The sequence below is a fragment of the Nyctereutes procyonoides genome, unplaced genomic scaffold, assembly GCF_905146905.1.
Source record: "Nyctereutes procyonoides isolate TBG_1078 unplaced genomic scaffold, NYPRO_anot_genome, whole genome shotgun sequence".
NCBI classification, from domain to species: Eukaryota; Metazoa; Chordata; class Mammalia; order Carnivora; family Canidae; genus Nyctereutes; species Nyctereutes procyonoides.
The window spans coordinates 10,775,263-10,846,855 of record NW_026575033.1 but is presented as its reverse complement, the minus strand read 5'-3'; the positions used below and the strand labels follow the sequence as shown (position 1 = coordinate 10,846,855).

Below are 71,593 nucleotides of genomic sequence, written 5' to 3'. Positions count from 1 at the left end.
CAAGATGCATTCATTATAAAGCCACAGTTATCAAGATGGTGCAGTACCAGTGAGAAAGTAGGCAAATAGATCAATGAAACAGAATACAGCATCCAGAAATAGATGCACACAAATATAGTCAGTTGATCTTTGACAGAGGTGTAAAAACAATTCAGTGAAGAAAGGGGTCTTTTCCACAAATTATACTGAAGCAACTGGACATCTTTATAGAAAAGAATGAACCCAGAACTTACAACTTTCATAGAAACAAGCTCAAAATGGATTCCAGGCCTACATGTAAAATGTGGAATTATCAAACTCCTAGAAGACAACAAAGGAGAAAATTAAAATAGCCTTGGGTTTGATAATGAGGTTTTAGATATGCTCAAAGCATGATCTATGGTGGAAAAGTCAATAAGCAGGCCTTTATTAAATTAAAAACTTCTGCTCTACGACAGACAGAGAATGAAAACACAAGCCACAAACTGAGACGAAATATTTGCAAAATATATCTGATAAAGGACTTGCGTCCAAAATATATAAAGAACTCTTAAAACTCAACAAGAAAACAAACGACCTGCTTTAAAAATGGGCAAAAGATCTGAACAGACACCTCACCAAAGAAGAGACAGATAACAAAAGATATGAAAAGATGCTCCACATCACATCATTAGAGAACCACAAACTAAACAACAGTGAGATTTCATTACACATCTATTAGGATGGCCTAAATCCAAAAAACTGACAAGATCAAAAGCTAGCCAGCCAATGGGACATCAGGTATCCTCATTCATAGCCAGTGGGAATGCAAAAATGGCACGACCACTGGGAAGACAGCTTGGCAGTTTCTTAAAAGGGAAGCAGATTCATACCACATGATCCAGAAAATCCTGCTTCTTGGTTATTTGCCCAAGTGAGTTGAAAACTTATGTCCACACAAAAGCCTGCACGCAAATATTGATAGCAATTTCATTCATACCTGCCCCAAACTGGAACCTTCAGTATAAGTTAAATGAGTAAACAAACTGTGGTACATCCATACAACAGGATATTATTCAGCAATAAAAAGGAGCTATCAAACCACAGAGAGACATGGGAAAAACATAACATGTTGCTAAGTGAAAGAAGTCAATCTGAAAAGTCTATACGCTATATGATTCCAGCTAAGTGACCTTATGGAAAAGACCAGACTATGGAGACAGTATAAGGATCAGTGGTCACCGGGGGTTTAGAGGTGCAGAGGTGGATAGAGAGGTGGAGCACAGAGGATTTTTAAGGCAGTGAAACTGTTCTGCATGATCCTGCAATGGTGGGTCCATGTCATTATGCCATTTGTCAAAACCATAGCATTGTACAAAGAATGAGTCTTAATGTAAATTGTGGACAAAACAAGAACATACTGGTATTGGTTCATCAATTGTAACAAACATACCACACTAAAGCAAGATGTTCATGATAGGGAAACCGAGGAGGAGGGTGCATACGGGCGCAGATGGGAACTCTCTGTACTAATTGCTCAATTATTCTGTAAATCTAAAACTACTTTAAAAAAGTCTTTTTAAAAAAAAATTGGGATCGATCTAGGCAATAATCGTCAATAGCTGCCAACACACAAAAAGAGAAACAACCACACGTTATGTACCCCCTGACAGAAGAACACAATACCACCCATAGAGTAATCTTACCCCCAAAAAATGAACCAAAAACAAAAGAAAACTTGAATCTCATCAAGCTCTTGCCTCTAACTTCCAAATAGCAGAAAACAGCACTGTATTATAGGAAATTCGGAGAACAAAGGAATATATCCAACAACGACGCAAGGGTGTAATCAGAAATACAGACTATAGGAAACCCTGCAGAACAGAACACAATTTCTTCAACAAATCACTTGTAAAGAAAAACAAGACAGAGATAGAAAGAACTCATAGATGAGGAGGCTTAGGGGACAGATCAAGCAATTGCCATTTAAGGGTGTCATCTAGATCCTAGCCAAAGAAGTTATAGGGAAGAAAACACAAAATCTATCATCATACACATTTATGAGACAGTTGGAAAAAAACGAATACTAATTGGAAATTTTATGATATTAAGGAGTTATTGTCAATATTTTCAGATGTGATAATGACATTGTGGGTTTATGTTTAAAACCAGAGAACTCTTTTAGAGACAAATACTGAAATACAGATATGGATGAAATCATTTGTTCATTAGAGCTTCGCTTCCAACACTGCTGCCGGGAGGAAAAAGGAACAGGAGGAGACAAAAAACAAGATTGACCGGGAGTTGGTTTTTGCTGAAAATGGGTACATGATGGCTGCAGAGAATCCTCATATCATTTCAGGGGTCTGCAAACCAACTATTTTTGCTCTGCCGATGAGCCGAGAATGGCCTTTACATTTTTACATGTTAGAGAAAAGCTAAAAGGAGAATATTTCATAAGATGTGAAAATGATGTGGAACCCAAAGGCTAGCGACCGCAGGTCGAGTTCTATTAGATCGCAGCACTACGGTTAAGGCGCTGTCCGCGGCTGCCTTTGTGCCCCAACAGCCGAGTTGAGCCGTCGAGGCAAAGGAAAATATCACTGTCGGTCAAATCTCTCGTCAAAGAACTCCCCACTTTTGCCATTTGGCAAAACACACCCCATGCCTCATCTCTCCTCCTGGAAGCCTCCTGCTCTGCCACTCGGGAGGTGTCTATTACATTGTGAAATAATATTTTTCACTGAATTAATCTTGACCTTAAGTACGGTGTCGAAATTGCAACATTAGCACATATATGGCTTGGCAGCCCCGGCTGATCCTCATATTAAATTCTCTACCCCAAGCCATTCTTTGATTATCTACACCCAGGCTGATATTCAAGCAAATGAAACTGTATATTAAAGCTCCGTACATTTTACGTGACCCATGGCAGCTGTATACTTGGAGATTGGTGGGACTTTCATGAAAGCCTGCCAATTTAGGCCCATTACTTATGATTCCGGATTCTTCCATTGCAGGTGCTCGCGCGGCTCCGGGTTATCTGCCGCGCGTTTCTGCTGAAGTCAGGCAAACCGTGCAAATGACCCGCTAGGAGACGCCGCCTCGCCCCCCAGCCGCGCTCTGTGGCAGGCAGCTCCTCCAATGCTGTCCTGTCGCTCTCGTGACAAACCCAGTCCTTCAGGATGGGTCCCTGGGAAGTTAATTGGGCGGGGAGGAAAAATGCTGCTCCTAAGAAGGGCGCCAAGGCCTGGAGGCCTCCACACCAGCCCGCGCCCGGTGCTCGCCCTGCCCTGCCCCCCCCCCGCCCTGCCCCCCCCGCCCTCCCCGCCCTGCCCCCCCCGCCCCCCCCGCCTCCCTGCCCTGCCCCCCCCGCCCTCCCCGCCCTGCCCTGCCCCCCCTGCCCTGCCCCCCCTGCCCTGCCCTCCCCGCCCTGCCCCCCCTGCCCTCCCCGCCCCCCCCCGCCCTCCCCGCCCCGCCCCGCCCTCCCCACCCTGCCCCCCTGCCCTCCCCGCCCCCCCGCCCTCCCCTGCGCCCCCCTGCCCTCCCCGCCCCCCCCCCCCCCGCCTCCCTGCCCTGCCCGCCCCCCCTGCCCTGCCCTGCCCCCCCCCCGCCCTCCCCGCCCTCCCTGCCGTGCCCTGCCGGCTCCCCCTGCCCTCCCCGCCCCCCCCCCCCCCCCCCCCCGCCTCCCTGCCCTGCCCGCCCCCCCTGCCCGCCCGGAGGAAGCCACGCGGCTCTGGGGCAGCTCCGGGCCTGCAGCGCTGCGTGAGTGCTCCTGGGGCCGAGCTGGGCCGCTGCCAGCTGCTGTCGGCAGGAACGTCGGGCAGACCTCGCGTGGGCCCTGGCACGGCCTCTGCCACCCCCTGGCAGGGCCCGTTCACCTGGCACCGCGCAGGGGGCCCAAGGAACCTCTTGCCTGGTCCCCTCAGCGGGTTACCCCCCCCCACCCCACCCCACCCCCGCTGGTGCCGGCTTCATGCCTGCGCCCTGAGGGCGGTCTGCTGTGTGCCCCGGGCTTCCCTTGCTCCCAAACGCACGGGGTGTGAAGGTCCCTGGCAGCTACTGGCCGGCTTGGCTCCTTGGGGAGTGAGGATGGAAAGCTCCAGCAGCCACGACCAGGTCCGGTTACCCGACAAGCCTGACTCCTGCCTTTGGTGTGTCAGGAAGCCATAGTCTGTGTGTGACGCCAGCTTCCCTCAGCTGGGAAGTGGAGGAGGAGGAGGAGGACATGAAGCCCTGTGGAGCTTTGCTCAGCCTCAAGCAGACAAACACCTTTCAGGGCACAACAGGAAAGAGGCTATCCAGAAAATACCCATAATGGCTGGATGACCATGGGGGTGGGCTCTTTTAAACGAAAAAGCCAGGAAGCAGTGAGAGACTGAAATGAGAATAAAAGTCAAAACTCTCACCATGGCCCAGGCTCTACTTCATCCAGCCTCTGTTTCCTCCTACCTCATGTCATGCCACTTTCCCTCATTCCTACCCTGTCTCATACCAGCTTGTTCAGTGGTTCAAGCATATACAGCCTCCTACCCTGTCTCATACCAGCTTGTTCAGTGGTTCAAGCATATACAGCCTCATGGCCTCAGGGCCTTTGCACATGCTGCTCCCTCTGCCTGGAACACTTCATGCTCTCCTTCTGCATGGTCTACTCTCTCCTGGTCCTGACCTCCATCCTGCCTCTGCTTATAGTCCACCTCTTCTCTTCCATTAGGCCCTAGGGGAGAGCTCCCCCTGCCTGCTCCTTGCCCTCTCCCTCAGTGGGGAGTCTTTACACATCTCTGTGTAAAAAAAAAAAGTCTTTTTTTTTTTTTAAGATTTTATTTATTTATTCATGAGAGACACACAGAGAGGGGCAGAGACATAGGCAGAGAGAGAAGCAGGCTCCTCACAGGGAGCCCGATGGGGAACTCGATCCCAGGACCCCGGGATCACGACCTGAGCCAAAGGCAGACACTCAACCACTGAGCCACCCAGGTGTCCCACTTTTTTTTTTTTTTTACTCTGTCAGAGCCCCCAGTACAACTGAATAGTTCTCATTTATTGTTTTACTTACTTATTTTTGTTTCTATCTGTCACAACTAGACTAATTCCCATCCAGACAAATACCATGTCTGATGTATTTTCCACAGTATACCCAGACCTAGCACAGTTTCTGGACAGAGTAGGTGCTTACTAAATGTTTCCTGAATAAATGGATGACAGCTCCAGTGGTCACTACATTCAATTTTCCTTCTTGTTCTCAGTTCCCTCTATAGATTGGCCGAGTGATATTCTCAAGGTTTGGTGGGTCATTCTGTGAGTTTTCCAAACCCTTTCATTTCCCCTCCCCTGTCCTCTTGTGTTTGGTCTTTTAGTCACGTTGACACTCATGAACAGCTTTTACCATAGATGGGCAGAAGGAGTGGTAGGGAAGGTCCTCAAAAAGACATAACTGTCAATTGACCTGTGAGCCACCTGGGCCTGGCAATCTCCTCATCCCATTCCTTGTCCCTGGAATGTAGGCTCTGCCTGTCTTTCCCACTCCCAGGAGCTGCCCCAGGGACACAGCCTTGAGATACTGGTGTGGTAATGAGCACATCTGCACAGCACATGTGTCTGAACCCAGTTAAGGCCTCCCGATAAAGTTTTAAGGTTTGGGGGTGCTGGGATCCACTCATCTGGCTGTTGCCCACGACAAGCCTCATATGTAAGCTCCCTTTGCTTATTAAAACTGTCCCTTCTGACCTGGAGCCCATCTCTCCCTCTGTGTCCAGAGGCCAGTTTTGGATTTCACCTGGGAAGCTCCCGAGCAGCTTACAAATCAACAAGGAGTCATTTGCTTTTTTTAACTGATCCCACACAAGACTTGGTCCAACCAGAGATCTAATGATGTACTAAACTATCGTTTGGTGATTATATGTTATTTCAATTATCCATGAGATTTCTGTCCACTCAGATCAGGCAATTGTATTGGTCAGAAAAGGCTGTAAAAATAGCCCCCAAATCTCAGAAGCTTCAATCAATGTGGAGCCCAAAATGAATGTTCTGGGTCTCACGGTCCATCTCCAAGGAGTGACTCAAGGATCCTTCTGCTGTGTGACACTTCATTGTCAATGCTTGAGGGACAGAAGACCAGGGAAGACACCTGGACAGCCCCCCTGCCTTTGTCAGTAGTGACACATGCAGCTCATATGCATTCACCAAGTCACACAGCCCCATAGTGACACAGGGTCTAGCATGGGGTCTGGGAGATGGAAGCTGTGGTTGGCAGCCTCCCCCAGCAACAGCTCTCACAAGGGGAGCCTGAGGGTTCCTGCCACAGCAGCAGGCCACAGACCATAGGAAAATATACCCCCAACACCTTCATATCACCTGCCTCTGAGGCCCTCTTGGAAGAAACAAGTACACTACAAAGTCCAGGGCGTGGCCCACATGTTGCGTGTTCCCCTGGGGCTGTACCGTGTGGTGGCCCAGCTTATGAGCACTGGTAGGGTGTTTCAGGTGCCTCCAGTTTCCCTTGTCTCCAGCTTCACTCTTCCTGGCTCTTCTCTCTAAGGCCCTGGCAAGTGATAGTGCCCTGATGGGGCCCTGCTGGCTGCCCAGCATCCCTCACTCAGTATCCTATCCTAGGCTCTACTTCTTATTCGAATGTATCCTACTGCCCAGGCCTATCAGCCCCAAGAGAGCTCCCTTTGCTCCCTTTGGTAAATTCTCTCTCTCTCTCTCTCTCTTTCTCTCTCTCTCCTTTCTCAACTTGGCTCATAATTGGGTGCCAGGAAGAGAGCAGTCCTCCTAGATCTACTCTCGGTCATAAAGGACAGACCATGGTATTGTAAGGACAATCTATGACTCTCAGTTCCCAAGAGGAGGGCCACCCGGGGAAGCATCAGGTCAGTCAGGTGGCAGAGACAGGGGACAGAGGGGCAGAGCCTTTATTGTGATTTTCCCACAGAGATGGATGGGCAAGACTGGGTAAGCAGGCTTAACACTGGCTCCTTTGAATAGTTTCAGGGGGCTCTGGGGCACAGGCTGTCCCTAGTTGTCTGGTACCCTGCCCTGGGGTGATTAATTAGGATGAGGGGAGAAGTGGCCCAGGTGTGAGAGCCCGATAGATAAAGGAAATGGTTGGGGTGTGGGCTCTGGATCGGGTTGGTGTATATTTGAAAAGCATGCGCAAGGGCAAGCTGTTGACTATCTCTAGGAATTGGCTCACCCTCTAGGGGCAGCAAGGCCCCTCGGATCAAAGCATCAGAAAATAAAAGTTGTGATTAATATACTTTCTCCAACTCATAAGCTAGTTGATGCAGTTCAGTGGATGACAGTCCCGTCTAGTGGCAAAGGCACATCTGGAGATAATAACTTGCCTTATGATCAATCAATTGATCATTTGCATGGACCCCTCCCTCTCCTTCAACCCACATCCAGTCTACCACCCAGTCCAACTGGCTCTAGCTCCAAAACAGCCCTGACCTACTTCTGAGCCAGGCCCCACCGTGCCCTGCCTGAACTACTATTGCAACAGTCCTCTCACTCCTCCTCCCACTCAGCCCCTCCGTAATCTGTTGTCCACAGGGCAGCCAGAGAGGGCATTTTGCTATTGTTTTGTTTGGTCTGTTTGCGGTTTAAAGTGTTCTTTCTCCATGTTGTTTCCTTTGCAGTTTAAAGCATTCTTTTGTAAATTTTTTAATAACCATTTTCAAGCACACACAAAAGAGCACATAATATCCCCCAGCCCCAGCTAGTCACCTGGCTTTAGTACTTATCAACTCCTGGCCAGTCTTGTTGTAACTATACCCCAACCCTTCTCCCCTCTCCTCACACTACTTTACAGCAGAGGGTCATTATAAACAAATCAGATCAAGTCACCTCCACGTTTCAAAACCTCCCACGGCTTCCCAAGGTATCCACAGGGACAGCCTGCACCCACTGTGGCACCGAAAGCCTTGCTAACCACTCCGGTGACATTTCCTCACTCTGCTCCAGCCACCATGGCCCTTCTACTCTCTGGACTCACCAGAGCATATCCTACCTCCGGGCCTTCACGCCTGCCATTCTGCTCCCTAGCACACCCTACTGTCCTACGTCTACATGTGGCCCACTCCACTCTGGCATTCACATCTCAACTCAGGCTCCCCATCCTCTCTGAAAGATCTTCCCAACAGGCCATCCCTGGTAGCTCCCTACCTCTAACCAGACAGTCTCCACCAAAACACCCTGCAATTAGTTCACTCATTGCAAATTTGCTTGTCCTAAAATCAAAGTTTCAGGAAAGCAGAACCCTTATCTGTGTGTTCAGTGCTATTTCCCCATAAAGTGACTAGCGTATAGTAAGTAACAACCACTTGTCAAGTAAAAGCAAACAAAAAAAGAAGGAAAATGAAAAGCATTAACTTCACAGCAGTTTTTAAAATTAAACTTTCCTGGTGCATTTATAATGAAATTAACGGTTTAATTAAACCTCACTTGTTAGGAAAAATATATGTGTACAAATATATTTGCCGGGAATGGGGTGAGGGGAACAAAACCTCTTACAGTGCAAAGACACCTGCATCTGTGAAAGATCCTAAATGAGCTGAGTTCTGATTCTGCAAAAAGAGAAAGAGAAGTCTGGGACGAAATGATTATTTTTAGTCCTTAGAAGTAGCTTGGGCTTGGGGCACCTGCGTGGCTCAGTGGTTAAGCAACTGCCTTCGGCTCAGGTCATGATCCTGGGGTCCTGGGATCGAGTCCCACACTGGGCTCCCTGCAGGGAGCCTGCTTCTTCCTCTTCCTGTGTCTCTGCCTCTCTCTGTGTCTCTCATGAATAAATAAATAAAATCTTTAAAAAAAAAAAAAAAAGATGTAGCCTGGGCTCCAGCTAACGTGAGAATGGGGAAGGGGAGGGCTTCACTAAGATGAGAATCCAGGACTCTCCTGCTCTTAATGCCACACCACGCCAGAGGGGAAAAAAAGCCTCTAAGGAGTCAAGAATAATGAATTCTGAAATAAGAAATAAAAGAAATTTAGTTCGTTTAAGAAAAGCCTCCATTGAAGGTCTTTGAGTATTTGGGGTCCTATTTGATGGAACTCAGATTCTAAAGTGAAATCATATTGTGCTTCTCAGGATTCCATAGCATGTTTTAAAACAAATATATAAAACATAATTTTAAAACATAATTATTTATTATTTATTTATTTATTTATTTATTTGAGAGAGAGAGAGAGCAAGTGAGAGTACAAGGAGATGAGGGGCAGAGGGAGAAGGAGAAGCAGGCTCCTGGCTGAGCAGCGAGCCCGACGCAGAGCTCGATCCCAGGACCCCGTGATCATGACCTGAGCTGAAGGCACACACTCAACTGACTGAGCCACCCAGGTGCCCCTGAAAACATAATTTTTATAAATCAGTGAAAACTCATTCAAAAAAAAAAAATCCTCCTTTCTCCCCAATCCTCCACCCCCACACACTGCTGTCTACACAGCCCCTACCTACCCTCAGCCACTACCTTTCATCTAACCCGCCTTTAGAACTGGCTTTAGAACTGAGACTCTGGCTTTTCATCTGCCTGTAGAAATATTTGTGTGGAACTGGTCAGTGTTTCCAATTGTGAGTACGTATGGTGTTACACAAAAAAATGTGTAAGGGAAAAGTTTCATATTGATTACATTTGTATTCATGTGACGCTTTCAAACTCGCTAGACAGGAATCCCTTCGCAGAACAAGGGACACACCCCAGAACCTTCCTCTGTAAGCTTAGAGACCCGGCTAATGGAAAGCGGGAGGCACCTCACAGCAGCGGGGCCTCCCCTTCCTCCTCCAGCTCCCTCCAGCTTTCCAGACAGCCTGGCGGGCTGACAGTGTACCCTCAGCCTTCTCCCACACGTCCCTCGTCTCTGAGGAAAACAACAGCATTATTAATTCAGGCACTGGTAGGAATGTGCAGGGGCTGGGGCAGGCTCCTAGCACAGGAGCGCTTTGAAGATAGAGCACTGAGGCAGCCGGGGGAGCTGAAAGGCTCTTAGCCCAGCAAGAAAACCCAAAAACAAAACAAAACAAAACAAAAAACTCATCTGGTTTCTTTAACTCCATGGCTGGCCTCAGGCCTCCTACCTCAAGGCCTAATGCGGCTGGGCTGGTCACTGTGGGTTCTGTGAATGGCCGAAGTCCGATGACTTCATAGATATAGATATGCCCCCTCATTCTGAGCACTTTTCTGTGTGCCAGCAAAAACCCTTTCCATGATTGGCTCACTTAAACCTCAAATATCTCTGTGGGGTAGGATTAATAGGGTTTTCTACTCTGTTGAGGAAACGAAGTCACAAAGAGGTAGGAAACCTACTGAGATCACACCACGAGTCAGAAGAGGAGCTGGGAATGTAGCCAAAGCCATTTGACACCAGTGTCTAGCTTCTTGACCACTGGCAGATCCAGAGCCAGGACAGATAGGGATAAAAAAAAAAAACAAAACAGATCCACACTACCTGGGCTCAAATCCCACCTCTGCTGCTCTTTGGCTGTGTGATTTTAGCAGGTTGCTAAACCTTCTCTGTGCATCGGGTGCTTTAAGTTTAAATTGAGAGTAATAATAGGACCTATCGCATGGGATTGCGTGTGGATTGAATCAGTTACTACGCGCGGGTGTTTCATGGTGGCCTGGTATATAATAAGTGCAGTGTGTCTGTTCCAAGTCCTACAATGCCACTTCCTATTCCTGCATAAACCTGTATTGCTGGCTCCTTTCTCCACCTGCTAACGGCAGACATCTAATCCCCTGCAAACCCAAGTCAATTATTTTGGGAAGGAGGACCTTTTGGAAGAGGCCCTAGAAGATGCCACTTCCTAGATACCTTCTGTTTCTTGCCATCGGGACACTGTTCGGTGACACTCACTTCCAAAGCCAACTACTTCGAAGGTGCCTAAAGCCCTGGCCCCAGAGCTAGTGGGCCCCGTGGTCTCCTGAGATAATGTGGGGCCCTCCCCCACCCCTGCCAGATGGGCAACTCGGCCCCGGCACTCCTGGGCCAGCCAGTTCTGCTCTCTGAGCCCTCATTGTGCCAGAGCCATATGGGGCCAAGCCGGGCAGCCTGCCTTCAGGGCCTTGCCGAGCACTTAAGGGAATTGGCTTCCTATTTTTTTCTCACAGAATCCATGAGCTCATGGGAGGCTGGGCTGAGGGTCAGATCTGACCAGAAATTAATATTAAGTCCTCTCCAAAAGCTTGAAGCTGTCATTATCCCTCCCCCTCCCGCCTCCCCCCTCCCCAGCCCTTCAGTCTCCACACCACCCCCATCTCCCTCAAGTCAGGGGTTCTCAAGGAGATTTAAAAGGCCTCTGGGATGCCTGGGAGGTCTGCAGTCTGAAACTGGATGTGTGCGCGGCCATTTCCTGGGAAGACTTCCACGGTTATTAGCATGTTCTCCAAAGGGGTTTATGATCCCCCAAATGTCAGGGACCCTAGCGTCCATAGGACAACTCAATCTATTGGGTTGGGCTCTCCAAGAAAGGCCCTAAGCTGGAGTTGGGCATGCAGGCAGTAGCTGAGAAACTCCAGCGGGAGAGATGGGGGCGGGGGGCGGGGGGGGGGGGAGCAGAATATGGGGGGCAGGCAGGCAGGAGAGAACCTAACCAGAAGCTGCCCACTGGGATTCTGGAGTAGAGGAGTCCTGTGCTGGGCAGAAGCGCTGGAGCCCTGGACCACAGCGATGCTCTCATATTGGCCTGGGCAGCCTTCAGAAGTTTAGGGCCTGGTCTGAAAGCTGAGGCACGCTCTGCAGGAGCTAACAGCAGGAGGTTCTCTGCAGGCCACGCTCACTGTAAGTGGGGCTTGAGCTATTTGTGGAAGGGGGTCTGGGTGGTGCATCTCTGCACCCACTAGGTGCCCTGGGCAGCCACTGCACACGGTCCCTGGCTGGTCCACCTTGCAGTCCAATCAGACCTACCCAGGCAGATCCAAATCCTACAAGCGGCCCCGCCGAAGCCAGGCCAGGGGCCCCTCATCCTTGACCTATACATAGGAGCCCCAGAGACCTGGGCCCTGAACTTGACCTGAGGAGGATCGCTAGGGAGATGCCGGGCAGGAGAAGCAAGCTGTAGAGGGAATGGATTGTATGCTTGATGGTTGTTTAAAAATTGGAATACGTTTTCTCGTGGAAATCCTATTAGGAACGGCTTCCAGGTTTATTTGCAAAAACCTATCAAATTCACAGCGATGCTGAAGGGTCATCCTGAGGTCGGAGACCGGAAGACCCCCATCCCGAGCTGCTCTGAGCAGCGGTGCCTCAGCGGAGGACAAGGAACATCTGCCAGCATCGGAGGGCAGACGCAGTCGGGGGGAACCCGGGCTGGCAGGGGCGTCCCGGGACCGCCGCGGCGAGGGGGGCGGCGGCGGCGGCGCACGGAGAGTCGTGGCCCACGGGGACCCCAGGTGCGGAGGGGGCCCTGCGGCGAAGGCGCGCCGCCCGAGCAGGGAGGCTGGGCCGCCCCTTTCCCCCCGGGCGTCCCGCCGGCCCTCAGCCCAGGCCCACTCCGGGAAAGGCTCGGCCGCGGGGGGGGGAGCGCCCCGTAACCTCCCGGCTTCTCCTCCCCGAGCGCCCGCAGCGCCAGAGCGCGCCCGGCGGGGGCGGGGAGCGGGGAACGTTCTGGAAGCGGCCACTAGAGGGCGCGTCCGCCCTTCCCTACCCCCGGAGCGGGCGCCGGAGAGGGCGCGGGAGGCCCGCTCTGCTCTTCCCCTTGCCGCCTGCTGAGAAGGCTGCGCCCCAGGTGCCCTCCTCCAGGGGCGAGCTCCAGGCTGCTATTAAAGGGAACGGCTTGCTTATCCTGCAATGGAAGACGCTTCCACAAGGCATCACTTAAACACGCCTAATGTGATCAGAGTGGGGAAACATCTGAAGGATAGAATATAGAGTTGTTACGGTTTAAAAACATCAAACCGGGGATCCCTGGGTGGCGCAGCGGTTTGGCGCCTGCCTTTGGCCCAGGGCGCGATCCTGGAGACCCGGGATCGAATCCCACGTCGGGCTCCCAGTGCATGGAGCCTGCTTCTCCCTCTGCCTGTGTCTCTGCCTCTCTCTCTCTCTCTCTGTGTGTGACTACCATAAATAAAAAATAAATAAAAAATAAAAACATCAAACCACCCACCGAGGTCTCTGTGGTGTGTGTAGACTGGTCCTGGGATAAGCCTCAAGTTTGCCTGTATGCCGCGGGGTGCTGTCCCCTCTCCAGACAGGCTGAAGGCTGGGGCTTGTCTAGGTGTGGTGCCCATGGACTCCAGACACCGCGGGTAATCTGGCTTCATACTAATTTTTCTCACTGGCCCCACATGGACACTCATATTAATCCAGACGCTGGTTACAATGTGGCAGTTGAAACAAGGCCACCGGTGGTATTTTCTATCCTGTCTACCCTACGTGTTGGGCAGATTCTGGAAGGTGCCATTGTCTGGACCAAAGTAGGTCCATATTGAATAAGTATGTTCCGGGTGGGGGGTGTTCAGAAGCTGGTGACACACCAAGAAAAAGGGACCTGAAATCTTAAGCACGATCCACTGTTGTGAATTCTGAACTGCTGGAGGGGATGGTCAGACCCAGGGTGCTGTACATAATACAGAGAGCTACCTCCGAAAGGAAAAATGCCCATCTCTCCTTGGTTCCAGAAATAGTGATTTCCTAAGCAGTGGATTTGCTTTAATTTCAACACTCATATGTTTCCCCTTTTCCTTTCCTCCTGGTCCCAGCTTGTAACTCTTTGAAAGGAAGCATACCAACTTGCACCCTCAACTTTGTGTATTTCCTCACCCCACTCCTGGCTCCTTGTTAGGTCTCCACTCTTCCCTCTGCTTTCTCTCTTGCTCTGGTTTTCAGCGTGTATTAAGCTTATATTTTGTTTCTTCTTTGTCAACCGCCTTAAATCCTTCATGGATTTAAGCAAACTGCAAATAAAACAGACATCAGATACATTCTTTCTGTGGCACAGCATTAAGCCACAGATACTTGGTATGGATACTTGGTACCTGTGACCCTATACAGAAAAGGAGGATTTTAAAGTTCTGTGCCAGACTGCCTGAGTGGTGACATTTGCCAATACTATCTACTCCCTGTCACCCTTTATTTTGCTTAATCTGTGATTTGGACACCTCCAAGCTGTGTCTCCTAGACTCTTCTCTTTTGTATGTGATACACAAAGCCTTCTTTTTCAGATTTTCTAATTTCATAAAGGGTATTCTAACTTCTCACGTAAGCTACAGATATTTTTTGAATTTTTTTAAAATTTTAAATCGGTTTACGAATTTAAACCTTTTTTCTCTCAGAAGACTTAAGTACTGCAAACCAGCGATATCATTTCACCAAACTTGCTGGCACCTTTGAAACATATGAAGAAACAAAGAAGTCATGGCAGGTTGACTCAGAAACTCAGATATCCCCAAAGCAGTATACTCTTTTGGCGCCGTTGCTATTACAAGTAGTGATAGATTATTTGAAGGCCTCAATTTAGGAATCTCAAAGATTTCACCCCAAATCAGAACACTGTTATGTGCTCAACACTATTTGTTAGATGAATAAAGAAGTTAACACAACCCAACCAAGCCGCTAGGGAAGAATGGGTGAATTGCCTAGGTCGGGCCTTGGTGGTTCCGTTACTTGGGTCCTCAAGTGGGATTGACCAACTTTCAAAGATGTAAGGATTTGCAGAACTGCTGTTGCTGTGGTTTTCTCAAGGAGGAAGGGACCGGGCAGGAAAAGGCTGATCCTTGGAAAAGGCAGCTCTGAAGGAGAAAGACTTGTGGACAAGGAAAGCTTTGGGGAAATGCCTGGAATGTCATTTTTTTTTAATAAAATGACTCCTTTCCTTCTCTGCACCCCCCGCCTTGCCTCCCTCAAGTATTAGCAACTTGCCACATAAATGCCAGCAATGAAACCCCAACACCCTGATCCCACAGCCCCTTCTTTCCAAGCTTATTTCTAAATGTTTGTCCTGAGAGGTTTTTTTTATTTTAAATTTTTACTTATTTATTTATTTAGGTTTTTCGTTTCTGGGGATTTTATGTCATTGGCCAGGCCTAAAAGTTTAAAAGAACAAAGAGGGTAATTAGTCTGCGGGTTTGGGCTGTGTAAACAACTGATTTCTCTAATTCAGGTCAAAGGCCGGACTTAGCAAGAACACACATTTTCATGGAAAAATGCATTTTCTATTAGGAAATTTCACCAGTGGTATTTTTTTTTCAACCCCACGGATGTGTCTCATTCTCTCTGGCTCCTGTTTCTTTTGCTTTTGCTTTGACTCCCTTTTTTAGGACTTAGAAACACACCAGTGTTGTGGGGCCAGGCTTTACAAGAAGCAGACAGTGTTTGGTAAGGGGGCCTCTCGGCAAGCTGGAAACGTTTACTTTCCTAACCAGCTTCCCTCCCTGCCAAGGAATCAACGAGCCTGGGGAAATGCTTTCCCTACTATGTTTACAAAGCACTAAATTTTCAAAGTCATTAATTCCCTTCATAAAGAAAGGGCCTAATGCAGTTGTCTATTACTCACTGAGATAGCAGTTACAACCCTGAAAGATCCAGAAAGCAATAAGGAGCCTAAATTGAAGTGGCTGTGGGGTGAAGGCACAACAAAATTGGTCCTCTTTTTTCGCTGTCAGATTTCTCCAGCAGTGAAGGGAAATATTTTGAATATCTCAATCGCTACCTCACACATTTGTTTATTTTGTTTTCCTTTTCAGAACATTGGGAAGTGTGTAGACACAGACCCATTCTTCCTCCATGTGTGTGTTTTTCAAAGGAAAGCTTCTTTGTCCAGAAGGGTCAGGATAACTGTGTCCAGTGAGGAAGCACCCAGTGTAGGGGGGGGGGGCAGGATCTCAGCCCCCAGAGGCCAGCGCCAGGGCTGAGGGGCTGGCTGGTGTGCCAGGAGGTCCAGTGCTCAAATGACTCCTTGGAATCCAGGCTTCCGGGGAGCCTGTTAACACTTTCAGGGCCTTAACCCTGCAGTGATTCCCCCCCCCAGCCCCCCCTCCCCTGCTTGTCTACCTCTGGGCAAGCCCAGGTCACCTAGTCTGGGCTCTGGGGAAAGGAGAGGGGACACTGTTCCTGGTCAGGGCACAGCTCCCTGCCCGCCCTGTTCCCGGGGCCTTAGAGGGGCCCTCCACAACTCCACAATGGGGTCCAGTGAAGACTCCTATTGGCCTCAGTGTAGATTTGTTTTCTAGAGAATGCCCCAAGACTCCAAATGGCTATAAGGAGTGTCCCTGTGGCCAGCGGAGAATCCAAAGGAAGCAGTGTTGGCAGGGAAAGCAGCCGTTTTCAAAATATGGCCCGCAGACCTCTGGCATCAAAATCACCCACAAAGCTTGTTAAAAATGCAGACTCTCCCCGCCCCCATCCCTGCCACCAGCACTGCCCCCTACAGACTCAGAATTTCTCCGGAGGGGGAGGGGATGGCAGGGAGGACCAGGGCTCCCTCCAGGCCCCTGAGATTTGCAGCCCTCCTGGCCTCTCCTGATGGTCCCAGAAGACTCTCCCTCCAGGTGCGGGAGCCGCTGGGCTCCCATGGGAGTGGACACTGCCTGGAGGCAACAGGGGACCCCCAAGGCACCGTTCCCCCACGGAGCAGCTGGCAGACTGTGCCCACCAGCCTCCCGGACTCTGACACCTTCTTGCGTGCATCGGCGTTTTCACCTCAGTGCTCCTGGGTAGAATCCAAGAGAGAATTAGTCTCTCGCTTGGGAGCGTGGATTTCAGTTACCCTGGAGATGGCTTTCGTCCCCCTGGCTGCCTGTCTGGCATGCGGGTCTGGCCCTATCCTTTTCACATTCCTAGAGAGACACTGCATGAGCCATACTCGGTGGAAGAAATTTACAGACAGGCACGGGGATCAGGGGTGCCTTTAGGGAAAGGAATTCCCCACCTCTGACTATCACAAGAAGCCAGGGCATGTGGGCCACTGGAGCCCACTTCCTCGGGGAGCCTTTCAAAGATGCTGGGAAAGATCTTTTGTGCAGGTTTGCCTCTGTGTCATGCCTTTATTTTTTTTTAATTTTTATTTATTTATGGTAGTCACAGAGAGAGAGAGAGAGAGAGAGAGAGAGAGAGAGAGAGAGGCAGAGACACAGAGGAGGGAGAAGCAGGCTCCATGCACCGGGAGCCCGACGTGGGATTCGATCCCGGGTCTCCAGGATGGCGCCCTGGGCCAAAGGCAGGCGCCAAACCGCTGCGCCACCCAGGGATCCCTGTGTCATGCCTTTAGAGGCAAGGAGCCAAGAGCTAGACCCTGGCCATGCCTTTGATGGCTGTGTGACCTTGAGTACATCACTGTCTGTCTCTGAGCCACAGAAGGTCTTATCTGTAAAACAGAAAAAAAATTATAGTCATAATGTTCCTGCAACATCAGTGACATGAAAGCTCATACCAGGTGCTTAGCCTGTGCTTAACCATATCTATCCCCTGACCCCGACTTCCTGCCTGTCCCTAGCATTTTTACTATGTGGCCACACCAGGGACTTAGGTGTGGACCTGGACGCTCAGAGAAATGGGACCAGGAAACCATTCTGACTGCCTAAGATTGACAAGTGATCTGTCATGCTTAATATTCCTGAGTTTGAGTGAAGATCATCATTGTTAGTTTCTGAAAGCAACAGCTTGCCCAACCTGATGACGATGAGACCTCCCATCAAGACGTATGTTCCACCAAGCTAGGGTGGTGATGGGTGATGCCAAAGCTATCTTGCTTCTGGGACTTTCTTCTGAGCCCCACCATGCCGGAGTGACTCTGAGAGTGGTAAATATTTAAGCACCTGTCTTGTAGAACTGTCGTGGATCTGGACACATCAAGAGCCATGAAGCAACAAATCGACACCTGCCTAAGTGTCCCAGCTTTGAGTGATGCTGCTATGGGGCTACCAGCAGCTGATAGATAGCAGAATTCTGTGGCCTATTCATTGTCTTGGAAACAAATTCTTGAATTGGGAGATATAGAAAGCAACTGAAATTAAAGCTCTCCTTGGACAGTGTTTCTCAGTGAAAGGAATTGGCACTTTTCTTGTGTGCCCATTAAGCTCCAGGCACAAGGATAGAAACTTTACATATATTGAACCTTTTAAACCTTACAACAGTCACCAAAGGGACTATTATTGTCACCAAGAAGCAGAGGCTCAGAGAGGTTAAATTATCTCCTCAGAGTTTTACAGCTACTCGGTGTCAGAATGAGGGGATGGAGGCAGGGATGGGAAGTGTGATTATGGAGAAAGGGGACCAGTGACACTCTATTGAACCCTGAAACCTTGCCAGGAGTAGCATGCATCCAGACTCTCAGAGACTGGGTATCTGCTTCACTGAGGTCGATGCTAACCCACTTCCTGATGCTTCATGGATGCCCACTGGGTCAATCAGCTCTTTCTTATCTCTTAAGACTCAAGGGAATGGAAAGACATCAGAGACAAAGCAAACAGATGCAGGATTAAGATGGTATGCCACCTGCAGTGAACAGAGCCCAGGAATCCACATTATGAGAGGGAGCCCACTCCACCTTCATCTTCGACCCCCTCCCATTTGCACTCTCCCTCTGCTTCTCACACAGAACTCCAGGTCCACCAACCACAGCAGGCCCTTCCACCCTCTGTTCCCTGGATCGTTCCCTACATTTACATTCAGCAGCTCCTTCTTAACACCTCCCCAGACTCCACCAGAAGACTGGCACCACCTGCTCGTTCTCACCTGGGCCCTACTCTTTTCTGTGCGGCATCATAATTGTACGTTCATACATTTTGCCCTTGTGTGAACGGTGAGCTCTTCAGAGGCTGGATCTCCCATTCCCATTTGTGGCCTGCCCTGGGATGTTGTCCATGGCTTGGCACATGGAAGGCATGCTGCAAATACTAATTGGTAGACTGAATGAATGGAGAGGGGCCTGGGAATAGAAACTTTGTGAATCCGATACATATTCTAGGACAGGAGCATCTATCTGGTCATTGTTTTCATTGCAACCTGAGTGCAGTACATTCTCATTCAGAGATCGTCAGCCTGACAGCAAACAAGGCTTCACTGCCTCATGGAGGGCTTCTAAGGAATAACCAGTAACTAAACAATGATCGAATGCTCACAAGATCATAGAAAAATGAGAGTAAGAGGGCCTCAAGAATTCAAAGACAATAAACAACACTGGAAAACTGTATTTTTAAATTTCCAAGCAAGCAGTTTAGTAGATACCAGGGCAATTCATTTCACTTTTGTAAGAATCACTTCAACAACTCAAAAGTGTTCATTGAGCACCTCCCAAGTGCTTGATGCTATGGGGGAGAAATTATTAAGATCTTTTCCATACAAAGTGCTTTATGATCCTCAGCGCATTTCACAAAATTGCTTCTATCTTTCTCAGTGTCTTCACTAGGTAGGCCGAATGATGGCTGGGGAAGATGCCCAGGCTCTAAACCCTGGAACCTGTGAATATGTGACTTCACAAGGTAAAAGGGACTTTGCAGATGTGATTGGGGGAAATGGTCCAGAGATGGGAGATAATCCTGTTTATCTGGGTGGACTCAGCGTCATCACCAGGGTCCTTATAAGGGAGAAAGAGAACGGCCAGGGTCTATCGTAGGTGAGAAAAGGGAAGCAAATGGTTGGGGCCATGTGGCCAGGAGCCAAAGAATTTGGGCAGCCTCCAGAAGCTGACAAAGTAAGGATTCTCTCCCAGAACATCCAGAAGGAATGCAGCCTCATTGACACCTCAATTTTAGACTTTTAGATTTGTGGTCATTTATTACTGACATATAGGGAAATTAATACATACATCGTTACAGTGGAGATAGTGGTCATCCTTACTTCGTGGGCTGTGCTGCTAGGTAACAGGTGAAGAAGGTCCAGAACAGTGCCAGGTGCATGGATGTTTGTTAGTTGTCATTATCACAGAATTATTATTTTATTGCTATTTATTTGGAGGCAGGAGAGGCAGGCCAATGGGTGAGTGTGGAGAGCAGCCACAGAAACCCAGAAGGTGAGGATAGCAGGCTAGGCAAAGAAAGTCATGCAGGGCCTTGTGAGCTAGTCCCAGTCAACACTTTATTCTGAGGGTATCTGGGGAGCCTGCTAAAGGGTCTTTTTTTTTAAAGACCTTTTTTATTTATTTATTCATGAGAGACACAGAGACAGAGAGAGACAGAGACAGAGAGGCAGAGACACAGGTAGAGGGAGAAGCAGGCTCAATGCAGGGAACCCGATGTGGGACTCGATCGTGCAACTGCAGGATCATGCCCTGAGCCAAAGGCAGACACTCAATCACTGAGCCACCCGGGCATCCCAAGGGTCTTTGAGTAATAGAATGAAATCAGTATCTTAGAACAACTAATAGATCTATGAGGCTGGGACTTACCTCGATGAGTCCAGTGTGGTACATGGTCTATTGCTATTTGCTGAACTGAATTGAGATTTGTAGGATCGCTTGGGAAGAATGGCGAAATCTGGCTTCTCATCTAAATCCTACTTGCTCAGGGTGCCTGGGTGGTTCAGTGGTTGAGCATTTGCCTTCGGCTCAGGTCGCAGTCGTACGTTGGGCCTGCTTCTCCCTCTGCCTAGGTCTCTGCTTCTCTCTGTGTCTCTCATGAATAAATAAATAAAAATAATAAATAAATAAATAAATAAATAAATAAATAAATAAATAAATAGATCCTACTTGCTTATTCCTCGTTGGAGGCGGAAGCTAATGGTTTCCTACCTCCACAAAGACCATGAGCCCTAATATTTGCAGAAGGTTAAAAAGTCATCCCAGATTGAAATTTGCTCATTGTCTTTGACCTTTCCTGGTATATATTAAATGTTTTGCTAAGTGCAAATTGAAATGACGCTTTTTAGCTCCTATTTTATATCTGAGTATTGACTATTTATAACTGAGTGCAACTGAGTATTGACTCAGTTATAAAACAGGAGCCAAAAATGTGATTTCAGTGCCAGATTCTGATGGTAAGAAGCAAAGTCTTTGTTGGCTTCTAAGCCTTCACACAGTAGGACTGCTGCCCACACCATCCCTGCATGCTGGGAGTTGCTGAATGGAATGGGTAGCTTGGCTGCCAAAACATGCCAAATATTGTGCACCAGAAATAATAATAACAACACGAGGGTAGAATGCTAAGAAACTATTAGCAAGTATAATAGCAAACACAACTAGGGCGAAGTGAAGAGACACTGATTCAGATAAGCAAATGATGGTGGAGACACGCTAGCCTGGGGAACTACTGGAGCGGAGACTCAAGTTCAGACAGAACCTTCCAGCCACTTTTGCTACAAGCTCCTCTCGACATGTTAGCTACTTTCTCATCAACAGATAGTGGATTCTTTTTTCTCCAGGAGGTGGGGACGACCACTAGCAACTTCCAGGCTCTTCTCCCCCTTCCCAATAAGGAACACCTCTCTGCCACCAGCTGCCATTCTGATAAATCTCAGGGATGGACTGTCTCCAATGTCCTCCCATCAAGGGGACTGAGGCCAGGGAGGCAAAGTCACAGAAAGGGATGACAGTCCCCTTGTGGTCCATGTGGCTGGAGTCAGGAGACAAAAGGTAGTGTCATCACAGGAGGGCTTGCGTAGCAAGAACAATAGTAAGGAACCATCCCGGGCTAAGCACAAACTTTAGGATCTCACAGCAGCTTGTGGTGAAGTTCAGCCTGGGAACGTTCTCTTATCTTTCCAGGTCATCCTGTCTGGCTTCTGATTATGTGCCTCTGATTCCTGCCAGCCAAGAGACCTCACTTATCTGTCCGCCTCTTGGAGTTGGTCTGGGCTCTCTCTCCACACATCTCCTCCACAATGGGTCTTCTGAAGTTCCTGATCTCTATAGTTAAAAGTTCAACGTTTCCATCAAGTTAACATTATTTCAGGCAGCAATGACAGAGATGTGTAAAGACCCCGAATTCTTGTCAAAGATTCGTGAGAACCTACAGCTTCAAAATGTAAGGCAGCAGTGAAATCAGATTAGGTTGGATTTGACTGTTCATCAGAAGTGGTCAGACTCTTCTCCTAATGACTATGAATCTGAAATCAGTGGCAAAAGCTCAATGACCAATCAAGTCATTGGTCATTGTTCTCACAGGTGATTGAACCTTAGCTGAGGACGATCTCACTTGTTGAGAAAAAGGCCTCACCAGGGTAAAATGTTGACTTTATTTAGGGATGGTACAATTTTATCTGTACCTGCTATATTCCACTATTGATACTACCACCCTGCCCTGCTGGTTACAATTGTTTTAAATCCTCTGGCACCACTGACTGATCCCTAATTGACCCCAGATGCCTGAGCATCAGGAGCTAGCCCTGACTTGCTTGTCACTGGCCCCTACAGCCAGCACTGGCTTGTGCCTGTGTCATCTGCTGTGTGCCACTGAGCTCAGCCTGGAAGACTACTCCTCTAACTGTGAGTCAGCCAAGCCCAACAGCCAAGCTCCCCAAGGAAACTCAGCAAACAATAGAATCTGCCTGTAGCTAAAATATGTATTTTTTTTTCTTATGTGAAGCTAGTTAGAACAGAAGACTTAATTTTCTGGTTATTTGGCCAATAGAAATCCCATCAGTCCTTGATTATCAGAGAGCTGGCAGTTATTGCCTGGGCTAGTTATAACTTAAAGAAATGTTTGGGGTGCCTGGCTGGCTCTGCCTGGTAGAGCATCCAACTCTCCATCTCAAGGTCATGAGTTCAGGCTCCACATTGGGTGTGGGGCCTACAAAGAAAAGGAAGGAAGGAAGGAAGGAAGGAAGGAAGGAAGGAAGGAAGGAAGGAAGAAGAAAGAAAGAAAAAGAAAGAAAGAAAGAAAGAAAGAAAGAAAGAAAGAAAGAAAGAAAGAAAGAAAGAGGGGGGCCTGGATGGCTCAGTGGTTGAGCTTCTACCTTTGGCTCAGGTCATGATCCCGGGGTTCTGGGATTAAGTCCCAGATCTGGCTCCTCGCAGGGAGCCTACTTCTCCCTCTGCCTGTGTCTCTGCTTCTTTCTGTGTGTCTCTTTTAAAAGAAAGAAAGAAATGTTGAAAGTAGATTCACTGCACTCAGAGATAAACTCTATCCCTTTGTCTTCGGGATACACCCTGAGCCTTAGCCAGCTGGCTTTGAAAGTGTCACATGCATGAATGGGTGCCTGGCTGAGCAGAGCTCCCTCACCTACCCCGCCCCTGATGATAGGTGGCTCCAGGTGTCATCCTGATGCAGGGAGAAAAATAGTGAGTTAATGCATTGAGAACTGACCCCTGCATGCGAGAGCACACCAGCTGGGTCTGTCGGAGCAGGCTGGGGCTTTAGGAAGCCACATTAGGTATGAGACTTCAAGCAGCACTGGTTTGGAGGTGCATTGGCAGCCTGGAGGAGAATGCATTTAAACCCCACTCTAAAACAACAGAGCCTTGAGGCCAGTGGTTTATTGGGTGTTTCCACTAAAGATGCAGAGCCCAAAGCCTCCCCGAGGAATCCCTAGCACAGTAACACAGCACACATGTATCTGGCCACATTTGCAGTTTTAAGCACTTAGGAATATCCAGAGAAGGGGCCTGTGTGCCTTTCCAAGCATCATGCTGGCCTGCCTCTGAAATCAAAGCTGTATGGTCGAATTCAGAGAGCAGAGGGAGTGGTGCTGAGCCAGGAGAAGCATTAATGGCTTGGGACGAAATAGCTCCATGACTGCAGACAAAAGTATGCTTTTTCTTAAACCACGAACCTGGAATGTGCCCTCTGATGATGATTACAGGCCAAATCAACACTCGAGTGATGGAAACCAGGCCCATACTTTGCTCATGGTGTCCAGGCTGGGACAGCTGTGGCCTAATGAGATCCAGAAGCCCTACCGTGCTCACTGGCAGGTCCTCACGGGAGGGGGCACCCAGGAGCTGTTCTGAAGGGCTCCTTGCCCAGCTTGGAGGGCTCAGCAGGTGTGCACCAGAGCCAACCCTGTCCCACACATTGACCCCTTGTTGGGGTGACAGGAAGGGGTCGTGGGGTCAGAGCATTGGGACAGAGCTATTCCCAGATCTACTCCCCAGCTCAAGCCATGACCTATCTGCCTCCAAATCTCTCATTATCACACTAACTACATCTGAAAATGCAGGTAAAGTTTGCTCTCTTTGCACTTGGTGGAAATGATGTTACTATTTGATACATAATGAAGCCCCACGATAATGCACTCACAATAACGTGAGATCGGATGAATATACAGTGAAGGGGACTGGCCCCTGCCCCCGGTCATTCAACCTACCCCGTTATAACACAAGGCCACATTTTATGGGACTGAATTCTGGGGGACCTACTTAGAAATTTACTATATTTGTTTAGTAATCCAAATCCACATAGAGATATGCCAAGCATGCAGAAGCCCCCTCCCACCTGCTGCCAGGGCCACTTTGGTAAGAGAAAGCCCTGGCGAGATGCTGCTGTCAAGGACATCTATACCTTAAGGAGCGGGCATTTTCAAAGCCCGTGGGTCACTGTCATCTCTCAGTGCCCTCCCCCAGGTGTAGGCTCAACAGTTAAAGGGGCGCACGTGGTCCTGGTAATGATGTTAGTCCCTCAGAGAGCTGAAGGCTAGAAAGATGGCTTAACAGATCCTTTTGTAGTTCATAAACAAGATGATCGGGTGTTCACACCATCATGTGACATGTGCCTCCCTCATACCTTGTTATGACCTCAGCACATTACCTGTCTGATGTGAACTCAGAGGGGGGAAAAAGGTGGCTTAACAGAGAAGTAAGGGCAAAATCTTTGCTCTGGTCCGCACAGGATAGCAGATCCAGACTTGCGCTTGTTAATAAGCTGCCTCCTCACACAGCTCTGGGGGAGGAAATTTGGCTGATAATTAATTCTCCACCCTTCTGGATAGTATGTGAGGAGGCAAAGGCACCAGACCAGCTGTTCCTTCCAGTGTTATCTTTCCTATCACCATTATTGGAGCCACTGGTCCTGAGAGATGAAGCATTCTTGAGAGGTGGGAGACCTACACATCACTAATCTTGCTTCGTGTCGTTGTCAATGACATTCTCAAGTGTCAAGGAGCTATGATTCCTGAACAAGAAAAAAAAGTGCCTTCTCCATGCTTCAGACAGAAGATGACCTTGCAGAGGAGACATCCAACCATGGAGAGGGATAAGAGGAAGCTACTGGTTTTCCACATTTAAAATTGTTCAGGCTTTCTGTAAAAGAAATCATGGTACAACTTAGACTTGCCTACACTCTTAGAGGAAGTTTGCTTCACTCTCTGGAGTCCTGTTCTCTTTAAAGGGGCAGAACTCTCCAGATGTGACTACAAGGCTGTTATGGTCCTCTTTGGGGCACCCCACAATCAGACAAGTCAACAAACTCATCTCTTCCTCACAAACAGAATCCTGTGCACTTCTCCCTGCCCTCTAGCTTCAACCACAGGAAGTCCATTCCAGAATATACTAGACTATTCCAGAATTTCCTGAGAATTCTGGAATGCCTGGACTCTCCTACCAAGCCTAACCAACTCTCTGCTCTGGAACCCTTGCAGACTTTAGAATCTTCCACCCACAGGTTCTTTCCCCTACATGGACTAGAGTTCAGAGACTGCTTGTACTTCATGTCTATTACCTCACCACTCCAATTTTTTTTTATGCTACTCAGTATGTTCTCACTATACTGCATTTCCTTTTTCTCTAATTTTTAATCACAGTCCACAGTGGATGTGTGAGAGGCTGGAGGGCCCCCACCTCCAGTCTTGTCAGCAATTGGCAGTAACTATAGGACCTCCCTGACCCCCAGAGGTGGTTATATGCTCTTCCTTTGGGTCCGCAGCCTTCAATATAAAAGCTCAATACACTTTTTCACATTATATGGTGACCGTTTGATATTCCTTCGCTCTAGAAAATGGCATCACTTACTGAGCACCTCCTCCATGACAGTGTTAAAAATAATTATTTCCATTTCCTTAAGATAAGTATTCTATAGATGAGGAAACTAACATTCAAAACAATGAAGTAACTTCTCCAGGATCACACAGAGAAAGATTGAGCAGAGAAATCAATGTTCAGTCAGTCAGGCCTTGCTCCAAAGCCAACCTTCTTTCTGTAGCCTCCCTGCCAGTCAACATCCTATAAACCTGAGGTCTGGGCTCAGACTTTCCTCTCTGTCCTGGAGGTGAACGCTGGGACTGAGAAGTTTCATGGGATGTGGTACTTTTAGTGTTAAAGCTAGGCCAGATGGCCATCTATTGGGAGTGTGGACACCCGGACCATAAGGTGGGCCTCAGGTGTAGAGGGCAGATGCCAGGGGAAACAGAGCCAAGGAGAAGAATGCCCGCTATGTGCAAAGATGCCCCTGCAGGGCTGATGCTGCAATAATAAGTTTTCCAACTTTAGAGGATTACAGCTTTAGTCTCCAAACCAGAACACAATTGTGATCATTTGGAGGGTGGAGATGGGTTAATATGCCAAACATTAGAGAAATATCCCCCAATTTTTCTTCCGTTTATGTGAATTCAGGGAAGCTAAAACTAGATACAAGTTTTGAAAATATTCATGGATCCATTGGACTCACCCACCTCAAATGTCATCTCTGAGAAGGCTTCCAGGTCCACATGCCTCCAGGATGTGACCCAAGGTCCTTAGGTGCTTCTGATCCGATGCCTACCAAAAGCTCCCATACCATCGACCGCCCCCCCCCCACACACAGACAACACATGACCTCGTCAAAGCATTTTGCTGTTTCACACCACATTTCTATACATGCAATGGCTATGGCTAAGACCCAATCTTTTTTTCCATAGCCTTCCAGACTACCTCGTCCCTGCCTGGGTCACATGGCACTGTCCCTTTTTGTTGTACATCCATGTTCATCTCACCCTCCAGGCTGGCATACAAGGATCAGTGACTGTGTCTTATTCCCAGGGTTCCCAGTATCCACCACAGTGCTTGGCAGATGATCAATAAATGTTTGTTTCAATGAAATGGACACAGAGCTGCACAGGGCACACTGGTAATGAAGCATCCCAGCTTGAAAGGCACTCTGTTCCAGGTTGCAGCCACCCGAAATTCCAGGTTTATATAAACACGAAGCTTACTGTCAGCTTCTAACCAAGGCTACTCAGTCCCACTGCTGTGGAGGCCACCTCTTGGTTGCCATGGGAACTAGCCACTCACAAAACCTCTGCCCACCTGCCCTCCCCCCAGAACTCCACCCACACTCCCTGCTGCAGAGCCCTCTTAGATGCTACCAGGAGAACTGCCCAGGTGCCAGAGCCTCCCTCCAGCTACCCTCCCCTTAGAGTTGCCTTGAGCCAGAAGACGGGGGCGGGGTTTTAGCGGTGATCCATGTGCTTTTATGGAGAAATGCACTCGAAGTTGCAAAGCGACCAGCAGTAAGTGATTTATTGGAACACAACCTGTGAGATAAAGTATCTTTGCTTTTTGCAGCTGGTTTGAGGAGGGTGAGAACCAAGAAGCAGGCAGATTGGAAAATGGAAGAGGGATGAGATCTCCTTTATCCCCAGAGTGGGTGGAAAGTCTGATGGCGGGAAAAGGGAGTCAGGGAATGTCAGACCTGCCAGAGGTGGGTCCCAGCAGAGATGTTATCAATTGTCCTTGGAAGGCAATCAGTGCAGGGTGGACACCTTTTGTAGATGAGGCAACTGAGGCTCAAAGAAGTTAAATGAATGCATGTTCATTTCTTCTTCCCCAGGCACACGCTGCCCGGCCTCCCTTGCAGAGGAGTGGCCATGCAGCTATCCAAGGGATCTGAGAGAAGGTGATATGGGCTTGGTCAAATCTCCCATGCACGCCTCCAGGCTCTAGTCCTCTTATGCCTGGCTGGACTGATGATGAGCCCTGGACAAACTTAGAAGTGACCAGTGATCCGATGAAGATGGCAAAGCCTCTGACAGTCCAAGTCCCCAAATGAATATGCAGGGTGGGTTGCCCCACAAATCTTTATACCTACCTGGAAGTATTACTTGGACAAAAAAAAAAAAAAAAAAAAAAAAAAAAAAACAAACTTCTAGTGACTATACACGGTGAGTTCTGTTTGTTACAAGTAGCCTTCCCTTACAGCACAGTCCTGTCTGGCTTTCAGCTTCCCTGTACCAAATGTCACAGGTCAGGACTAGTTCCAAGGCAACCAGTGGCACCCAAGATGTATAGGCTCAGCTGGACAAGCTCAGAAATGCTGGGATCAGAGATGTTTTATTCATTGTAACAGCTATTTCCTATGTTCTGGAGGACTTCCAAGAAACTGGCTTCAAGACTGAACATGAGTCGTCCACATGACATGTTCCCAGGGAGATAATGGATTTGCTTCCTGATGTCTGGTACTTAAAAGATGTTCTGTAAGTACCTATGGGACGGATGGATGGATGGATGGATGGATGGAAAATAGCTTCTATTATAGGGGAAGGAAAGAATGTCCTTACATAGCCATGGAGTCTATTTGAGATACAGAAAGGTAGGTAAAGAGAGAGAGCTGTTCACTCCAGCAACAATACCCATTTGCAGTCTAGCTGGGTTGAGGGAGGTGGGTGACCAGAGATGGACAGGCCCAAGGAGACAGCAGATGTGTTAGTGGCCCCTACTGTGGGTGATGCTGCACACCCATCCCCAACAAGAGTTAGGGTTGCCACTTTAGCAAATAAAAACACAAGATGCCCAGTTAAATTTGGATTTCAAACAACTAATATCTGACCATATGAAGCTTGGGATATACCGATACTAAAAAATTATCCATTTTTCTAAAATCTTAAATTCAAATTTAACTGTGTGTCCTGTAATTCGATCTGGCACCCTAAAGTAGGCTACCCAAGAAGTGATCTTGTATGGACAAATGGAGGAGACAAGCTGATGTGGCCTGATCAAAGACCATTATTACTTCAGGGACTTAGTCTTATTGTCAGGGTTTTTTGCCTCTTGTGAATAACCAGAAAGTAGAAGACCTGTAGCAACTTCATTTGGCCTCTTTCTGCATTCTGGAAAGTATTCTAAGTATAGAAAATGATAAGTCTATAAATAGTGGTGTAAATTAGAACAGAAAAAAAAAAACTTTGGCCTTCAGTCCACAAGATCCAGAAAAGAAATCTTCCACGCCAAAGACTGTTTATTAAATGTGAAACATACAGCCTCATTCATAACAGAGTTTATGGAATGGGAGCATAAGGGACCTTTCTGTTTTTAACCTTTAGAAGAAGTCTCAGTGTTTCTTCAAGATTCTTAAAACAAACATCATTCACATGTAGTTACTACTGTCACTGTCAAAAAGCTGATATTTAATAAATAGTCCATTGTCAGCACAGAATTCTCCATTGGTCTTTGTTGAGACACTCTTGTTCTTCCCCTTTAGATTCCACACAATTTTAGCTTATCTTAATATTCCTAAGAGCCATGGAAGAAAGTTCTAGAAGTAAAGGGGATATAGCCTCACCTTTCCCCATCCCCACACACTGATCACATTACAAGGTTACAGTTAAAACCTCCCTGGAGAGAAAAAAGGCAAGAGGGCTGAGAGGGTGAGCCAATCACCATCCTGGGCCGGGAGGATTGGTCAGAGATATCTGGTACCACATCCTGGCCGGTGTGATGATGCCTCACGTTAGTGACAAGATTCAGAGCTGCATCTAAGCATCACATTGTGGCAGAAACTCTATCATAATCACCCCCATTGGCCATGTGTTTTACTTGTCACTGTCCCCCACTGGTGTCCCTATTTTAAGGCTTGCCTCTCTGCAGGCCATTCTCAACACAGCAGCAGTCAGAGAGATCTTTGTAAAATGTCATTCTCCCATTTTAAACCTTCCAATGATTCCCCAGCCTTCTACACAAACCCCTTAGTGTGGTCTACAATGCACATGACTTGACCCCTCTGACCTCACTCTCTTCTACTCTCCCCAACGACATTCACCCCATGCTACAACACTGGCTGCCTTCTGCTCCTCAAACACACCAAGCCTGATCCCTGCTTAGGGCTCTGCATGAACTGGTAACTGTGCTTGAAAAATTCTTGCCCTGGGTGTTTGGCTGGCTGCTGCTTTTTGTCATTCAGGTAACAGCTTAAAATTACCTTGGAAAGCAGCTTTTCTATATCAGGAGACCTATAGCAATTCCCTCCCCTACGCTTCCCCATCTCCTCAACCCTATTTTATTTTTATCATCACACTTAGCACTAGCTCATAATTTTTCATTTATTTGCTTATTATCTGTATCCTCAAAATAGAATGTAAATTCCAGGAAGACAGAGACCCTATTTGTCCTATTCAACCAAGTTCCCAGTACCTAGTATGGCATGTAGCATGCAGTAGGCAGGCTGTCAATATATGTATCTTGCAGAAACTTTCAAAGCATCATCATATTGCCAGGCACCAAATCCTTATGAAGACAGCATCATGGAGAAATCCTCATGAAGATAGCATATACACAGACTAATAATACTAGCAAATATTTATCCAGAGCTTACCACATGCCTAAGCACTTTACATGTATAATTAATTCTCCTAATCCTCACAGTAGCTCTAGGAATTCTGTTATATATTATCCTATTTAACAGACAAAAGGCCTGGAGCACAGGTGAGGAAAGTAACTTGCCCACGACCACACCAGAACTAAGGAGCTTCCTGGATATACCCAGGTGATCCAACTCCAAGCTATAAGCACTGTTCACCAATCTGTGTTGCTAACCCCAAATAAAGCCCAAATCCCGGGACTTAAATGGGAACGAGTCCAAGCTAGTTTCTGGAAGATAGTCCCTGTGAGGCTTTTGTTGTCTATGTTGGTTTGTTTTATACCGTTTGTAGAGTTCTGGTCATATGTTAGGAGGAAAGAAAACCAACCATGACTTGGCAAGAATTATGAGAGCCAAAGACAGAAAAGGAGGGAGGCCAGTGAAGACCTCAATAAACCACTGTCTTCTGTGTCTACCCATCCGTTCATCTGTCAGTTACTCCCTTCCATGTTTTGAGCGCCTACCTGCTGCCAGGAACTATTCTAAGCACGTTTGTCCATCACGAGGCAGTAAGAACTATAGAGGCATAGAAGCAAGGTAGAGGAATATAGAGTGCCAAGGATAGAATGCTGCTTCATAGGCTTCATGGGAGGGGGGCAGTGGGGACAGTAAGCATAAAGGCCCTAAGGCTTGGGCATAGGCCTGGTATATCCTGATGATAAACAGGGAATGGGTCTGAGACAGAGAGAGTAGTGAGGAGGGATGAGGTCAGAGGAGAAGAGAGAGGCCTTATAGGTGTGGTAAGGTATTTGGATTTCACTCAGTCTATGAGAAGCCATGGTTTGACTTAACAAGTGTAAAGAGTCGATTTGGCTCCTCAGAGACCATGGGGGCACCAGTAGAAACGAATACCAATGATGGCGATGGCTCTGCCCCTAATGGACAACGTCTGAAGATATTTTTGGTTGTCACAACTTGAGGTGGAAGGAGAGGGTGCAAGTGGCATCCAGTGAGTGGAAGCCAGTAATGCTGCTGACCATTCTATGGGGCATACAAAGCTCCTGCCGGAGAATTACCCAGCCCAGAATGTCATTAGTGCTGAGGTTGAGAAATCCCAAGTTAGGAGATTACTACAATAATCTAGGCAAGAGATTTACTCATTAAATGGATACTAAGCACCTATCATGCACCAAGCAATGTACCGGGAACAGAAGATACCAAAATAAACAAAACAGACAAGGTCTGTGCCCTCACAGAGCTCATGTTGCAGTGATGGTGGAAGTTCAGAACAGGGTGGAGAGAGAGGGTAGGATGGTGAGGATGGCTGGATTTTTAAATGTCTGTTGAAGGCAAAACCGACAGAGTTTGCTCAGAACTGGATGTGCAGAGAAAAGAGTCAGATTTGACCCCAATGCTTTGTTCATTCAATTAGTACAGAGTTGCCATGTATTGAGATGAAGACCCCTGGAGGAGAAAGTGGTTTGGAGTATGGAGCAATCAGGGGTTCTGTTTGGATATATTGAGTAGACATGAGGGCAACTGGATATTTTAGTCTGGAGATTGAAAAAAAAAAGGCATGAAGGTAAAAAAAAAAATTAGAGACAAAATCTTAGAAATTGGCAAATGTAAAGAATATTCAGGGATTCGGTTTAAATGTAAGAACATATCCAAGAGATCCTCACACCAAGCCTGAGCTCTCCACCAGGGGGAAGCCAGGGAGGAACTGGCAACAGAGAATGAGTTAGGAAGATAGCAGGCATGCGGAATCTTGTTGGAAGCCAAATGAAGAAAATGTTCCAGGCAAAGAGTGGCAAACCATGCTAGGTAAGTGCTCCCATGTAAGGAAGAAAAGGCTAAATACCACTCATCCCCACTTCTAACACTCTAAATTGTTCTAGTGAGGCCAGCACGAAACTTGGTCCACCCATCGCTGCCTTAGCTGTGCAGTCTCTCCAGAATAATTACTGAGCATGTATCCTGACTGATAAATTAACCTGGAAGTTGTATAAGATACAAAAATGATCAATACACATAGTTTCTGTTCTCCTGAAGCTTTCTCCTACTAGGGAAAATACAACACATCCACAAAAGCTTCTGTCACATTGAAAGAAGGAATTAATCCCTCGGTATTTGTTGGGTATCTACTAAACTCATAGCACTCTCCTTGTGGTTAAAAATATACAAGAGAAAAAAAGAAAAAAATATATATACAAGAGAAATGTAAGACAAAGGCTTTTGTCTCATGGAATTTACAGTACAGTCGAGGAGATAGGGATAAATATAAATGAAATATTTTGAGAAGAAATCAAGGTAAATCATTATAGTGTAAAGTGGGAATGCCCTGGGTATTTGAAGGAGGAAACCATTCATATTATAAGGCTCTCAATTGCTTCTTGGCCTTTTGGCTAAGATCAAGTGTAGTATCTGTTCATATTATAAGGCTCTCTTCCTGAGCTCCAGCCTGAAATGCTTCCTTTTTGCCATAGTTCACATATGTGTGGGATATAGGGAGGGGGCACAGAGGTTAGGGATCAGGCAAGATGTGAATAAATCAGCATCTGACCATGACCACCTCTGAGAAGGTGGCCGCAAAGCACACTGGCCACCTGCTGCCAGTCGGAGGAGACTTCTCCTAGATGTTCAGCCTCATGATTTAGCATCTGCTAGGACTGGTGGTGGAGGTAGAATTAGGGCCAACATGGAGCTGAGATATCTTGATGTCTCTTCCCATTCATTAGCTCCTAGCTGTTATTTCCCCCAGAAGTAACCAGATAAAAGAGTTTTTGCATTTGAAATGTTGAGGCTTTGGAAAAATCAATTTCCACACCATTTTCTCCCTCAGTCTGATATAGTAACCCAAAATGCTTCTCAATTTTGCATACCCAAACATTACAGTGGAAAGTTCATGAATTTCTGCATAATATAACCAAATCCTCATATTATACTGAGCAAAGCTTCGAAGCTCACAGGAACTCTTTGTGTAAGGGGCAGATGAGCCTCAAAGGACAATCAGGCATTTGCCTGTTTTAGCCTAATTTCTGGAGTATGGGCTGGGCAGTAAAGTAGTGGCTTGCTGGGCATGTGTAAGTAGAATATGTTGCAAGTTATTGTGAAATTTCTATGCCTCTTTCTGTACAAATTTCAAGCAATGTTTAAGATAAATGTGTATGACTCAAGTAGAGAAGGGATAAGAGAAACCATATATTCTCTTTTTGTGCTAATTCCTGAAATACTAATTCATTACAACTCAAGATAGCTCAGAAGGAAGATGGAAGAACAAATTATTTCTTTTTTTTTTTTGAACAAATTATTTCAAGACAATATCTACTTCCTCTATCTCCCCTCCTCTTCTTTCTCAAGTCAGTTTGCCTTAGCAACAGTAAGATATTTCAATTATCTGTTCTGTCAACACCACACCAGAGCCAAAGGAAACATGATCATTTTGCTCTGGTCCAAATAAACAAGGGAGTAGATTATTTTTTTCAAACAGCAAAGGACCATAGAGTTAGAAATTACCTATAAAATATGGAAGACTTATACGGCCATTATCAGGAAAATTCCTTAAAGTCTCTTTTCCCTAGCAAGGAAACAATTTTTAAAAATCCATATTTTCATTTTTCACAGTTTAGAGCCATCCTGTTCTCTTTAGGCCCAGTTTTAAATTGGAAAATTCAGAAAAAATAAATTATAAATACACAAGATCAATTGATTTCTTATGAATGTGATTTTTCTTACCTGACATGTGTTTCATAAATTAGGATAATGTTGCTGTGTTTTTAGATTAAAAGACCCAGTTCAATATGTCTGTTCAGGGAAGAGGAAATGAAACATCTGCTTCTTGCTTCCATTAGGAAGATGCCTTCTGACAGGCAGCTGTCAAGCAAGGCGTCTGGATTCTGACGGTGCTGCTTTAGATCATGGTGCTGAAAGTCTTCAGAAATCCAACGAAAGTCATAGAACCTTACCACAGCCCTTCCCCACCCTCTACCCCCAGAAACAACATGAAGGATAAGGACACCTGCACATGCACAACCCTGAGGATAACTTCCAGGTTTTCAAGCTTCCTCCCCACCCTCCCACCCCCCTACCACCCTCCCCCCAGAGGCCAGAACTATTTCTACACCCATTAGTTTCAAGCTGTCTGCTCCAGACCAAATGACTTGTTCTCTCTTGGGCTCACTCTGCCTCTTTGTAAAATGGGCATGTAGTCACGACATCTACCTCATCGATGTGCTCTCAAGCTCAAATGAATAGCTATAACTAAAGCCCTTGGCACAGTGCCTTGTCTGTCATGATAGCTGGTTATTGTTAGCTGTTATTTTCATGCCTGGGCCATGAGGTTAAGATTCCCTGGTTAAAAGAATAGCATAGTTACTTTATAGTTTATTGATATCATTGTTTTCCAAAAATCCATATTATGGATTATGGAGTAACAGTTATGGAGTAACAGTTAAAAGTATGGGTTTATTTTACAATGTTCATCATTTGCTTTAAAATAGTTTGACTTTGGGGCAGTCCCAGTGCCTCAGCGATTGAGCGCCTGCCTTTGGTTCAGGGCGTGACCCTGGAGTCCCCGGATCGAGTCCCACATCGGGCTCCCTGCATGGAGCCTGCTTCTCCCTCTGCCTGTGTCTCTCTCTCTCTCTCCCTGTGTCTCTCATGAATAAATAAATAAAATCTTTAAAAAAATAGTTTGACTTTGAGCATGAGAGCATGAGCATTGTATTAGTGGAAGCCTCAACTCTAGGGTCACTTAGTTGCCCTTAGAAATTCAGGGACAGGGACACTTAAGTGGCTCAGCGGTTCACAGTCAGCCTTCAGCTCAAGGTGTGATCCCAGAGTACTGGGATTGAGTCCTGCATTGGGCTCCCCGCAGGGAGCCTGCTTCTCCCTCTGCCTGTGTCTCGGCCTCTCTCTTTTTCTGTGTCTCTTATGAATAAATAAATAAAAATCTTAAAAAAAAAAGAAAAGAAAAGAAAAAGAAATTCAGGGGCAATAGAGAAATTCAACTTCCAAGGGTGGTTAGCTGGGATTACATGAGAAAGACATCAGCTCTCCTGATCTCAATTAATACCTGATGCTTTGAAATTAGGATAGTGAGTTTCTATTGGTGAAGTGAGGGGCTTGCTGGTCTATATGATGAATATCAGAAATCAGCTCTCAATGTTAAAATTAAAGGTTTTCAAGTTTTGAGGACTGGGTAAATATTGGGAAGGTACCCCCAACCCAGGCGTGAACAGGCTATAGGAATCTGGTGAGGCCTGAGGCCATGTCCTAGGAATGGCACTGAATGTTGTTGCTTACAACTCAAGGGAAGTTTTTAGGCAAGAGGTGGAACCCTCAAGCTCACAGTTGTATGAACTGTCCTGAGACTGCTTTTTAAAAGAATATTTGTTTAATAAAAGAATTCTATCTGTGACCAAATTTGGTCTGAGAATTGCTTACTTAATAACAAGATAATGAGGTCGAGGGCATAGCTAACTCTCACCCATCTTAAATGTCCCAGTGCCCTCATATACTCCAAATTACCCACAAGTTGTGGTTGGATCTTTTCAATAAAGTTAGTTCACATCGACTTTAAAATAAGATAGACTTGAATTTGGATCTGGGATATGCTCCTTCCTAGCTCTTTGACCTGGGTCAAAAGTCCTCACTTATGGATTTTTAAAGTATTAAATAAGATAAGGCCTACAGAGCACTTGGTACAGTACCTGTCACACAGTGAGAAAGTAATAAAAGCATGGTCATGTTATTATTAAGTGTTTAGGGATTCTCATTTCTCTTAATTCTAAGTGGCTTTTCAGTGTCTTTTGATTTTCATTTTCCTTGGTTATTTACACAGAGCTATAAATCAAAACTATCCACTCTTAAGCTTTTGTAATCTGTGTTCCTCTGGTAATTCCTCTACCTCTTTGATTGCTTACTGTCCCTTTAGAATAAATGTTCCTCAAGGGCAATCTTGTCTCTCTTTGTCACTGTCCATGCCCAGCATTTAGCCCTAGGCCTGGGATGTGGTAGGGGCACTCTAGGAATTTAGTTGCATAGTGATTCTGTTCTCACCCAGGCTCAAAACCAGTTCTCTTTTACTCTCCTTCTCCTTCCCCTATTCCCATGCAACCACTCATGCTGCCTCTTGGTTGTTTATTCATGATGTTATATCATCTACTCTCCATCTGCTCAGCCACCATCTTAGTCCAGGCCCATCTTGCATTTAAACCATTGAAATTTTCACCTGCCAATTATCTCCAGCTTGTTCCTCCTCCCCCATCTAGCTATTTCCTTTCTTCAACTATTTTCGACAAAACAGCCAGATTAGTCTATTAAAATCTTGCTTTGTACAAGTCATCATTCTCTCAAAAACAAACATTTTCACTGAGAGCATCCAAATCCCATAGGCTAGGTGGCAACTGAAGTGTCTATGACCTAACCCATGGACCTTCCTTTAGGCAATCTTTCACTCTGGTCAAAATGGCTTACTCATTATCTCCTATTGATGTTACTTTCAAGTCTTGTGTTTTATATTAACAGTCATGTCAATTTTGCATATGAATTTTCCATATTTCTCTTAGTGGTAGAAGCTTTTCTGATGCTATGCTTTAAAATGCTTCCAAGAGAACAATAAAAAAAGAATAATAAAAGGGGAGCCTGGGTGGCTCAGTGGTTGAGTGCCTGCCTTTGGACCTGGTTGTGATCCCAGGGTCTTGGGATCAAGTCCCGCATATGGGTCTCCCCACAAGGAGCCTGTTTCTCCCTCTGCCTGTGTCTCTGCCTCTCTCTCTCTCTCTCTCTCTCTCTCTCTGTGTGTGTGTGTGTGTCTCTCATGAATAAATAAATAAAATCTTTTAAAAAAAAGAAGTAGTAATGGCTATTTTTTTATTTAATTTTTTAGCATTTTATCAAGGTCAGAAATTTGTTTGACTTGTTTCATGGTAACACAGTAGTTGAGAATTCACAATGTGGAACATTCTGGAAGAGTACCCAAGCAACTCTACTTCCTGGTGACCCATTCCCTTTATCCACCTGGCCTCTCCCATTTAATTCCTCAACTGCCTCACCACAGGAGAAGAATGAAGTCAGGGAACTCAGGAAAGGAAGGGCTTTGAAATAACATGTTACGGGGAGATGAGGTTTGGGCATTAGCTGTGTTTTCTATGGTCCTCACTAACCCAGGTGATTGAAAGTGTGAGAGAAAGGATGTGTCAGCTGAATCACAAAATGTTATAGTGGGTTTTGCCTTCTCGGTAGGCACGAACTACACGGGTGCGCACACAGACTTTCCCCAGCACCCCCCTCCTCCATCAGGCCTTTTGCTGAGGGAATTTACAAGAATCAGCCAGCCGTCTCCTGGTGTGAGTCGCATCAGCCTGCACTCTTTTCTTGCCAGCTGATCCACTGATAAGTTTAAATATAATCGGGGCAAAAGAAGGAGGCTGTGTGCCCGGTGGGCGTGGCTCTTGGGCCCCAGGTAAGAACACACATTTCCAGACAGTGGCTGTGGCCTTGTTCTGGTTTCCATTATACTGATGTCCAGGATGCAAACATATGCAGGGAAGGAAGTCATCCTGCACCACTTGTTCGGTCTTTTGCTGTCTTGTTTATTGGCTGAGCAGTTATTTATTAGTTTGAATTCCGAGAAGGCTTATATTTCATTATGTTTATCCAGTGGCTTCCAGTCTATTAATAGCAAGTCCATTTTTGCAACAGTCTTCAACTATTAAGGCCAATTTCCATTAAAAATTGTTTCTAAAAATTACCATGAGAGAGGTAGAGTGATTGCTTTCCTATAGATAGACCTTCTGATATTCTTGAAGCCTGTGCTGACTTCTTTTAGGCAAGTGGAAGTGTGCCCATTTACAGGGCTGCAGGAAACTCTAATGCATGTACTCCATACAGACATTCTGTGCTACCTATCAGCACGGCATCTAAGTACTTAGGCGAGGATAACAAGAAGAAAGGAGGATAAACTCCCCAGACTCTGGTATAGTGGTGTGCCAAACCAAATTTTTAATTTGGAGAGCAATTCTGCAGAAAATGAACAGAAACTGCTATCTAAACATTTTAATAAGAATAAGCCCCCAAGCCAATATGCAATCGAGTGCACTGCTTTCTAGTAATTTCATTTATACAACAGCTCCACAAGCTGTTTCTCTCTCCATATTCAGATAACCCTCGCCCCTAGGGTGACCGTAAAAATGATATTTTAATAATGTGCCACATCTGTGATCAGAAATACTTAATGAAACACTCTCATGATCATATGGTAACAAGCTTCAAAGAACTATTTCCAGATTTAGACAGGACCAGTTTGCTTCTTGTGGTAACTTTCACTGGCACATTTTTCCAGTATTTTCTGCAACAAATCATACCTAAAGATAAGTGCTCAGGGTGAGGTCCAGCATTTATTTCAGCTGTAAAGATTTGCTGGCTCCCACAGAACTTCTAGATCTATAGAAATATAATGTGAGCCGTATATGTAATTTAAAATTTCTAGTAAAGAAAAGTGTAAGGAAACAGGTGGAATTAATTCTAGTGATATAATTAATTTAACACCTATATCCTCAAGAGTATCATTTCAATGTGTATTCAATATAAAAGAATTATGATTGGGATATTTTACTTTCTTTGTATTAAATCTTTGAAATCAGTGTGCATTTACATTTACATCTCAATTTAGAGGAGTCACCTTTCAAGGTCTAATAGACACCACACTGGGTGGTGCAGCTATAAAACAAAAAGCTTTAGAAGGAGTGGTTTCAACCATCTGCATCAGGAAAATCCAGAGAATCTTAATAAGAATATGAATTCCTGTGCCCTATCCCTAACCTACCAAATCATATCTCTGGGGGTGGCACTAAGGGATTTGCATTTTTTAATGGATTCCATAGCTGGAGCTTTACTTACTCAAATTTAAGATCATCAGTGAACCTCCATGACCCAAATTTGATCATCACCCCTTAGCCAACACCACTACAACCTACCACAGTAACATAAGCCAGTAGACACAAGCACACAACCCATTCTCTTCTATTGACTCATTCGGTATGTATGGAGCACTGATTATCTGCCTGACACTGTTCTAGGTCATAAGGCTAGAATGATGAGAAACACAGGCCAAATCCTTGCCCTTTGGAAGCTTATAGCCCTAGTACAGGAGACAGACAGGAAACATGTAGAGGACTAAATAGTGATCTAATTTCAGGTGATGGAGAAGACAAAGTAAAAGCAAGGATGGGAGATAGTGGATGGGCAGAGAAAGGATTGTGCTTCTACAAAGACACGGTGTGCTGGTCTGGAGGGAGGGTCCCAGAGGGAGGGACCACTGGCCGGCTGGGAATGCGAGTAGGGACAGAGCCACATATCACCTGGGGGAAGAGCCCTGCATTAGAGCCAGAGCAGGAAGGCCAGCAGGGCTGGAGCTGAGCAGGCCATGGGGAGCAGTGCCAAGAGGAGCACAGTCACCAACTGTACAGGCTCTGAAAGGCCACATCAAGACATTTGGGGTTCTTCCTAACAGCAATGCAAATGTCCTGGTGGGTTTCAAGCAAGGGCATGTGACATTACCCCAGATGGGGGTGGCTATGCAAATTGTTCAGGAGAGACATATGTTGGCTCAGACAGCAGGGACAGCAGTGGGGATGTGTGTTGAGTAGAGCTGGTGGATTTGGTAATGGATTGGCTGGGGGGTAGTGGGGAGATAAGGGGGAGTAGAGGAACAGCACCTTCTTTTGGGGCCTGAGCAACTGAGTGATGGGTGGGACATTTACTGAGAGGGATGAGCATGGCTAGAGGGCAAATTTAACAACCCAGTTGCATAAATTATCTCTTTCTGATCAGGGAGATTCTTATCATAATAAAGATAGCCTATTTTCGTCAAAATGGTAAGGGAGAGGGGAGTTCATTTATTATTTGTCTCAGTTTCATCTGCCCTTTCACTGTCCTTTTCCCACAGGGGAAAAGGTTATGAAGCTTTCTTGCTCCTGAAGAGTCAGAGGAGATCCCAGCCTCCTTCTTCATAGAATTCTCACCCAGATGTTCACACATGCACATTCACACACACACACACACACACACTCCACCCTGCTTCTGCCCAGAAGACCCATAATCTCACCATCCATCATCCAGCTCCCTTTGGCTCTTTTGGCATATAAGCTGGGCAGTCAGAATCTTAAAATGACCCACACCTCTGTATAATCCCCTCTCCTTGAGTGTGAGCAGGGACTGAATTGTAATTTCACTAAATCACAGCATAAGGTAAAAGTGAAGGGATTTTGCAATGTCACTGTGGTCACAAATCAGTTAACTTTAAGTTAATCAAAGGGGAGTTTGACCTGGGTGGGCCCGACCTAATCAGGACAACCCCATAAATGTGGGTCTGGAGGTCAGAGATGAAAAAGACACCAATGTTGCTCTCCCGGTGGCCTACAAGTGGTAAACTGCCATGTTGTGGAAAAGTCCATGTGTCAAGGAAGGGGCTTCCAGGAGCTGAGGGCCTTTGTCCTAGAACTGCAAAGAACTGAATTCTGCCAGAACCAATGAGCCTAGAAGAGAACCCTGAGCCTCAGCTGAGATTGTATCCTGGGCTGACATATTGGTTATGGTCCTCTGAGACCCCAAGCAGAGGACCCAGCTCAAGTACAAGGAACTCTGACCCAATAAAACTATGCCATGGCAAGTGTATGGGGTTTTAAGGCACTAAGTTTGTGGAAATTTCTTACACAGCAATAGAAAATTAATACAAAAAGGTAATGATAATAAACACAGCAATAACAGATAAAAATATTCAGTGCTTATAATATGCTAAACATTTTCAATTGCTTTATATCCTTATTCTTTCCAGCAACCCCATACATTTGGCACTATTATTATCCCGATTTAATAATTTCGAATCTTGAGGCTTAGGGAGAAGTCACAGAACTGAGGAGGTGACAGAGCAGGGATTGAGCCCAGGCCTAGAACTCAGAAGACAGAGTTTGACCACTAGGCAGTGCTGCCCCCAACCAGACGAGGGGCCCCTCATGAAGGAGTTCTGGACCTGAGACCCTCTTCGAAATAATGAAGCCTGCTCTGCCTGCATCTCAACCCCTTAATGCTCTCAGTCATGCCCTCTCCACCCAGGCCAGAGTCAGCAGAGCCTTGGCTGGGCCATCACGTCCTTTCCTGTCTTTGCACTCTGGACGTCCCACAGTCAGCGTGGACAGTGCGACCTCTGCGAGCTAGGGTGTCGCCAGGCTCCCCTGAGCATATTCTGGCCTAGCTCCCCCTTAGGGCAACCAAGTCATCTTGGTTTTCCTAGTACTGTCCCAGTTTTAAAACTGGGAGCCCTTCCTCCCAGGAAATCCCTCAATCCCAAGCAAACCGGGAGGGCTATACTACCTTCCCACCCTCCAAAGCAAGCCCAGGCTGAGGTAGGACTTGAGGCCGCTTCCACTCAGTGGTTTGCTGTGACCTTTCCTTTCCAATGCCCACTAGAATATTTGAGTCTGCTCTCTATAGAGAGCTAGGAGCAGAAGCACCTCTACTGAAACAATTGGTACCAAAAAGCTTCTACTGGGTGGAGTTTGGCCATAAAAGCCCAGATGAGACTTTAGTCTGGACAACCAGATAGGCCTAGGAAACCCTATCCACATGGTGGTGGTGGTGGGGGGTGGTCCTTGAACTGAGAAATATGCTTGCCTTGACCATCACACATGAAGTACATCGATCCAGACAACACACAGGCCAGACTCCATGTTTCCATTCACTCCACTCCCCAAGCAGGCCACTCAGAGAAAGCTGGGGACTTTTGGTCCTTGGATTTGTCTCATCCTTCCTAAGACTGTGACCATCATAAATAAGAATCATCTAGGGGTCAAGAGGACTCATCTATTATTGCTGGTCATCTCATTTTAAAGCTAAGTCCTCATGAATTGACTCCCTTTGTGAGAGCTGGCTTCTTTCTGTCATGTGTCTTGGACTCTTGACCACACCCAGCTATCTCCTACATTGTACTCAGTGCCAATGCACATTATGTACGACAGTGTTTGGACCACCATGAATCTATCCCCAATATGAAAAATGGCTCAACACATATACTCTATCAAATATTGTCAGCCAGTGATTTATAAACTCATTCACTCATTTGTTTTTGTTCAATAATTGGCCCCCTCCCCCCACAACGGGCTGTATCCTGACACTGAGTTACAGCACACTTTAAGCTGAAATGATATGATGGGTGCTAGGCATGATACTAGCACATAAAGATACCACCCTAATCCTCATGGGATGTGTGGAGGATTCTTCAGGAAGTCAAAAGAAGATCTTAAGGAAATCTGTTTGTCTATAGGAAAGAAAGAAAGCATGGGTTTTTTGGGGTTTTGGTGTTTGGGGTGTTTTGGAGTTTTTTTTTGTGTGTGGGGGGGGTTTTTTTTTTTTTTGCATTTCTCCACAATTTATCCCATTAAAACATTGAAAGAAAACACATCTAATCTCATAATACTCACCCCAACTGTCCTCTACAATATAGCACTTTACAGGACGTCTGTTTGAGTTCTAAAATAGCTTGAGGCAGGATGCCTGCTATGTGACAGTCTCCAAGCTTGGCACAGGAAAAGCAAAATAAATAGGACATCAGGGATATTGGAGAGCTAATGATTTAGTGGGGAAGGATGACACATGCTAACAAATATCTTTACATTGTAATATGGATTTGCTGTGGTTAAGATGTTCAGAGGGTGCTGTGGGAAGTCAGAGGGCAGCACTAGGCCAACCTAGAGCTAGGAAAGGCTTCCCAGAAAAGACCATGCTTCAGTTGTGTCTCTTCTGGTTCTTTTTTGAGTGGTATTAATTTGCTCATTAAGAAACTTCAAATAAGGATGCTTGGGTGGCTCAGTGATTCAGTCTGCTTTCAGCTCAGGGCGTGATCCTGGAGTTTTGGGATTGAGTCCCACATCAGACTCCCTGCGTGGAGCCTGCTTCTCCCTCTGCCTATGTCTCTGCCTCTTTCTGTGTGTGTCTCATGAATAAATAAATAATCTTTTTTAAAAAAAAAAAAAGCCTTCAAATAATTATGAACATATAAACCACAGAATAAAACTTACCCCAAATCTCTTCACCTGGAGATAACATGGTTGACATTTTGGTGTGTGCCTTTCCAGGCACATGTGTGTGTAAGGACAGTGTACTTTCTATTATTATCACAGAGGTCGAGGAAAAGATTAGTTGTTCAAATGCAGCAATTGGGATGGCTGGGTGACTCAGTGGTTGAGCCTCTGCCTTTGGCTCAGGGCATAATCCTGGAGTCTCGGGATCGAGTCCTACATTGGGCTCCCTGCATGGAGCCTACTTCTCCCTCTGCCTATGTCTCTGCCTCTCTCTCTGTGTGTCTCTCATGAATAAATAAAATCTTTAAAAAAGAAATCAAATGCAGCAATCAACCCACAAAAGACTCAACCACCAGCCTAAAACATATCTCTGTATTTTATTTTAGGAACACATTAATGTGGTCACAAAACATCTTCAGAAAGCGGGAGAAGTCAAGAAACATACAGAATGGGTCTGAATAAGAGATATGGGGCCACTGCCATTCTCAAGGGGTGGAGCGGACACAAAGTTATTTTCTTCCAGGGAAAGCAAGGTTAACTCAAGCTGCGGAGCCCAGATGGTCATTAGATTTACAGCTGTCTGAAGAGGAGCCATATCTTTGCAAGGGTTGAGTTATGATGAGTTTAGGTATTGATCAGAGGAGAGCGCTGACCCCGTACTCAGCGGAGAGTCAGGGGATTAGAAGCAGAGGGGAGATGGTGGTGCTTACTGTCTTTATGTAGTTTTCGAAGTCACTTCCGAAAAAGAGGATGAGGTAATAGTTGAATATTCCAGCAACAGACATGAGGAACAGAAACAGTATGATTCGCTTCCCAAATATGTAGCCTGGCGTGCTGAAAGAGAAAGAAAACTGTAGAAGCAATAAAATAACACTAACTCAACCAAAAATGTTATCACTTCGAGATACATGGGGTTTAAATTTGAGTTCCTTTTACTCAGGAATGCTCCATTGACTTCAAATGAAGAATGGAAGGGTCTCCACTATTATCCATCACAGACCATATTTCAAAACCAAGCTAAAAGAGCCTAGACCCAAACCCGTCATCATTAGGGCTCTGCTGTGCAGCCTCTCCAGTTCCCTGAGGGCGTGAAGGTGGTGGGTGCTGTCAGTCGGTTGGTCTCGGACATTCTGACGGGGGATAAGGAACCCCATCAACCTGGTGTGACCCCCGGGTTCTGCTCCAGGAGTGCTTGGGAAGCCGTGCTGGCTGCTGGGCCTAATGCAGGACAGAAGAACCTCTGTGAGAGGGGTGCTGGTTTCAATGAGCCAGTAAGGCTGCTGGAATCTAAAAGGTGTTTCAGTATCTGAGAGCTCCATCTACGCTCGTGAGGCTGCTTGGGAACAGCCCATGTTCGCACTAACGAGAGCTGGGCCCCTCACAGTGGAAGACAGGCTCTTACATTTTAAGTGAATGGAGAGGGGAAAGATGTTTTAGTACATTTATATGCTTCTCTCGAAGGCTCTAAATCCTAAGCTGCTTAGGCAAATCAGCAACTGGGGTCAGGAGGCATTTCCCCAGTGATATGTGACCGCCTAAATGTACACAGCGGCTGCCCTGGCTTCCCTCTGCACAACCCTCTGTGACCGCTGTGGCTGGATCCATCTGTGCAGCACTAGCGCGTTAGGAGAGTCCAGCCAAATGGCTTGTTAAGGCTGTTAGTAACGACCCCGGCGAGGGGACCCTTTGGCAATCAAGACCGCTCAACAAGAACAGCCAGCTCAGCTAAAACAGGTGAGTCGGTGCTGCTGAGCCTGGTTTTTGACATAATCAAGAGAGAACAGAATTCGGCATCTATAGGTTCAACCTGAGAAATTGTATCTTTTTTGAAATGGACCCCAGAGGTTCATACTGTAACTCGTAACTTTCCTATGTCAAGAGTCTGAAAATCCTTCAGCAGTTGACTATTTCCTTGCTACTCAAAGTGTGGTTCACAGACCAACCACACTGGCATCCACTGGGGGCTTGTTAGAAATGCAGGATCTCAGGTTCCTCCCTGGATCTGCTGAATCAGAATCTGCATTCTGCCAAGTGCCGCCGTGACTCATAGGGCATTAAAGTTTGAGAAGCACTGCTAGCTGCCCGGCCCCTGCTCCTTGGCCACTGTATTCTTCTCTCCTTGGTTTCCTGTTTACAGTCACACTCATGAAGTGAGACATTCCATCTCTTTATTGGGGAAATATATTTGGCTCCTAAAAGGAGCATTATGGGCTGAACTGTGTCTCCCCCTCCCCAATTCATATGTTGAAGTCCTAACCCCAATATCTCAGAACATGACTGTATTTGGATATATAGTCTTTAAATAGGTAATTAAGGTAAAATGTGATCACTAAGGTGGACCCTGACTCAATAGGACTGGTGTCCTTATAAGAAAACAAGATTTGGGGACACCTGGGTGGCTCACTGGCCGAGCATCTGCCTTCGGCTCAGGGTGTGATCCCAGAGTCCCGTGTTCGAGTTCTCTCTCTGCCTGCTTCTCTCTCTGCCTATGTTTCTGCCCCTCTGTCTTTCATGGATAAATAAATAAAATCTTTAAAAAGAAGAAGAAGAGAAGATTTGGACACAGACACACAGAGAGAAGACTATGTGGGGACACCAGGAAAAGACGGCCATCTGTGAGCTGAGGAGAGAGGCCTCAAAAGAAAACAAGGCAGCCAACACCCTGAACTCAGATTTCTAACCTCCGGAACTATAGAACAATCAATTTCTGTTGTCTGAGCCCCCCCCCCACCATCTGTGGTACTCGATTATAGTGGCCCTGGCAGACAAATTCAGACAGTTACCTGCTAATGCTGATAAGGAAGTAACAAAGTCTAAGTAAGGGATATTTTTTCTAGTCAGAGAATAGAGGGTTCAGAGAAATTAAATTGTGAAAAGTCAAATATTGTAGTGGCTCAGATTTATCACATGAATGAGGCCACCATATGCTCATTACAGAAACAAGAAAAAGTGATTTGCAAAGCTGTTTCAGAACGTGCTCGAGATAAATCTGTGGTGAAGGATGAAATGGCAGTGCCTGCTGCTGAAATTGTGGTGTTCTTGACTTTGGGCAGCATTTTTCAAAGGCCTCAAGGCTGATCGCCCCCAAGGAGATGGTGTGGTGCCTTAACTCTTCCCAGACCGTATGAAGGGTGCGGGAGGCAGGAGCTCAGCACCTGCCCATCACCTGCAGGGCTAAGTGTGAATGGAGGTCCCCAGCTCGGCCACCTCATTAGCTCTATCATTCAGTCTGTTGAGCTTGGAGATGGGCTGGGACCCTGGGAGGTAGGCATGGCGTGCGCAGAGGAAGGGCCTGCCCCAGGCTCTGGCCAAGCCATGGACCATCTACATAACTCACCTTTGAAACTCAAGGTTTCTCTCTTATTGTTTCTAAAAGTTGATACATAGTTCTCTCCAAATGGGGTGGGGAAGGTCAGAATTAAACTAAGCATCAGACAGACCAGGTGTTTTATATCTGCGACTTCACTGAGTTCTCAGGGCTACTCTGTGAGGTATTGTTAGCCTATTTTCCAGGTGGGAAAACCGAGAACAGACAGGTTGAACGATGGGCCTAAGGCCACACAGCCAAGAAGAGGCAGAGTGGGAATTCAAACCTGTCCGTTTGAGTCCACAGTCCTGTTCCTTCTGCCTTCCTGAGGGCCCCTTCAGGTTTTGGAGATTAGGATTTTGTGGTTAGTTTTGAAACAAATGTATCCCCCTTTTCTAAATTTTTTTTAAATTATTTATTTATGATAGTCATACAGAGAGAGAGAGAGGCAGAGACAAGGCAGAGACATAGGCAGAGGGAGAAGCAGGCTCCATGCACCGGGAGCCCGACGTGGGACTCGATCCCGGGTCTCCAGGATCGCGCCCTGGGCCAAAGGCAGGCGCCAAACCGCTGCGCCACCCAGGGATCCCCCCTTTTCAACACACACACACACACACACACACACACACACACACACACACACACCGTGAAACCTACATGAAAACATAAAAGAGGCCTGGTGACAAGCAATTCGCATCTCAAATGTGTCTAAAACTTTGAGGAAGAGGAGCTGTGGTAGGAGACAGGTGAGCCCAGGCATCAAGGCACCTGAGATCCAGTTCCACCCCGCTCACTGCCATGTCACCTTGGGCAAGTCACTGACCTCCCCACCTTACACAAAAACATAGACAAAATGTGAGTAGGAAAAGAAAACTTTATGGTCCCCTCTGGCTTTAAAATTCTGTTATTTTCAGGGATCCCTGGGTGGCGCAGCGGTTTGGTACCTGCCTTTGGCCCAGGGCGCGATCCTGGAGACCCGGGATCAAATCCTACGTCGGGCTCCCGGTGCATGGAGCCTGCTTCTCCCTCTGCCTCTGTGTGTGTGTGTGTGTGTGTGTGTGTGTGTGTGTGACTATCATAAAAAAAAACCCTCCTTTTAAAAAATAAAAAGTAAAAAAAAAAAATTCTGTTCTTATCAATAAGGAAATATGACTTTAAACCTGGAATCTTCTAAAGGGAATAAAAACTGTGAGGCCCATGAGAGCAAGATATTGTGCCTCTGTTCACCCACATACTTCCAATAAATCAGGCCCTCCATACATTTTTGTCAAATGAATTGTTCTTAGAAAAGAGGCATGAACAGCCTTCTGTGAGTCCCAAACTGTGTGTAGAAGTTGTTGAAATACATATACCCGGCTCCCACCCCAGAGATTCGGATTCCATAAGTTCAGGGTGGGGCCCCAGAACCCACATATATATATTTCTTAAAGATTTTATTTATTTATTCATGAGAGACACAGAGAGAGAAGCAGAGACACAGGCAGAGGGAGAAGCAGGCTCCATGCAGGGAGCCTGATGTGGGACTCGGTCCCGGGACTCCAGGATCATGACCTGAGCCGAAAGCAGACATTCAACCTCTGAGCCACCCAGGTGCCCCCAGAATCTATATTTTTAACAAGCACTCCAGGCAATTCCAGTGTCGTTGGTTGGTGGGCTTCACTTTAGAAACACCAGCCTTAACACTCATAGACTCACCTCGGGGGTTCCAAGAAAACGAGTTCATCTTCTAACTCTGTGAAGTAACCCCAAGGTCCCCATATGGCAGGGTGGGTAGAGAGTCTAAAATATTGATACTGAAGGGAAAAATGACTATGAGGGATCAGGACTTTTGATAATTGTGCCCATAATTATTTCTCTAGTATTTTTGGTACTGCCCCTGACTCTAGCAGAGCCCAGGCCTCCTTGAGGCAAGGGCTGTGTCATGTTTATTATCATCTCAGCAACTGACTCAGGACCTCACTGCAGGCAGGTGGTCAGTAAGGAGGGATGTGGAGTCAAAGAGGAGTGAGTTAGCAATCAGGGGAAGGTGAAGTTGGCCAACCTCAGTCTATTGGTCTCAAGAGTTGCCAATCATTGCCCGTCCACCATTGGGTTGAGAACTTCAAACTGCGGAGAGGAATTTAGTAGGACTTCCAAGGGGAACAGGGTTCTGAGGGACATGAAGATAGGGCAGCGTAGCACCAGGCAGGGAAGATAAATAATAAAAGGCAAGTAGTCTTATAAATGCCAACCCCCACTGAGTTTGGGTCTGATAGAAGTTTAGAATGAAAGGGGAAGAAATTAAAATTCATTCTTAACTGTGCATAGAAATGCTACAAACTACCTATTCAAGACAGAGAGAAAGGAGTCAGGGAGTAGGATGTAGGACAGAGAATTAGGGCCATATACTTCAAAGGGACCACAAAATCCCAGAAGGAAGAAGCTTTGGTGGGGGAGACACATCAAGGAATGTCGCACCAACCCACTGGACCAAAAGTGACCCTAGAACTTCTGATGTGGATAGGGCAAAGCAACTTCTGCGGAGGAGCAAAAGATGATTGCGAGCCCAAGGGAGAAATTCCTGGAAGGGTCTCACTGAGCTGTATCTTCCTCTGTTGATGAGCCCAAGATATAAGCAGATCCCAAAGACATGAGGCCAGGAAAGCATCTGCAGAGTGCAAGTGTGACGCAGCCCAGGGACTGAGGTGGGCGTCCACAGTGGAACCTACAGTGGGAATGTATTAGCACATAGTTTCTAGAAGGCAGAATTGAAAATTCTCTTGGACCTAGCCACAGAGGCCCTCAGGTATATATCCATCTTAAGCGATATTTTCATCTAGATTAGGATTAGACATTTCATCTAGTATATATAATTTCTATTGATGACAATAGCTCAGAACTCTGTATTTAAAAGTATTGTGAGATCACGTTTGGTCTCAGCAGGAAAGAGCACCATGATGGACTAGTAAGGAAGGCTGTGGATGCAGGCGAGGTAAGAAGGCTGTAACGCAGCAGAGCTGGGGTAAAGGGGCTGGTGGGATCTTCCCGCCCTCCCCCAGGAGATACCAGGCCAGGATTTAAGAGGTTAGGCCAATTACATTTCAAAGAGAATTTTTTTAAGCTTTTTATTTATTTATGATAGTCACACAGGTAGAGAGAGAGAGACAGAGACATAGGCAGAGGGAGAAGCAGGCTCCATGCACCGGGAGCCCGACGTGGGATTCAATCCCGGGTCTCCAAGATCGTGCCCTGGGCCAAAGGCAGGCACTAAACCGCTGCACCACCCAGGGATCCCGCCAATTACATTTCAATGAGATCCAAGGAAATCTAATAGTTTTTAGATTTTAAGTCTATATCTTATTATTTTTGCCACCTCAGTTCGCTCCGTAACAGTGATTGCCTTGAAAATGAGAAGAGCCTGTGGTAAATGAACACATTTTGTCATGCTCCACAGACTGTCTTAGAATTAAAGCAACTTTAAGATCTCAGGCAAGTGGTGACAGATGAAGAGAACAGTGACTGGGCCAAACCCCTAAGACTTTGGGGAGGAAGACAGGGAGGCAGGCCAAGAGAGCAGAAGCGCCTCATTCCATTGATAGACACCCCGCCTCTTGACAACCGGCGATCTCCCAGGGAAAGGCAGAACAGAGGCTTTCCAGGGTGGAAGAGAATAAAGAACATTCATGACAGGTTGATACGCCTAAGAGACATAATGGAATTGTGGTTTTCGAGGATAAATACGAACACCACAAGAGAGGAATGAAGAAGAGACAAGGGCAGGAAAGAATTGCTGGAAGAAGAGTCCTTCGTCTCTGGGCTGCAGCTCACCATCAACCCCCACACACACCCTGGCCCGCCTGCCTGTCCCCAGCCATTTAGCTTCACAGGATCCCAAAGTCCCCAGATGTAGAGCTTTCACCTGCCAGTGCCACTGTCACGCCGAAGGATGCTATCTGAACGGAGAGCCTGTTAACCACGAGAGAAGCACGCTACTGTGAGAGATCGAGAGGGACGTGAAAATAGACAGGGAAGAGAAATGGAGGGGAAGGCTGGAGTCCACGTAGGGGGGTGTGGGCAGCCTCTCAGGACGCATGCCTGCCTCTTGGAACCCTCCCAGTGCCTTAGAAATTCTAAGGAACTGATGGCAGACTAGAACTCGAACACTTCTTCTGTAAGTATCCTCATTTATTTTATGAAAATCCTGATTCCCCAATCCGGGTGTAGTCAAAGTATAACTGCTGCTCTGGAGCTTTCCGTCTGGCGGCATCTATAAGAATGCAATGGGGACTCTATTCACAGACTCCATCCTTTGCATGTGAGGGCATCCTATTTTTTGCAACATTCTTCCTGCTGGTTCCTGGAAGATCTGTGACTCAAGAGGACTTATCAAAAGGTACAAGCTATAGTTCTCATTTCTTTAGGCAAACAATGCAATGTTTCACTCACCGGAGACCTTGAGAAGCTAGACAGAGAAAGTCATTCAAGGCCCAGACTCTGAAGGGTGGGAGTAGAGGGTGTGGGGTTGCAAGAATGTGCAGCGCATGGTGTTAAAGCATCCTTTGTGAGCCCAACGCCATGTGAAAGAATTTGTTACAGGGCACACGAGTCGAGTCCCCCAGCAGTTTCTGCAGAGCTCGCAAAGTTCAGAGTAAAGGATGAGGGCTACTAGTTAGCCTTCCCTTCCCAACCCTTAAGTGATCACCCAGAGCCTTAAATCTTAGGCAGAACATGGTTGTGGTTAATCAGTCTTGCTCAAAGCATGACTCACACCCCAGTTCTTATACAGTCCCCGTGGCCTACCTCTGCGTTCTCTCTCCCAGGTAGCCAACGAAGTACTTTTGCCTCACAAACAGGTACATCAGTCCAGCAAAGGCGGCAGGAACTGAGTGGAGAAAGGGAAATGACTGTGTGAGTTTCACAGATGCCAGAACACGCCAAGTTTAACGTAATATTAATACAGTCATTGTGCAACTAGCATTGGTCACAAAATCTAGCAGAGACCTCAGGTTCTGGCAGTTGGGGCTGATGTGAACTGTAGCAAAGATAGGAACCTAGAACTTCAATAATAGTAATGTTACTTTCCATCAGCAGCATGGTACAGTTTACAGAGTGTTTTCCTGCCCATCACCTATTTGAATCCCTTCCACATGATCAGTGTCATCTTTTCTATTCCGGATGTGACAACTTGGGCTCCAGTGGTCAAGGAGCTTATGTAAGATCGTCAGGGTGTGTGTGCATGCGCATGCTTGTGCGCATGTGTGTGTGTGCGGTCCAAGGTAGGGGTAGGAGGAGTCAGACATGAACCCCAAGCCCAGCTCTAGGCTAGCTCTCTTAAAAGCATGCTCTTCCCCCCTGGGACTCTAGGCAGTGTATTGCTCAACCTTTTTTGAACAGTTACTGCCAGTTCAGAAAAGATCTCTAGGGAGGAGGGCGCCTGGATGGCTGCAGTCGGTTGAGCATCAGATTCTTGGTTTTGGTTCACGTTATGATCTCGGGGTCATGAGATCAAGACCTGCATTGCATTCTGAGGTCAGAGAGGAGTCTGCTTGAGATTCTCTCCCTCTGCCCCTCCCCCTGCTCATGCTCATTCTCACTCTTTCTCTCTCAAATAAATAAATAAATAAATCTTTGGGGGGTGGGGAAAGAGATCTTTGGGAAGAAGATCCCCTTTACCATCTAATCCTATGAGGAACAGCCATGAGCAGCAAGGGTCCTGAACCTTTGAGCTGAGAGTTAGAAAACCCAACCCCACCAGGACTGCTATGGTCAGGAGCTAATACTTAACTCATCCTACGTTCGAACAATGGGCTGATTGTGGCTTTCTTACCTATCAGGAATAGTCATGGGGGTGAAATAGGTGCATGGATATAAAAGCAGTCTGAAGACCTCCCAGCACTATTCAAATGCCAAATAATTACCTTGACAGAGAACTTTTTAATGTCAGGCACTGCCCCAGGCCCTTTGGGTACTTGGGTCTCTAATCCTCCCAGCCACTTGGTGAGAGCACATTACAGGAAGTCAGTTCACCCAGAGTCACTTACCAGACCAAAAGACCCATGAGGACAGCCATCTTTTGCTAGCCACCATCTCTGCGCTTGGCATAGTGCCTGGCATATACTGGCTTTCAAAAATTATTTGTTAAATGAATTCATAAAAGTCAGGTGAGCCAAGGAAAAGGTTGTTAAAAAGAAAGCCAAAGGCCCAATATGGTGTCACCTAGGCCAAGTCCCTAAACCAGGGCTTAATCCTAATCTAACTGCAGTTTCAACTTCCCCCAGAAATTCGGTCTTAACTTGTAGTCAGGAATGTTCCAATCGGAGTCAATGAAGTAATCAGCCACAAGGCCCTCTCCTTCCTTTGAGGAAAGATGAGGTAATCTGTAGGATAAGACCCCCTACTCTTCTCCCCAAGGGAAAGAAACCTTGCCTGGAACAATCCTTTTCTTTCACTAACAACCTTCTTGCCCCACCCTCCTTCCTCTAAAAACCTTCCATTCTGTACAGCCCCTAGGAGCTCCTCTCTGCTTGCTAGATGGGATGCTGCCAGATTTGTGAATCCTTTGAAAAAGCCAATTAGATCTTCGAACTGATTTGGTTGAATCTTATTTTTTAACAAGGTCGAATGTGAAACCAGGTTTGTATGATTTCAAAACTGTATTACCACCAGCAGCACCATTCATAGTGACATCTACTGGGCTTCTATTGTTGAGCTGGATTAGATGAAACTACCATTTTTGCGGGTCCGAAACAGTCAGACATTGGCAGTTTTATGTGGTTCAATCTGATCTATGCCAGGGAGTGTGACAGAGGCTTTATGCACATTCTCTCACTTAATCACCTTAGGAACTCAATTATTTCTGCTTTATGGATGGGGAAACTGAGGCTCAGGAAGGCTGAGTAACAGCCCAGGATCACAGCAGCAGAACTATCTGCAGTCTGTCAGTCCCCGGATCTGTGTTCTTTACACAACTCCACCCTGCCTCCCAAAATACTAGTGTTACCGACTGGTAAGAAAACCAAAGCATGAGAGAAGCTGCTTCTGAGGTCCATCCTAGGGTCTGAAGGTCACAGAACTCTCACAATTCACAGTCCGCTCTGGCAAAGTCTGCCCTGGTTTGTCCCATCTGGACGGCTCTGCTCTAACTCACCAGTCTGTGTCTCCTTCCATGGGAGCTAAACAGAACATCAGTGTGCACAGGAGTCATGGGTGGGAATTGGCTGTGCTCGCTGCCTTCCTGCAGAGACTGGTGCCTGCCTCATGGACCCAGGCTGCTTGGAACAGCAGAAAGGGCATGCTGGATTCAAATCTGGACTCAAAAATTCTGAGAGGTTTTTTTTTTTTAAGATTTATTTATTTATTTATTCATGAGAGGCAGAGACACAGGCAGAGGGAGAAGCAGGTTCCCTACAGGGAGCCCGATGTGGGACTCAATCTCAGGACTCTGGGATTACAACCTGAGCCAAAGGCAAAGACGCTCAACCACTGAGCCACCCAGGTGTCCCTGAAAATTCTGAGGTTTGCGCAAACCACCTGATCCTCTCGGGCTGGGGCTCCTGCTCCTGTAAAGTGAAGGATCTGGGCTAGAATGATCTCTGAGGTTCCTTTTGACTAAAATATTTGGTAGTTGACAATAGTCCTAAGAAATGATGATCGAGGTGGTTTAGCGCCGCCTGCAGCCCAGGGCGTGATCCTGGAGACCCTGGATCGAGTCCCATGTCAGGCTCTCTGCATGGAGCCTGCTTCTCTCTCTGCCTGTGTCTCCGCCTCTCTGTGTGTGTGTCTCTATGAATAAATAAAGTCTTAAAAAAACACAAAGAAATGATGATCGAAGAGGGTCTACTGACACGTTCATCCCCTAGCAATGCTGACATTTATTTGGGCAGAAGTGTGGTTCTAGGACTTCAAAACATCTTCAAACTCCCTTTGTATTTATCCAGCTAGAACAATTCTAGATTCATCTATATCAAGTATCATCTAAGACAGAAAAGGAGTCATAACTCCTGGTATGAGCCTAATTTGACTTGATCTTTCAAGTTATCCCCGACATGTTTCTTATTTTACTCAGGATGGATAGTGGTAAAAAAAAAATAGTGAGTAATGACAGCCTTATGGAGCACAGAAGGAGGCCACATGGTGTCTCTGAAGGAGTTTCTGCTGCCATCTCTCACCTCTGCTCTCTGCCACTGCACCTGATTCTTTTCCTTCCTGGCATTTCTCACTCTCAGCAATAACTTACCCATAAGCTTTTTTCCTATGGTTCATCTCACTGAGTGCTATGTGCTCCACCACCATCTCTTTTATCTATCACTGTGTATCCGAGCACAGGGCTTGCCACATAGTAGGTGTTCAATGTACAGGCAGTATATACGTGAATAAAGCAGAAAGATACTTGTGAAAAATCCAGGATTGAACCCAAAAGACCTGGGCTCTCATCCTGGCTCTTCTTTCACCTGCTGTGTAACCTTGAACAAGTTACCTTGTTCCCCTTGAACCAAAGTGTCCTCAGAGATAATAGAGGGAGATAATATCCACTCTACCTATAAAGTAGGAGTTAATGCTAAGGATTACACAGTCCGTCAGAGGACACCAGTGACCTTTTCTCATGTACACACCCTGCTGGGCCACCGTGTGGAAGCTGGCCAGGTCACGGCAAGCTTCCACAGGCACAGTGCCAAGCTCCAAAGGGAACCAAAACACAGGACTCTGGCTTCCATTTCATTTTAAATCAACTCTGGGAGTCAGCCTGCTAAAGTCAGGACTATAGGCTGCTGATAACCCGGGAGAAGGCTGCAGACCTGAAGTCCCGACCGTGGCTCTACAGACACATGCCCAGCAGAGGACCGCCACACTGGAAGCTTATTAGCAGAAGTGCCAAGTGACAGCGGTCCCAGAATAGATCCCTCAGGCGCTCTCATTTATAATGCCCTTGTATCTGAGCTAACACTGCTTAAGGATTCTGAGTCACATTTAGCCTTAAACCACCCTTGTCAGCGCAGCAGCTCTCAACCAGCCACTGGGGAGCAAGCATTAGCAATGCATTATCGCACCCGCTCCGCCCGGGCACAGAGCATGCCTGAAACACGACCTCCTGAGGGTTCTCACCTCTCCAGGGCTTCACAGCTTAGAGCTGGAGGTCAAGCAAAGTCTTTTCAATAAAAAACCTGCACTTGAACCTCCTCAAGATGCACATTTCAGAAAGAGAACACGCAAAGAGAAGCCTGAGTTACCTTGGCTGCAGAGGAGCCCCGCACTCCAGAGCACAACCAGGAAAGTGGGGTACGCATCTACACAGTTTTGGCTGTAGAATAAAAAAAATGAGAAGAAATATCAGAAAACAGGTTACTGCAGCATAGTCTGAAAATTACCTGAAACCCCAAATTGATCATCAGCATCCCACATGAGGCAGCAACTGCATTCATCATTCCACTGACATCTACCAATAAGACACGGCTGCCACCTCAGAAACAGGCAGTGGTACGAGGCAACCACATGTTCAGAATCCATTTACTCCCTTCCTCGGTGAAGCCAATAAGAGACTTGGTTTCTTGATGGATTCATTTTGGCACGGTTCCTGTTCCTGGCTGTGCCAAAGTGCTTCCTGGAATTGAAAAGTGAGCAACACAGACAACAGGGCTGTGGCAGCTTTCAGGATTTGGGGGGTTGGGTGCAGGGGACAGGAGCCCAACTGAGGAAAACTTTGTCAGACCCACAGGCTGGGCTGGGGAAAGAAAGGTAAGCTTCAACCATTAGAGAAACCAGGGTCGACTCAGAAAAGCTGATGCACAGAAAGGTCTCCTGCTGGGTGTGCAATTACAGTGTGTAGGGCTCAATCCTGGTTCCTGTGGCCCTCCACACCAACCCCCGTGCTGGTATTTTATACCCTGTGTTTCCTGTAAATTCACTGCGGTCCTGTAAGTGTGCAGGAGTAACTGCAAACATTTTCCACAGCTGCTGAACAGATAGCCACAAACTCAGTGGCTTCAAACAAGACACACTGTCTGGAGGTCAGAAGTCCAAAAAGGGTCTCACTGGACTACCATCTAGGTGTGTCAGCATGGCTGCAAACCTGCTGGAGACTCTAGCAAAGATCTGTTTTCTTGCCTTTCTCAGCTTCTAGAGATCACCTGCATTCCTTGGCTTGTAAGCCCTGCTAAACACACCAATTTTTCGGCCTCCTTTTTCCACATCTTTTTTTTTTTAAGATTTTATTTATTTATTCATGAGAGACACAGAGAGAGAGAGAGAGAGAGAGAGAGAGAGAGGCAGAGACACAGGCAGAGAGAGAAGCAGGCCCCACGCAGGGAGCCCGATGTGGGACTCGATCCTGGGACTCCAGGATCACGCCCTGGGCCAAAGGCAGGCGCCAAACCGCTGAGCCACCCAGGGATCTCCTCCTCTTTGCACATCTAAAGAACCCTTGTGATTACATTGGGTTCCTTCCAGATAATCCAGAATACGCTCTTGATTTCAACGTCAGCTGGTTAGCAACCTTAATTCCTTCTTGCGGTGTAACAGAGCATCTTCACGGGCTCCCAGGGTCAGAATGTGAATATGTTTGGGGACCTTTCATTCAGCCTACTGCAATTACTTTCATTTTCACATGAGAAGCTGGGGTTTGGATAAGCTGAGTAACCTCCTCACCATCACGGAGAAACAGAATGGCAAAGCCAGGATTTGCATCCTGGTCAGTCCAACTCTAGAACCAGATCTATTACCTCTTCAACTACACTAAATAAATAGCGAGTGTCCTCTTGAGAAGTTTACAGTCTAGATCAGGATGATCAATACGTGCGTCCATGGAAAAACAACCTCACAACAGGTGGAGGCATGAAGGGGGGTGAGGAAGTAAAGCAATAGAGTGGAAAGGGCAGGTGACTAGGATGTGGTCTTTGACCTGACACTCACCAGTTGTTTGTCAATGGTAAAGCAATCATCTTGGACTTAGTTTCCTTCCCTGAAAAACTAAGACTGATAATAACTCTAAGACCCACGTAAACTCTAAGAGTTGATGCTTTAATGAGGAGCTGCTCAAGATATGGCCCCTGGATCAGCAGCATCAGAATCACCTGGGAACTTCTTAGAACTGCAAATGTTAATGCCCATCTCAGACCTAGAGAATTAAAAGCCTCCGGGGGCAGGGGACAGCCCCTCCAGGTGACTCAGAAACATGCTCAAGGTTGAAAACCACTGGTGTAATGTAATGTAATATAATGTAATGTAATGTAATGTAATGTAATGTAATGTAATGTAATGTAATGTACTGTTCAAATTGTACCAGTGAAAGCAAAGATGCAATTTGCAAAATGTATTCAGCCTTTTATCCAAAATCCTTCCTTGGATTCCTCCATCTGGATCATTCCTGATCTGGTTCTCATGATTTTCCTACTAAATGAGCTATGAACTCTTGTTCAGGCCGATCACATCTCAGGCCTCACTGGGAGCACTGGGATGACCAGCCCTCGGTCCATCCCCTGTGGAGAACTCAGAGAGGAAACTTTATGTCCCTCCGATGATCAAAGGATCCTCTACTGGAGAAGTCAATGAAATTAAAGGTAAGAAAGCAGTGTATCCCATCCTGGGCTAGAGGTGCAGGGGAGAGAATACAGCCCCGCTGACCTTGCCCTGTGCCCAGAGGGTGCGTGCCCTGGTCTAGTGGACACAGTAGAAACTCTGAAGGGCAGGATCCCTGAACAAATTTATCATTTGGGGAGGAGCACTTAGTGAATAAACAGATCCTGTATGCAGCTATGGAGCATGAGCATCACATCTATTCTATACTAGAGGCACAAAACCATAGCCTTGGGTTTCCAGACGTCATCCACCTCCCAGTTCAAGAAAACAAGGGAGAACATTCTTTTTTATTTACTTGAATAATGTTCTATGCCTGATGGGATCTAATACCTGATGTTCCAACAGTTTGAAAATCTGTTAATACCAAGATCACCCCGGCCTCCTCCTCATTCTCATGCTTCTGTTTTTGTTTGTTCTTGAGTACTGGTTTCATCTAGATGATGCAAAATTTTTTAAAATTCTTAATTATTTAAGGAATTTGCTCATTAGAGAGGATGGTATAGTAAGGTGACATTGAATCAGTCATTCAATCACTCCTCCTATTGTCTCAGGCAACTTGGTCCCCAATAAAACATGGTCTGTCTGGAGTTGAATGAAACTCTCCCAACTTTAAGAGAATGGGCTCCTCCTCTGGATTTTCAGAATATACCCAGAATCCTGTCCCTTGCTCTGGCTCAAGCCAGTCCTGTGATCCAGGATCTTGCGAGATGTCTTCTACCCACAGCTCCACACAATATGTCCCTCCTTGACAAAGGGCCACCACTGGGCTGAATTCGAGTATCTTTGGCCAGTGAAGCAGCTGTCTCTTGAGGTGGAGCCTAGCGGTCTTTAAGGTCTTTAAGGTCACATAGCCTGGGTCTGATGCCTAGTTTACCACGGTGCAAATGTCAGTGCATTCCCTAGCCTCACTGAACCTCAGTTCTCCTCATCTATAAGAGGTGAATGGAGACATTAGTAATTACTGCCTGGCTTGTGAAAATAAAATGAGATAAAGCAGTGTCTGGCTCATAAAAAGTTTTCAATAAATGGTGGCTATTACTGCTCCAATAGCTTCCTTCTTACAATCCCCAGTGGAAATGTCTTTCCTGCTGACAAATTATCATTATTCCAAATTTTCTTTTGTGGAGAGTTTTGTGCCATTTTTTTCTGCAAGACAAAATTGACAAACCCATCTTGGTTCTCATTACTTGAGGTCTAATTCAGAGGTGCTTGCCGGATTTGTCGACAATTCACTGTGTTGCATTCAATTTGATACACTACACTATCAATGTTTTTATGGAGAAAAGGACTCATTTTTTTCCCTTTTGTTTTTCTCCACCTTTGGAAATCAGATACAGAAGTACTTACATAGAGTTTTGTTAGTTAGTTTGGATTAACTTAAAATAAGTAAATATCACTAATAATAGTAATAGTACCACTGCAAGTCGATAGAATCAATGCAGATCTAGTGCCTTCAAATTATTTACCCACTTAGAAGTGAGTCTGAAGTGGATTTTGAGAGGGGCAGGGGAGAAAGGATGTTAAGGTGGCATTTCCCAAAATGCATTTTGTGAAACACTAAACCCGTGATACACTCTGCAAAGAAAAAAAAAAAGAAAAAGAAAAAAAAAAGGCAGGGGAGGTGTATCTGTAGTTTTTTTAACTTCCCTTTCTTGGAGAACCAAGAATCACAGTGTTCCTCAGTACATTAAAAATTCTCCACATTCTTGCTGTCCAGAACTTTTTCTTCTCTGTAACATGTGCTACCAGCCCACGAACTTGTAATGTGTGGAACACGTGTCCAAAAATTACACTTCTCCGGAGGCCTTCCTCCTCTCTGCAACCTGTGCTCACCTGCACTCATGAGGAAGAATCTTAGATCAGTTAACTGAGCTTCTCCTCCAGAAATCAAACTGTTCTAGTTGTGCTCATCATCTGAGGACAGGGCTTTAAATTATGTTTTATACCCAAGAACAGAGAGTAAAGGTCAAGATTCTTTTTCTCTCTCAAACTCTGACTCAGCTCTGCCCTGATGGGTGATGGGTGATGAGAGAGACCACTAACAGAAGCCAGGTTGGAGCCAACGGGCCACACCTAGCTGCAACGTCTGTTTATCGACTGCCCCCAAATCTGCAGCCATCTGAATCAGTCAACCGTCATATTTTAAGCTGAAAAATATGCATCTGGTTATTCAATCCATCAGCATCATTTATCCTTTATGCTAGTTTTTCTTTATAGCCATGGTCTGGAAACACTTATGACCTCACACCCCATCAACCAGAAGATGTGACCACGCAAACCTGTGACAGGTATAATACACACGCCGCTCTCAACCTGTATATTAAAAATGAGTAAAGCTTAATTTCTTATTTTTTAGATAGTGGGATTAGATAGATGTTCTCTTCTTTTGGCAGATTCACAGCTCAACCCGCACCCACTTTGGTGCTTTTGGAGGCCTCTAGACAAGCTACTGCCGGACAATTTCTGCTAGATGAACACATAACCCCTTGCCTGTGGCTTCCAGGCAGAGGCCAGCAGACTGTGTGCCTCTGGCTCTGCCAGCACACAGTAGCCCACAGCCCTGATCCTTCAGCCCGTCTATAAACTACCACCGGCACACGCAGTGCTGTCTGCTGGGTCAGGGAGGAAGTGGTCTTTGTAACAGAACCACAGCAGTGTCTGGGCAGTCTTCATCTTAAGGAAATTCTCCTTTTCGCCTCCTGAGTTCCAAACTTTCCACATCTATCCCTCCCCCTCATTCTTCTCGCCCTGTTTTCTGGTCCTGGGGAGCTGGGCTGCAGCGTCCACACCGTGGGGACCCCAGGCAGCAAGAACATCCCACCACCCTCCTCTGGCTCCTCCTTAGGTCAGGAACCCCACACCATTGCAGAACTTCCAAACCGCCCTTCCAAATGACGCAGCACAGCTGCCACCAAAGAGCACTTCTGCAATCTGGGGACTGGCCCCAGCGAGGAGGGGGCAGGTGTGGGCATGGCCCCTTCTTAGGCGCAGAGTTAGCTCACTCCTGGGGCAAACGGCAGGAACTCAACTGCCCAGCCTGTCCCATTTTGTCTTCATTGCTGGCAAACTTGAAACTGAACTTCTCTCGAGGTGCAGTGAAATTGCACTGCGTGCCCGCTGCCCTGTCTAGCTTCTCCAGAATGGACCAGTTGCGTTTGTAGGAACACAGTGTGACTGATAATAATGCAGAGATCCGGGCAGAAAGAAGCTTCTCTTTCCAAACTAGAATAGTATGAATATCTCCCTTGAGTTGTTTTCAGAGAGGTTTCGGCATGGCACCTCTGGGAGTCAAAGACATCTTTTTTGTATCTTTTGGCCCCAGATGTGTCTGAGAGCTGCTCCCACATCTCCCCCTGCAAGTGACACAAAGCTACCGACGCACCCTACCTACGTCCCCTACCCTCCTTTCAATGCAAATGTCTAAAATAGCTGAAGCCACATCTTCAAACTTCTTCCATAGATTCTGAGAATGAATATATTGAAGGTCTAAATGTTAAAATAGAAATGTCCCTGTAGGTAGTTCAGCAAAGGATTTCCTTGAAATCAGCCTGCCAGAATGACCATGCCTGGGACCACTTAATACGAGGCAGGGGGAGCAAAGCAGGTAGCCAGGGCCCAGGAGAAGGGGAGGTCTTGTAGGTACTGTGGACACCCAGGAGCAGCCTGAAGCCCCAAACCCAAAAGGCAAAAGGCCCAGACAGGGTGAAGGGACGAGGATGTCCACCTGCAATGATTTCCTTGGGTGTCCATGACTGTCCCTTTGGAAAGGTCTCTGGGGCCCATCAGAGTCACCTTTGAGTTGAGAGTGAAGGTCGGCTCCTTAGCCAGCTCATATCTGGAATCTTTCCTTCTGACAGATCCTTAGTGACAAGCACAGAGAAGCAGACAGGCCATAGCCTGAAACTACTGTTCAAGTACATTTTGCAGAAGGAAAAAGTGAGCTGTTCAGGTGTTACCAAGAAGCTTTTTTATTCAAAAGTAAAAAATGAGAGGGGGGTGGAAGCAATGGCACAGTTCCCTCATTCTTATGGTTCTTGTAGCCTCTCGAAGAAACTGGGCATTACGAAAGGTCCTGCCATGTCTCCAGATGTCCACCAAGGGGGCCGCAAGGGGCAGTGAGCAGAAGGCTGCCGCCATTGTGTCTCGCCTGTTCTTCCAAAGCCAGCCCACAAGTAATGGCTGGTTTTCCTGGTAGTACCTCTGAACTAATTGCCCAGGAAATTGGTTAACACTGTGACCACACAACTGGCTCAGAGGTTTCTGGAGCAAGGGGGATCTGTGGCGATCACATATCCCCACCTCCAATATCTCCAATTCCTTTCTTTAAACAATAGCACTCATTTAGATGATAAAGAATGTCCACAAACCCACCCCCAGCCCACCCCAGTGAGGTTCAACCTTCCCTCAGAGCTCTGCCTCCCTGGCACTCTGAAGGTTGGCTCAGACAGACATGTAGCCTTGAGAGTGGTTGTTTTCACTCCTGTAGGGAGGCCCCCATGCCCAGGGCCCCACTCTGTTAGTTTGCAGTATCACTCACTTGGCAGTGTAGACCCGCTCAAAGGCAAGTGTTCCCGTCCTCTGGAAGCTCCGCCCATTCTGTGTCTTGCTTTCATGCTCCACCTTGTGGGCAAAGAACCCTGGCAGAGGGAAAGGTTTGGATCTGGTTTATAACAGACATGTTCATGAGCCTGATATCCCATTATTTTACTAGAATGTTAAATGTTCCCTCTGTGTGCCCTCCAAACAATCTTAAATGTCTTCCATCCAATGTCATTTACCAAAAATTCATTCAGCAGCTATCTCTACTAATCACTGCATTTGGTGATGGCAGATGATGGTGAACAAGATGCAGTCCCATTTTCAAGGATCTTACAGTCAAAGGAAATAGACAATCAGAGCAGAAATTACACTCTAGTGATTCATGCTAAGATGAAACTGACTGAGAACAGGAAGCCATCGAGGATCCAAGAGGCAACTTAATTCAGTGTTGGAATCACAGGGAGTCTAGAGGAAGCGACATCTAGGATAAGATTTTCTGAACAGGTAGGAATCAGCCAAAGAGAAGGAGAGGGCAGGGGGCAACAGAGGAGATCACCCCACTGGAGTGGAGTAGAATATGGAAAGGTGCAGAGGCAAGAACTGTCTTTGGTTTGGTAGATCCAGCTTATGATGGGGGAAATTGGGAGCAGGGAGTGGAAACAGATAGAATTATATATGAGGCCAAAGAGGTAGATGGTGAATTGTTCTTTCAAAGACATATTTCTGGGGTTCCTGGGGGGTGCAGCAGTTTAGCGCCTGCCTTTGGCCCAGGGCGCGATCCTGGAGACCCGGGATCGAATCCCATGTTGGGCTTCCGGTGCGTGGAGCCTGCTTCTCCCTCTGCCTATGTCTCTGCCCCTCTCTCTCTCTGACTATCATAAAAATAAATAAAAATTAAAAAAAAAAAGAAAAAAAAAACAAAGACGACATTTTTCTTTGTGACTTGCCATATGCCAGACACTTAGCTTGCATCTGAGAACAAAACACACAAAGAACCTTGGCCTGAGGAGCTTATGTTTTGGTGAGGGTGGAAGAGGAGGAGATAGAGTGTAAGAGTGAACAAAACGCTTAAATTAAATTATACAGCGTGCCGAATCATGGACAGAAGAGAACGCAGAGCAGGGTGAGGGGCAATGTGAAGTGCTCATAGGGCGGCCAGAGTGAGAAAGCGGTAAGTGAGCCCAGGCCTGAAGAAGAGGAGAGTTGAGAAGTGTGACAGTGACCTTGATGAGAGCCATATTAAGAAAATCAGAACTTATTCCCATCTCACAAGCAATAAGGAGTTACTGACAGGTGTAAGCTAAGGGATGGTGTAAGCAGAAAGCCATTCTGTCTTCTGCATGGTGAGTGTCTAGAGGGGTCAGGCCCACAATAGGGGGTAGATAGGAGGGCGCTGGCTAGGATAATGGCCATGGGGTGTAGCCAAAATCCTGAGGGCATGTCTATAGATTGGATATGAGAGCAGGAATGAAGATCTCTCTCCCCTCCCCTCCTGTTACAACGTGCCTGTTTGGAGCACAGCTACACAGCCACTTGTAGAAAAAGAGCATCGGCCCTGCTCCAGGAACCCCAGCAGACACCTGACATCTAGTCCCTTACCGGGCCTAATGCCAACTCTGCAAAGTGGACAGTGCTGTCCCCACTTCGTAGACAAGGATATAGTGACTTGGGGAGGTCAGAGAGCTCTCTCAGAGTCACCCCACTGAGAAAAAGTGCAACTGGGGATTCAAATCCAGGGGGGCAAATGAGGATCCTTCTTTCCTGTTACTGTCACATTGAAGCTCACTGCAGGGATTCCATCAACTACACTGGATTTAAGTATTCTTCTGTCTGTTCTGGATATCTCTTCTTGCCACAAAAATACAGCAGAAAATTTTGCTGGAAGACCAGTGTCTTTCCAGAACCCAACGGGATGGCCCTTGCCTCTGAACGTGTAACACAGATGGTATTAAGAAAGCCAGAGGTTATTTCCGCCAAGCACTGCTTGGGCTACGCTTCTCTGCATCTGTTTTTCTTCCACTCCTGGCTCAGAGAAACCAACCCCTTCCCCTTTTCCAAGGCTTGCCTTCTACCTGTGACCCTGCGCCCATTCCTGCCACCCTTTTGGCCCTTTTTGCTTCATCAGTGTTCTCCTTATTTCCTGGACCATCTCTCTCTTTCTTTTTCCTTCTCTTGACCCTAGAAACATACTCAGATCTTTCCTACCCATCAAACAAAACAAAATCAAGCCTGTCTCATTCCACTAGGCAGAGCCACTAGGCTCTCCTCCCGTTTAGCTAAACTTGTTTAGCTATACACCTCACCGCCCACTCCCACCCCAACCCTGTGTTATCCTCCACTATGTTACAGAAACTTCACGAGAAGAGACCATTAAACACTTATCTTGGCTAGCTGCTGACAGTAGGACAAACCAGAGAGAGAGAGCCAGAGCCAGAGATCCAGAGAGAAAAGGCTACAGGCCATTCCTGAGCACCTACCATATGCCAGGCCCTCCTGGCTACTTTCCCTCGGTTATTCTACACAGCACCTCCAACAAGCAGGCATAGAAGTTATGATAGCTCCACTTCTTGGTTAAGGAAACTGAGAGAGGACCCAATAACTTTCTCATCACATAAAAAGATCTTGAGATTTTAGTTAAGCACAAAGTTACTATGAGCCAGCAGTGTGATACAAGTGTTCAAAGAATGACACACCCCTGATTATTTGAATAGAATTGATGTTTGGATCTCAGGAACAGTTTCCCTGTGCAGAAAACATCTATCACCTGGAGCTTAGAGAGCCCAGGGCAAGATGGGTGGGAGGCGGAAACCCAGTGACAAGGGACTCTGGAAACCAAGTCACATGAGGAATGACATGGAAGACAGGATGGTACAGCTGACTCTGTAAACCCAGAAGCAGCAAGCATAGTCCAAGCTTTTCCAGAGAATAGAAACAGGACCAGTGAGTAGAAGTCATAGGGCAGCAGAACTTCTTCAGGAGTGGGTGTTGGGATAAATGTATTTGAGACAATATATATAACATACGTGTCTACTTTTTGGAATGGATTTGAATCCCAGTTTCACCACTACTGGCTCTAGGACTTTTAACCAATGATCTAGCCTTTCCAAGCCCCACATTGCCTCTCTGTAAAATAGGAGTAACAATATTATATATTTCACAAGCCACAAGGATTCAGTGAGATACTATTCCCAACACAAAGAGCTATGCTTGACAAAACAAACTCAATACACCTAACAATGGGAAGGGCAAGCTCAGTATGTCATGAGCATTCTATCATGGGAGGGATCAGGTAGGAACTGTTGAGAATGGTGTAAATAAAATTTTTGCTTTGGGGCACTTCATGAGTCCTGTATCTAAAGCCCAACCAACTCCAGGTTGGGTTGGTAGGTGTTCCAATATGGTACCCATGAGATTCATTATGAGTGTGTGTGTGTTGCGGTGGGAGTACCAGGGATGGCATGGGAAGGTAGGTGCTCACTACCAGCTCTGTATCTCTCCTTATCACTATTCTCACAGACCCTTGTGTCTGCAGGGCCATCATGTCTCCCCCTTTTTGGCTTCATGATAAGAAGAAAGCTGAGGAGAGACGATGATGCCAATTCCCACCACTTTTCCCTACAACCAGAAGGGCTTCAAAAACAGCTCTTCTGCTGGAGGACCCCTTTTCTCTGCTGTTACCATTCAGGCTTCCAAGCCCAAGCTCAATACCTTTCCCCTCAGCTCACCCTCTCCTGTCACTCTAATTAGTTTGGCTTCCTATGGAAATCATTTTCTCCAAATCTGTGTTTTTCAGGTTTGCTGCCTATCAATGCTGCTGGCACCTTGGCAGGAGAAGTTGGAGGATCTCTGGATGCTATTCATAGGAAACGCATCTATCTATACTCCCTGGGAAACCAGGATTTGGTGGTTCTGGCCCAGCTTTTTTGGAATGATGTATTTTAAACTAGTTCTGTACTTCCAAATCCATGTTTTGCTGGATCAAGATGGAAGAGGGCCACAGGTTCAAAGATCTTGATGACTAAAGAATGTTTAGGAGTCAGAGGAGGAAGTTCCTCCAGGCAGGCAAGGCTCTGGCCTCTTCCCAAGAAATGAGCTTCACGCAGTGTACAGAGAGCACAGGCCCTGGATACCATTGTGGACACCTGTAGACTGGACCTCTTTGTCTTAGGACAAAGCCTGCAGTGCCTGGCAACAACATGTAAATACTCCTTAAAACTAACAGGAAGGGCTTGAAATGGCATTTTACAAGGCAGGAGGGGAAAGGTATGGTTTTTGCATATTTTCTGAACTCTATATGGAAGATCTATGGTTGCAGTGTTGAGGTTCATTAGAATTGCAAAGAGAAGCTCGGGACATGTGCTTGAACCTCAGTGTTTACCTAAAAACTCATGGTGCAAGCAAGTACAGATGTTCTCTTCCAAGCCATTTGGCTCTCTCTTGTTCTCTGACAAGAGCACATTTAACAGTTACAAATAAAAGGCTTCACATGGCGGTCTCAGCATCCCATGGCAGTCTGGGCCTCTGCCTCAGAGAGGAGCATGGCTGGGCTGCTTCTGTGGCTTCAAACGAACAGCAGGCTGTCGCTTCCCCAAGCAAGGGTGCGATAGTGCTGTACAAAATCACTCTGCCCCAAGTTGCCCTGGCTGCTCACAGTGGGCTGGGGAGGGTGGACGACATGATGTGGCAGCCACATAGGGTCTGCCCAGGCTGAAAGAGTCTCCAGCCCGAAACAGTATCTCCATTCCGGTCCATACATGTATCTTCCCACCAGGAAGCCTCCATTTCACTCATCAGTTGCTGGAACTCTATCAGTGAAGCCACTGTGTTCTGTCGCTACCTCTCTGAAATGGCCTGTCAAAAGTCAAGGCCCTTGAATAGAGGTTAAGACTCAGGCATTGGGCAAGCTATAATCTCTCCTCCCATGCTGTACCAAAGACAAAGACTTAATCTCACTGCCAAAATAATTAGGAACCTCACTGTCCCCCTCAAGTCTGATTAGGGTTTATTTTGCCACCAAGGGAAGAAGCCCAGGACCCACTTGACAGACCAAGGCCAGGTTCTGCCTCTTTGGAGAGATGAAGAGACTCTGTTCTCACAACGGGAGACCATGTAGCCTCCCCCAAGTCAGCTCTGAACTGAGAGGAAGCAGCTCAGGGTGAGCGCCAGCCTTCTAGCTAGCTTAGCCCCATCCACACAGGCAAGTGACAGGGCACTGTTTTCCCAGTTCACCGATATTTGTCAGCTACGTTGATGCTTATAAGGGGAAGGACCAGAGAGGAGACCCCATATGGAGCTGAAAAAGTACTGCCCACCCCATCCACCCATGCAAAACTGCCTCCACAGACATGAGAAGGGCCTTTGAAGGCTTCCCTCTGACCATGGCTGGCCGTCTTTTCTCGCTATCTTTTCCTTTCACCAGGGGGCCCCGACACCATAGCCACTATATCCCCATAAAGCCAGGACACTGCCTGTCACAGCAGGTCCCAGTAGGTGTATGCAGGGTGAATAAATGAATCCATCACTGACGTGTAAGACCATGGGAACTCATGGTACCTGCATGAAATAGCAATGGCTTGAGGAATGGCAGCCTAAACAATCCATTTGTTCCCTCCCTGTGCTGCAACTTGATCGTGTGAACTTAGTATGAAAGTATGAAATGTTTTGGGTCAAAACATGGCCAACTGCTGTTCCATATAGGGAACATACTTGGAGGATGCAAAGTTGGGCCTCTCTGGTATGGGGAGGTCTCTGGAAAGCCCTACTCTGGGCTCAGAAGGCAAATCCTCAGCCTCTGTCCACCTTCAAGCTGGGGGGAAATGACAAGGTCTCCCAAACTGGTTAAATACTCAAACTTCCCAAGTATGACAGTGTCTGGGCACACAGTTAATACCCATTTGGTTATAGCAGCTGCCCTTAGCAATTACCATCCTTTTTCCTCTATCTTAATACACTACAAAACACAAAGCCCCTGGAAATACTCATAAAAAAAAAAAAAAAAGCCTGTAGCAGACCTAACTCAGAACTCTAAAGGGAAAATTCAACACAGTCTTGTCTTTTTCAGGTCTGCGTACCTCATAAGGTTTTTTAGGCACTGGCAAGGTTAATGGAAATGCAAACCCCACACAAGAAAAATGCTTCCTTTCTCTCTTTATGTAAATATGTAATGCATTTTTTTAAAATGCTTCAAATTTATTCATTACTAGAAAAAAAGAGAAAGTATTATAAAGCATCTATTTTTCTCCAAAAGAAAAAAAAGAGCAATACAGAGATAAAAAATAAGATGATTTCTCCATCCCACCTCCCAAATTCTTTCTTTCTTTCTTTCTTTCTTTCTTTCTTTCTTTCTTTCTTTCTTTCTTTCTTTCTTTTTCCTTTCTTTCTTTCTTTCTTTCTTCTTTCTTTCTTTTCTTTTTTCTTTTTTTGCCTATAGGTGACAGAAAATCTCAGTTGCATTGAAATCAGCCCATCTGCACTACTGCAGCCCAGTGTCTGAGTAAACACATATTTTACTTTCCCTTTCTAGGTCTCCGGCCACAGTAATTAATAGTTAAAATGCTGATTGTGACACTTCAGTAAAGGTTTTGATAAAGCCTCTAGGTTGCTGCCCTGGCTCTGCAAACATGGTCAGTCACCACCATTTAAGTGAAAGAAATACCAGGAGAAGGAAAATCCCAAGTTCAAGCATGAATACACACACCCTATACATTCAAAGAAAAGGAAAAAGCACACAGGGACAAAGAACCGTGTGAGCCTGACTTTCTAACAACCAGCAAACAAAATCTACCCTTGTCTCCCTCTGTGAGCGAGGACTTTGCCTTACCGTTCTGGACCACGCTGATGAGGGTGATGATGGCCAACAGGACAATATTCCCCACGGCTTCTTGATCCATGTTTGCTTCGAGCTCCCCAGTAAGGACTGCTCCAGTTTGGTGGCACCCAGGCCTGCACTGAGCAGAAAGGGGAAGTGAGGGCCCACACTCTGTCTTTCATCATTAGAATTTCCAAAGGTCCCAACACAGTTACACGGTGACTTCTTCTTTCTCTCTCTCTCTCTCTCTCTCTCTCTCTCTCTCTCTCTCTCTCTCTCTCCTCTTTTTAACTAGCCACCAAAGTGCCCTAGCTCAGTGTGACCTGCCAGGAGAAGCAGAGCTTGGAAGAGGAGCAGGAAGGGAAGAAAAAAAAATGAAACTTGTGTTTTATTTATAGAGCACCAAAAAGATCTGTGTTTTGAGTGCTTTCTTTTCTTGAATTCCCAGGGGGGAAAAAAAAACAGAATACTTAACACATGGCAGGTTCCAGAGTGGCAGCCATATAAAAAGGCCTGGATGAGTGAATAGATGGATGAATGAATGAATGAATGAATGAATGAGGAAGTGGGCAGCTGACATCTCCATTTCTCCAGGAAAAAAAATCAGCAAAAGAATTAAAACCAAACCTTAGCTAAGGAGCAAAAATGAGGATACAGATGACCCATAAGGAAAACTTCAGTCCAGCCAGGCATGAGTACCATTAAACACCGCATCTGGCTCTTCAGAGGTAGTTTTTGAAACACCTTCCTGGAATCTTCTCAACATAATAATAACAGTAGAGAGAAGGTGTGAGAGTGAGCCTGCTGAGAAAGCCAGGTAGCTGTGTAAATGGCCATCTCTCAGAAGCTACACAGAAAATGCAAGACTTCAGCCCAGACTCAACAATTATTTGGCAATGAGCAAGAGGAGCTTTTTATCAAAACCTCACTCTGAAAGAGAACCTCAGCCACTATACTTGGTGGCAGCAGGGAACTGCACCTTTGTGTGGGAGAGGCCAGCTTGAGTGTCCTCCATTCAGCTGAGAGAGACAGAGGTCCACAGAAGCAGTGTCCAGAGCTTGGACACGTGGTGGCCTGTGGCAAGGGCAGTCCAGACGGTACTCATGAGTACTCTCTGAGTGCCTGGAGCACTCTGCCAAGCATGATGTCACAAGCATAATGGTTAGGGGCTCAGTCAATACCAGGAAGATTTGCATATTCACCTTAATGAGATCTTATTTATATGGGAGGTCTGGTAAGTTTCAGAGGATGTGTAGGTCCCAGGAGCTAAGGAGTCTGACCCTCGTAAAGAGGTGGCCTTTCTAACACTCAACATAACTAAGGACAATGCATCAGAAGTGATGGCCAGTCCCTTTAAGAGTATTCCAGTTGCAAAGAATAGAAACCTAGCTCGGAGGCACCTGGGCGGCTCAATTGGTTGAGCATCTGCTTTCAGCTCAGATCATGATCTCAGGGCCCTGGGATGGAGTCACACAGGGGGCTCCCTGCTCAGTGGGGACCTTGTTTCTCCCTCTGCCTCTCCTCCTGCTTATGCTCTTTCGCTCTCTCTCTCTCTGTCAAATAAATAAATAAATAAATAAATAAATAAATAAATAAATAAATAAAATCGAGAAAAGAAACTTCGCTCCAACTAGCTTGGGCAAAAAGGGAAATTGGCTCAAAAAAATCCAAGGAACTGAACAATGAAAAGCTGAAAAGAACAGAGTTGTGGTTGGACCTTGGAGGCCAGCCATTGTCTCTCTCTCTCTCTCTTAGTTCTCTGTCCCTCAATCTCTCTCTTTCTCTCTCAACTTTCTCTTGGCTTGTCTGCTTTATTCTCTCTGTAGACCACTTTTCTCCACAGTGTAAAGAACTAACTTCTTGCATCTAAATTCTTAGAAAACCATCTCATAGGCCCTGGCTAGTCACATATCGTTCCTAGGACAACCAGATGGCAGGGAAGTTAAAGTACCTGGTAGTTTCCATAGTTGTCACCTGGTTTAGAGAGATCCTTCCCTAAAGAAAGATT

At 46.4% G+C, this 71,593-nt stretch overlaps 1 protein-coding gene, 1 non-coding gene and 1 pseudogene across 2 annotated transcripts; 2 read left to right on the top strand and 1 right to left on the bottom strand.

Moving 5' to 3' along the window:
- Nucleotides 1–24,472: 24,472 nt before the first annotated feature.
- On the top strand, nt 24,473–24,576 carry LOC129504681 (small nucleolar RNA U13). Its single transcript, XR_008663409.1, has one exon. It is a non-coding gene; the product is annotated as a small nucleolar RNA U13 (small nucleolar RNA).
- An 8,111-nt stretch (nt 24,577–32,687) lies between these two features.
- LOC129504672 (U2 spliceosomal RNA) lies at nt 32,688–32,780 on the top strand (annotated as a pseudogene).
- Nucleotides 32,781–43,741: 10,961 nt separating this feature from the next.
- ALOX5AP (arachidonate 5-lipoxygenase activating protein) lies at nt 43,742–69,724 on the bottom strand. The gene is made up of 5 exons (XM_055317384.1): nt 69,598–69,724; nt 62,776–62,875; nt 55,895–55,965; nt 51,468–51,549; nt 43,742–44,215 (listed from the first exon to the last, which is right to left on the bottom strand). Exons 1-5 carry the CDS (start codon nt 69,665–69,667, stop codon nt 44,053–44,055), a joined length of 486 nt encoding a protein of 161 aa, XP_055173359.1. The 5' UTR covers nt 69,668–69,724; the 3' UTR covers nt 43,742–44,052.
- Between the last annotated feature and the right edge of the window lie 1,869 nt (nt 69,725–71,593).

What these genes read in the sequence shown, in the direction of transcription:
- ALOX5AP (XM_055317384.1), bottom strand. Translation starts at nt 69,667, where the DNA reads ATGGATCAAGAAGCCGTGGGGAATATTGTCCTGTTGGCCATCATCACC. An exon ending in GAGCGGGTCTACACTGCCAA is followed by an intron (nt 55,966 to 62,775) that starts GTGAGTGATACT and finishes TTTATTCTACAG; the next exon opens with CCAAAACTGTGTAGATGCGT. An exon ending in GGGGCTCCTCTGCAGCCAAG is followed by an intron (nt 51,550 to 55,894) that starts GTAACTCAGGCT and finishes TTCTCCACTCAG; the next exon opens with TTCCTGCCGCCTTTGCTGGA.